The sequence below is a fragment of the Oreochromis aureus genome, linkage group 5 (assembly GCF_013358895.1).
Source record: "Oreochromis aureus strain Israel breed Guangdong linkage group 5, ZZ_aureus, whole genome shotgun sequence".
Classification (NCBI taxonomy): domain Eukaryota; kingdom Metazoa; phylum Chordata; class Actinopteri; order Cichliformes; family Cichlidae; genus Oreochromis; species Oreochromis aureus.
This window is the reverse complement of record NC_052946.1, coordinates 27,703,684-27,775,772: the sequence shown is the minus strand read 5'-3', so window position 1 is coordinate 27,775,772 and position 72,089 is coordinate 27,703,684. Positions and strand designations below refer to the sequence as shown.

Genomic DNA, 72,089 nt, shown 5'->3' with positions numbered 1-72,089 from the left:
CTGTTCAGCTTGACCAGTTTAAGTGGTGGGTCTGGGGAGGCATATTCATAGAGGGATCCATAGATCTCTACAGGCTAGGCAACGACACCCTGACTCATATTAGTGGTTGGTATAAAATCCTTGGACCTAATGTCAGGCTCTACAGGTTAGTGCAGTGGGTCCTAGGTTCCTCCTGGACCACCACAATGCCCAGTCTCATGTGACCAGAGTATGCAGGCAGTTCCTAGAGGATGAAGCAATAAATACCTTTGACTGGCCCTCACTTGACTTATCCACTAGAACACCTCTAGAAAATTATTTTGCGATCCATCCAATGCTGTTGTGCAGGAGTTTAGGGTTGCCCTGGTCTAGATCTGGGAATTAATCCCCTAGAAAACCATCCATTGTCTTATTAGGAACATGCCTCAGTGTTGTCAGACATGCATACAAGCATGTGGGTGTCATACAAACTACTGAGTACCATTGTGAGTTGCTATAATAACATTTTGCCAAATTGGACTAGCCTGCCACATCATTAAACATATTAAATGTAAATCAAATATTATAAAACTGTTATTCTAAATTAAATACAATGTAAAACATCAAAAAATAGTTCACACAACAAAACTGAGAGATGGTATTTCTTCATAAAATAATGAGGGGAATGGCTACAAAAGATGACCTCAGTTTATTGAGTTTATCTTATTGTTTTTGTAATAAAACAACTGACATGTGTCCTGCAGTTATAGTTGAAGCTGAAGAATTTCACAATTGAGTTAAGAAGTCTTGAATACATCTGGCAGATGTTGAATAAAACAAAACACAGTACTCTGAAACAGCAGCTGCTTAGTATGTGCTTTATTATCTGAGACGACACGGTGCTGAGAGTAAGTTTCAACAAAACTAGTTGAAAGTCATTAAGTTGGCATTAGTAATAATTTGGATCTCATTTCCAACAGTGAAAGCAATGACGTGACATCCTGAAATGCAGTGTGACTGCAGGTTGTTGAGCGCTTTTATGCTGCTGACTGTAACCAGTGAACCAGCTGAAGGGTCTCCTGTTTGTTTGTTTTTTATTTTCAGACTGACTTAAAAAGCAGAATTATTATTTATGATTTGGTTTGGTTTGGCCACTCAATTGGCTGGTTAGATGAAGAAAAAAAGCACAACATCACGCTTAAAGGACTCCAGTTATCACTGATAAACTGCCTATATGAATTAATATGATGAAATAATTACACAAGGCTGTGCACTGAGAGATTGCTGAGAGATCACAAACGTATGTGCCTTTCAACATGGAGACTTTGAATGTGCCTCCTAAAGCCTCTCTCTTCGTAACTCTTTTAACCTTTTCAGAACATTTTGCCAATTACTTCAGTTCACTCAGTATCTAAAGACTTTAATTTATGCAAATTCCAAAGAGTTACACCTTTAATGTTTGTGTTGCTTTTTTCCATGCATTCCACAGCTTGTTATTCCCTCCTGTAAAATGATAGCTTATCACAATGTGTATGAACAGAGAGGCCTGACAATGTGAGATAAGGGGAGATATGGGTCAAAATACAAAACTTTCAGGACCAAAAACTTTTGCTATGTTTTATAATCAAAAACTGCTCAATCAAAATGCTTAAATCAAATGTGAACCTCTTCAGTAAAGGAGTTCCAGACAAATCTCTTTCTCTCTCTATATATATTTAAATATATACACACACACATATATATAAAGTACATCTCAGAAGTACAGAGTTTAGTGAGCCAAAAGCATACCCTCATCCACTGAACCTGCTCTGAGTCTCACATGCAGAAACACAAAAATTTTTTCCCACAGTGATCAACAAAGTACATCACATTATAATTCCGTGACTCATGGTTCACAAACAGCATAAAAATCTTTTCCTTTGATTAAGTTGTGTATAAATATGTGACTCATTACACACAGCTCTCAAACCTTTCTCATTGCTTTCTAGTGCCAGGCACGTCTATTTCTGTGCAAGCCTGCCGTGTACAACATACGGTGGGAGTGTGCGCATGAAGCAGCTGTTAGAATGAGGATGAGAACCTTAAATGCCTGCACACACACACACACACACACACACACAAACATGCACACCAGTAACCGGAGCTGGTGACAGCTTGGCCCCTCATTTGGCTATTTTAGTCGACAGACACTCAGAAGCTTTGTTTGGCTGTGTATCAGAAACAGAAATATTTTAGCAGGACTGAATTAATTTTGATTTTCATTATGAACATCATGTGCAAAATTTTTATTAATTATTTGGTTTATCAATTAAATTGAAGAGTCGATTACTTGTGCATGGCTTTTTTTTTAATAAAATGTATTTTGGAGTCATGTAAATTTTAAAGCAGGGTAACAGAAGTTCATGCATAAATATTTCTTTTAGGTCCCTCAGTAGATTACAGGCACATATATCAAAGCAGAAAGAATTACTGTTAGATAGATAGAAAGGAAATGTTTTCTACTACAACTTTTATTTTCTATTTTGCACATAATTCTCAATTTTACATTTTCCTTTACAATGCACTTCAATAGTTACTGTTTATTTGCGGCATATGCATGATAGTTAAGGATCTGCATTTCTATTACTACTGTTTTAAATGTACCAAATATTTAAAAAAGATATACTTAGTTTTATCAATTTTAGATTCTGCAATTTCTCTACTTATTATGACTGTGTGACACCTGTTTCCCTAACTAGGACCGACAAAATCATTCTTATTACATGTATACATATAAAAAACAAATACATAAATAATAAATTAATTAATAAACAAAAATGTTGCTGGATGCTTAAAGTCATTCTGGTGCATCATATGGAATTTAACATATACTCAACAACAGGCATTAGATAAATAAATTGAAAAAGTGAAAGGCTGCAAGCTTGGACTTGAGCAAATCATTTCATTACATTCTGTGGAATGATGCGTGCTCCTCGTTAGGATTTTTTTAATCATAAAAGGTATCTGATATTGTACAACAGATCAATGGGACAGCAGTGCAGAGGCTTCAGAACTTGTCTTTGAATGCTCTAATTTTAAAGATTTCTTCAACTTCTACATAGCAAACAATGATGGTTGATAGATTTTTTTTTTTTTTAAACGATAAACAATATGATTTAAAACAGAGTTTACATTGCTCCATGGGTGTAACTGTCCATTTAAAGTGAGAAATCACATTAGAACCCCTCTTCCTTTGTACTCCAAACTCAAACAGTAAAAAGCATGAAACTGCAACAGCAAAGCACACACAGTCTTGCATGCGTGATGCCTTCTTTCTGCATGTGGCTGCTGAGTTTTACACCCGCTGGCTGTAGAATTTATGCGCAAGGAATTTAATTCCACAAGTGGCAATGAATACCTGCACCTGTAAAATGAAATTATTTGCTCAGATTTTTCTTTTTTCTTGTGACACTTTCTTGTGCACCACTCTTGACTAGGGATGGGTACCGGTATCCACCGGTTCTGACATAAACGGTAGTAACCAGACCGAAAATCAGCGCACATTTCGGTGCTTTATTTCGGTGCTTTTTTTTCCTGAGATGTCATACATTTTGGATTCTAGCCAATCATTTTACCTTTGCAAGCGTAGTAGGCGGGCCCAGGTACTTACGTTCTTTTAGACCAGAGCTACAGATTAAAAATGCCCAAGGCGAAGCGGTCAAAGTCTGGCTGTACTTCACAGCAAAAGATGCAAACTCAGCAGCCTGCAACAAGTGCTTTAAGGTGATACTGCAAAGGAGGTAACTCCTCGAATCTGATGAAACACCTGGCGACGTATAGCATTTTGTTAAAAGCTGAGAAATGCACCGTATTTGATAGCTTGCTGCGAGACCTCACACCGTGCACATCTACTGCGGGTGTGGTGCCTGTTATCGGACCCGGAGTTAGCAACATCCCCCAAAAACCCGAAGAGGAGAGTCCTGGCCCCTAGCCCTGTCAGTGTAGCAGAAATGATGACAGATGATGATGGCAGCAGCAGCCGTTCTTCTCTGCGTGAGTAGCTTAATGTTGTTCGTGTGTAATTTACGTTGAGTACGCTAACCACGTTATTAAACTAATGCACGTAAGGTGAACTAGCAAACACCGTCGTAGTTACATGCGGCTGTCTTCTTGTTTGATGGCAGATACTCCCTTCACCCTGGCCAAAAAGGCTAAAATGACCAAAGAAAAAGTGGGAAACAGCTAAACATGAGAGGTTTTTGGACAAAGTTTGTGTTTTTTCCATTGATTAAGCACTGCTTCCAGCCAAGAGTGATACCATAAATCCCCTATAGCTGCAGAAAAGGCTAACATTGTTATCTTTTTACAATAAAACAGCTAAAGATGAGAGGTTTTTGGACAAAGTTTGTGTTCTCCATTCTTTAAGCACCGGTTCGAGCACCGTTTAAGCACTGGCACCGTTTCAAAAGTACCGGTTTGGTACTGGTATCGGATAAAAACTAAACGATACCCATCCCTACTCTTGACATAAGTATATTTCCATATGTCTACATTGATTCTCTGCTGTGTAAGTACAATATAGGTATTGGATTGCTAATAAACATAAAAACTCAACTTTTGGTGAATTTACATTTTCTTGGAAAACACTTTGCCAGGTAAAATCAGACACTGATTTTGGATGATTCCCTCACTTACTGAATTTGTTTACAGTAGTATGCACATTTAAGGCACTTCAAATTTTTATCATGTAACATTTAAATCTGAACTCAGTACACCCAGCAAGACGACTCCAATAAACTATCTTGAGCAACAGGGACAGAGGTGAGAACAAGGAGTCCTGTTGATGATGTGGCTTTGGAAGAGTCCTGGTCTCAACATCACGGTGCCACTCTGGGATTACATGAACAGACCGAAAACACAGAGTTATATTTAAACCTATAGAAGCCCAGAAGTAGTGGAAAGTTATCTGAGATGCTTGGAATAACCTATTTGCCATAGACCTTAATTAAAGTGTAAGCAAGTATACAGAAGATAAAATGGACTGAAGTGTCTTCTCTTTTTAATTAAAAAATTGATGTTTACACTTTTCACAGAATCCTCACTTTAGTGTCTAAAGTGTTTGTGCCTTATTAGAATCATAACACATCCACTCACATATTCACAGACTCAGAGACTGAAATAGTTACCCACACATGCACAGACACGCAGACGATCACGCCTATTGCTTCGTATGTACGTGAGCCGCCACAAGTGATCTAAGCATATGTTGTCATCTAATAAATTTAGGTAGCATTTGAATGAAAACATGCCTATATATAAACAATAAACTCAGGCACATATATGTGGGGTCACCTATGTATTACTGGCTGACTCAGAGCAAAGGCCTGTTTGTGTTGTGTAAGTATTTGTGTGTGATGACAGAAACCACAGAGACACTAAAAAAGAACTGGACACCTGTTCGCTGGATAGCACCGGGAGAAATTCCACTCCGCAGTCACAGCGCATGTTTGTGTGTGTGTGTTAGAAACAAGTATGGTGACACCGTACTTTTCCTGTCTCACGTGGACCAGATGCCCATCACTTCCTTTATGACCCTTCCCTATTTAAAGGCCAGTATGGAGCCAGAGGGGCTTCAGCAGGGGATTAAAGTCAAAGTCCTTGCACTCTTCACACCAGCAGCTCACCCACTGACCAACTTATCTGGAAGGGTCTGGATATTTCCGTAAAGATCCATCGTGGCTATAAAGGCTGAAGAACACTGATGATCATTTGGAAAGATTCACTTTACAAGTGTGAAGTCTTTAAGGTTTGAGCTGAAACCTTAGGAAGCTGAATCCATTAAGATTCACTTCGGTATCTTTAAGCCTTAAGTTAACTCGCTAGAATTTTCACGTGACAAAGTCCCAATTTTTTTTTTTTTTTTTTTTTTTTTTGATGAATTGAGAAGTTTTTTTCAAGACTTTTTGGCATCTTAAACCAATTGACCAAAACTGACGCTAGAAATAACGACATCACCTGCAAGAGTAGATTATTATACGGGCAATAAAAGTGAATACGTTGGAAATTCATCATGAGTAGCAGTGAGATCGCTACAGTTTCATCCCGGGATCCACAGGCTTTCAAACGGACTGTAAAGAAGATAAAATGTGCCGCTATGGTGGCCAATTTGGCTAAAAGCTGGCAGGGATGGGCTAAAGAACATGCTGGCAAGCAAGAAGCCATGCCAAGTGGCTGGATGCCTTCATCTGTGGAGGAGGAAGATAAAAAAGAACGCAACCATGTTGTTAAACTTACAGTTACCCCACGTGTAATCTTAGCAGATTCCAGTGACAATAGTGAGAATAAGATCAGAACCTGCTCTGTAAACAAGACCATTCAGCCAAAACGCAGTGAGTGCAGCAGCAGTGATGTAGTTAATGCCATTCGTGGCAAGATGGAGTCAGGTCCTGAGGAGACCAAGCCATTCATGGGCAACGAATCACCAACACGGCGGCGGCAGATGAGGGCACTACAAAGTGGAGAAGGAGGCGGGAGGATACAGGACAGGAAACTAAAGCTCCAGGAGAAGAAGTTGGGGTCAAGAAGCAGCAGCGTGGACACAGACGACAGTGGGTTGGGAGAGGAAAGCGGGCTCAGCGACAACAATGAATCCAAAACCGAAAATGGCGAGCCCCAGTCCAAAAAGCAGACCAACAGGCCAAAGGTAGAGTGGCTAATAACAAAGATCTTTAACGATAAGTTTAAACAATATCAATATAGTTAAAAAAAAAAACAGTTGGAAATGTATTCAGGTTTAAAGGTAGATCAATCAACATTTTGATCACATTGACAAACCCATAGAGATTTATCCAACATTTTAGGTTTTTCTTTAACCCTGAAAGCATTCTTCCTCTCACTATTTTGGTTTTAAAAATCTAAGTGTTGTTTCATCTTTCAATCAATTTTTTATATTTATAGCATAGTTTACAGGAGGAGGAATAAGTGCAACTGCAACATACCAAACTAAAAGAAAAGTAATTGTTGGACTAGCATGACCTCACAAACACATTAACATGAATGATAACATAAGTCAGTGACAATTGGATATTTAAATAATCTCTAAACACAACACCTTTATAAGAGGTTTCTTCAAAATATCTTTAGATTAGATTAGATTTGCATTAGATTTAACTGTCATGTTTCCCTGTATCCAACATTGATATTGTTATTTACAAAATTTCAAATAATAAGTCAAATAAAAGAGAAGAAAAGCTATTTAGGGATACTTTTTCTTAGTTATTATTATAAAGTGTAGAAAGACATGTGAAAGCACACTGATAGCAGAAAAGCTCCACAACTCTTCATTTTAGAGGTTATTCGTAACTGTCACTGAATGTTTTGGTAATGACAGCCTTACAAAAGAGGCGGAGTATTTTGCAGAGTTTTTGACAAGTCGGCTTTTTACAACTATATTAAATGTCCCCCAGTCAAAGACACAAAGGAGAATAAATTCCCCTAAAATAGAACAAGTCACACAGTGTGAATAAACAAGATTAAGCAGAAGTGCCTTTGATGTCACCTGAAGAAATCCAACTCCCTCATGGACACCAAACATCATAACAGTTACATAACTGCAATACTGAAATCTCTCCCATAAAAGGCAAAGGCTTTTCAGTGGCCCTCTAGACATGTTGAAGGGGTCGCCAGAGAGCAAGTCCGGCTCATAAAACACATGCTGGAATGCAACGCAGTGGAATATATGTAAATAAATATAGTTACACCCTGACCTTCAGGTGGAACAGTCAGCGAGAGGAAAACAGGGTGAAGGGAGAGAGGTCAATGAAGGACATGAATTAGAGGTAATATGAGACACTGAGAGAGACAGTGCAATTATAATCAAAATATGATTTTTTTTTTAATCTGAGATTATTTTTGGTTTTTGCTGTTTATTTTTACTTTGTGTTGTTCTAAAATCCAGTTAAAGCATCAAAGGTGTGCATTATCAAGTTAAACGCGACTTAAGGAATACAGAGAAAAAAGTGATGGGCATACCAAAAAGGTAACATTGCTATTCATAAATCTTTTATGACGTAGTAAAAAGGCAAAAGAGATGCTAAAAGAATGTAGAACTGTTGAAAATGGCTGTGTGTGCCGACAGCAAACAACACCTATCAAATTAAACCATTTTACATGACCCATGATTTGTCTGCAAACATATATATAAACATAAAAAGTGACAATAGTAGTAGCACTTTAGTAATAAATGCTAACTAACTTCAGCATATCAGGCCTCAAATTAAACTGAAGTACCCTATCAAAGAAACTAATTTCAGAAAATATTATATGCATGCGTTATTGAATTTCACCGACGCTGCAATTTAAAAGCTCATGGTTAAATATTTCCCTCTAAAATAAACGCGAGTTAAAGTATGCCATTTGTAGTTAATGAAAAAAAACCTGTAAATAAGTGTTTACCACTGCTCAAATCCATGCCAACACTGTTTGATTAGCATAGAGTAAAAACAAATGTTACGAATTCAGATCAGTTCAATTGAAAACATGTTAAATTCTAAGGTGAGACATTAATAGAATGATAAAAAAAAAACATTAAACAGTAAAATAAGGAATAGCAGCATTATCATCTTGAAAGTTCACAGAGTTTTGTGGAAGCTCCCTCCACGACAGATCTCAAGATTTCATAGATCAAATACCAAAGAGATCTGATGACACTCTTCCGAAGGTCTGGAAAGCTAAGACACATACCAGGGGAATCGGGGTGGGGTGGGGAGCTGTGGGGGTGGAAAAAGTTTTTCTGAAAAAAATATACTAAAGAAAGATTAGGACACCCTCTCCTTTGGTTTATATAAGGTTCTCATTTCCAAGTACTCATTTATTTCCATCCATGCTTCTTTATTTGTACAAGTACAGTCTGACTGTATTTATCCACAGACTAGGGATCAATTTCACCAACTAGAAAATAGTTTTTAAAAGGACTAAGGGTTAATAACCCTACAGATTCCTATAGTGATGAAATCCACTGCAGGCTTTTATTTTGCTTTAAGCTCATTCAGCGGTAAATGAACAATACACAAATGTTTTGACGACCTATGTACTCCTCTTTAATAAATTTCAAATGACACGTGTTGCTTTGCTCTTTTGTTTCCTTGAAAAGGTTTCAATGGATTTTTCAATTTTGATGTTAATCTATCTACAGATTAAAATTGCCACCACGGGTGACATCAGAAGTCGCTGGCAACAGTGGTCTGAACAGCACATGGAAGGCCAGAAGCTCAACCCCTTCAGTGAGGAATTTGACTATGACTATGCTATGGCCCAGCGCCTCCGCAAGGGTGACTCTGGCTATGGACGACCGAAAGAAGGCTCCAAGACAGCAGAGAGGGGAGACAGGGCCCAGAAACACATATACAGGGAGATGGAGGAGATGGTCTGGATTATAAGAGACATGGGCTTCAAGAATAAAGAGGGTAGAACAATCATAACTTTTGGCCGTCTCTTTGACCGCTACGTTAAAATCTCGGACAAAGTGGTGGGCATTCTGCTTCGCTGCCGCAAACACAAGATGCTGGACTTTGAGGGGGAGATGCTGTGGAAGGGGCGGGATGATGATGTCATTATTACCCTAAGGGATTGAAAAGATATTATGCACATGCAAACGTACCTATAAATCTCATACATCAGAGCTCCAGTAGAAACGACTACTCATGCTGAGCATGCAATGTCATGCACGTAAGAAAAATGTAGTATCTTTATAATGTTTCGAAATTAAACATGCATACATATCTAGTGTTTCACACACACACAGACACACACGCTAGAGTCATTAGTTCTTCTCATATACCTGACAGATTATGGGGTGAAGGGAAGCTATCTTTAGCTTGCCAACCATGCTCAACTTGCTAACTATGCTACATGCTAGAAGCCTTAAGAATCCATCACAATGTCAGTCATGGTGGAAGGCTTTACTGAGTCTCCAGCTAAAGCAACAAGGACTTATAGTTAATTTCATCTCATAATTCATGACAGAATTGACATAGGAAGTCCATGTCCGTTTAGCTAATTTTGCTAAAAACATGCAAGCAGTAATAGCAACTTAGTGGTCTTGTTTATTGTTTGTTTGTTTTCTTAAATAGTTAAAAAGTACTTTAATGAGACCAATGTCTGTGTTTCCTTAGTTTGTTTTTATTTGTTTTGTTTTTCGTCTTCTTTGGAATGACATTTTAAGACTAAATAGTTAAATTAAGCTAACATTTACTTTTAGGTAGGAATATGTGACATCTTTAGAAATAGAAATAATGGATATAAATGTACATCAAACCTCAGTTTTCAACTAAAGTACTTACAAGCACACTACACCAGTCTTTCTTACAGGACTACAACCATCCGTGTACTCTGGACCATGCTCACTTTCTAAGATTTAATCTCCAGTAAAATGTTTGGTCAAGATGGCTTTCTTATTTGCTTGACATACACAACAAAAATTAATTTGCAAAATAATGTGATTTTATTTAGACAAGGGAAAGTGGCAATAACAAGAAGCTTACATGTACTAATGTGAATAATGTGAATGAGTTTGAAAAACTCTTGCATATTAAGTGTGTGTAAGGCGAGATTCTTTAAAGTAAATCGTTTTAGAGCAAACATTTAGCATACATTAAATGTTAAAATGGGATCATCTCATATTGAAATAAAATGAAAGAGGTGCTTTAAATGTCAAATGTTTGCTTCTTTCAAAGTGAAAACGTGGGTGTTCTTACAGAAGGGCAACTTAATATATATGTATTACAAAAACTGTAAACATTTGTATAATGTGCACAGTTTTTTAGTTTTTAGTTAGTTTATTTTCAGTATTGTTGTGGTCAGAGTGGTGACACATGCTATGTGGAAGTAAACAAAGAATAAAAATTAAATGCTGCTTTTGTTTTTCTATATATAAACTCAAACTGTGTTGCATACTAAGCTTATTTCAGTTTGTTTACTGACTGTGGTGTTTCATTAGGTCACTCTAGCTGACAAGGCTAGTATGTCATTGTTGAGTTGTGTGTTGTATGTTTCTGACAAAAACCTTTTTGCTTGCGTGAAAACAACAGTCTGCAGAGCATAAACATTTAAGATAAAAGCTATATGTTTTACATCAAAGTAAAATATAAAAAAAGAAATAAACCCAGGTAAGCTGGCTAACTGCACTTGAACATCAAATGCAATATCCTACATGATCACCTTAACCCAAGGAGAGAAATTAAATGTTGCATTTAAAGTGTGTTGCACAACACCGCTTTTATATGTGCATTTACCTTCTATAATTTTATAAAGAACTGAATAATTATTTAACATTTAGAAGTTATTTATACAAAATTTTGTTCTTGGAAGTAAGAACTTGAATGTCTATGTGTTGAAGAGTTATCTAAGGTATCTAAATGAACTTTTATTATCACTTAGTCAGACATACACATTGCATGCACAATCACCTGTCAAAACTGATAAGAACTTATCAAAAAGGTTACTTACTTTCTCTTTGGAAACATTTTGGGGTTTTGCAATACAAAACAGACACATTCTCTTGCATCAGACTTTCGGAATGAAATAAAATGACACACACTTTTTGGTACCGAACCAAACAGGCTAGTCGCCACAGCAGCCTTAATACTGAATAGAGATTGACAGACCACGTGACTTTCGTGCATTGCTTTGTGGGTACGGGTGGCAACAAAATCAAAACACTGCATCAAGCGCTAGCATTTCCAGCACCGGTAATCATTAATTCTGCGGTTTTAATCCCTACTTGCATTTTATTTGCCCCAAAACCAGTTATGTACAAAATGACGGAGAACACGGCAGGTCCGTACAAAGACAGACTTGACGAAAAGGCAAAAAAAAAAAGTACGAGGAAAAAAGGAGTGAAAGGGTTAGACAAGTACGAGCATACAGAGTGGAGTAAGGATGTTAGCGCGCTGCCCAACTTTCATCACGCACATATTTATTATTATATGGTCCTAAGTGTGAGTGCATACACTCACAAGATGTTTATTAACTTCAGATCCCTGCAACAAGCCCAGGTCCAGTTTACTTTGGTGATTTGGACTATTCCATTTCACAGCTGTTGTTAAATTTTTTTCCTTTATCTCCTGTATAGGCCAACGCAATCTATTTGTCGTTTCAGGTTGTAGTATTACACAACATTTTCAGATCTAATAGAAATAAAATGAGTGTTTTGTAATTCATTCAATTTATTGTCTTTATTTATAACTGGCATTATTGTTTCATTCTATTATAGAATCTTACAAGAAAGAGGCAAAATTGTATTCCATTATGCTTTATTAGCTGCTTAGGTAAAAAACAAATCAACAATGCCACCAAAAAAAAAAAAAACATTGCAAAACAACATACTGGAAAACAGTTATTCATCACTTGATTGCTTCAATACAACCCTTGGGCACATATATGCGGGACGTTTCGTCTCTCTTAACCGATCAAATCTCGCTGTGGTAGCAGCTTTAAACTCCGTATGACCCAGGTTGATAGAGGGTGCCCAGTCTGGATCGCAATCCTGCATTTTGTAGGCTGGTTTTCCTACAAAACACAACAAACATTAGCCCGCAAAGCTACAGTGAACAAAGCAACATAGCGCAACGAATTCAATTCAAATCAATATAAGACTTATTTGTAACCTACATCAACAATTATGTTATGATAAATTACGTAATAACTACAACAGAAGGCTTACCTTTGTGGAAATGCTTGGAGCAGACTAACATGTGAGCTGGAGTGTTCTGGGACGTTATATTTGGTCTTCAAATGGCTGCAATCCAGGCCATCCGTCGGCTCTTTGTTACTTCGTAAACATGGTTTGAACAATTTCTCTTCCACGACGTAATCCAATAAAAACCGATCTCTTTACCCGTCGGCCTCCCATGGCTGTCATGCGACTGGCTATTGCAGTTAATAATACAACACCTTCTTGCCATTTTTTGTGTTTCTTTTTATCGCTGTGCGACTGTTTTCATGTGAAAGCCTGCGTGTGCTAGTACCGCTTGCCACTCGTTCCCACAATTCTTTGCGGTTTTACCCCGGAATGACGTCACATTTTCAATCTCTATACAAGCTGGAGGCCAGATGATATTTTCTTTTTAGGATGTTGTTAATATACAGAAAGTTGTATGGCTTTAAATGCTACAGATGTAGTTATACTATAGACTACCACTGTTACACAGGAAAATAAATAAATAAAACATGACAATACTTGACAGGCTTATAAGCTTGTGTCAGTATTGATACATATAACATATGTGAGTTTATAGCTGCTACAAAAGTTACAAAAGTTCCTTTTGTACAAGTTCATGGAAAAGCCCATAAGCACTTGCTGGTTTTGTAGTGAGACAATTTTAAGCCCCTCTGGGGCTCACTTTATAATTATTTGTTCATAGCCTTGTCTTGATTGAAAAATACTTATCCGGTCTTTAAGTCTGACGTCATTAGCCGTGTCTGGGCCCAAACTCTGCTGCAGGTCCATAAGCCAAACGATCACTGCGGCATCACTGAGAGTTATCTGTCTAAATTCTTTCATCTGTAATAAAATGATGAGTGTGGCTGCTTATTAAACTGAACGGAGTTAGAAGTTAGCAAGGAGTTAGCTCGCTAGTTTCCATCTAAATATAATATAGCCTGTCCTGACAGAGAGGTTTCTGAAACAAATTAAGACGTACAGCTATGCTATCACTTCCGACATAAATGAAGACATGAAAGTAAACAGCAGTGGCGTTGGTAGGGTTACTGAAGTTGGGCTAGCTGATATAGAAGGCACAGCTATGTTAGCATAATATAAACAGTGAAGGTGGAGGATTAATGCTAACTTCTTTCCACTCGATAAAAGTTGCTGTGAGGATTCTCGATGGTCAGGGACAAATGCAATCGCATGGCAGGATGCTGTAAATGGACCAAACTTAACTCAGGAGAACAACTGAGATAATTCATCCACAATCCGAGGTTAGTCATTAATATACTGCTGCACGGGCTGGGCTGTAGTTGCATCGTAAGGTTTTAAAAACTGAATAGCGGTAATAAAAACCGAGAGAGGGCGACAGTGATCACTGACTGTTTTTAGGGGCTTTTTGAGAATAAATAGAACCAGATACAAAGCATTAAAACATGTTAAAAACACAAAAGCATTATTAAACGCAGGCTAGTTTGGGCCCGGAAGCAGGATTCATCACGCCATCACTTAAAGACCGGATAGTCTGTGATGTTACATGACTGTTTGGTCATCCTACTTGGGCTTTCTAACAAGTTTGTGTTTCTTGGCATGAACTTTTTATTAATTGAAACAAAATGAAACAAAATTCACTTTGAGTAAGAGTACGAAATGGTCAGTTCACCATGAGGAAGACTATGACACATGATCTCTCACTGAAGACTATAAGTTACCGATCTTACCAGTGAATACACTCATTTAACTTATATCCATTAAATAGGTTTTATAAATCTGTGCACATAGACTGAACTTTATATTACTTCCAAATCACAACTATTTAATAACAAAGGTTGATAAAAAAAACACAGATATTTACTGTAAAAATATAGTCTATATTTTTTGCTCTGAAAGAGAGAGCCTTAGTTTACCATTTGCAAAACAATCTCTATTTGCTTACTTTATTTATAGTTTACAGTCTTTTCCGAATATACCTTGGTGAATATGAGGCAGGAAAGGATATCCCATGGAAGACATAGCAGAAATGAGGTAGTAAAAAAGAGAATTTCAGGCATTTAAACCAAAATTACTTACAAAAACCAAAAAGTTAATGGAAGCAAAAAGTAACACAAGGAGTCAAGTCGAAATTATTTTTTTCTTAATTTTGATCGAGAAGCAGTCCCTGAAACTGATGTGGTAGGAGGTGCCAGAGTGAGTCGAAGGAGCGTCTTGTTCAACGGCCAGTTCCTTCCTGTACAGAATCAGAGTTTTACTCATGTGAAACATGCTGTTTTTGTTTGGATCTGTAATTTCCCGCATGGACAGAATGATTTATGTCTCAATTTACATTTGCGCCATCAGAGGGCCCCCTGCTGGTTCATCCCATTTTAGTGTGCGAGTTTAATTTCCTGTCTTTGCGTATGCAAGTCACACTTACTGTACACTTGCATGCACGTACCTGTGTCTGTGTCTTTTTCTTTCTGTCACTCTGCGCATGTGCATGCAAGTCATGCCTTTGCGTGTGTGTGCGCGTGTGCCTGCCTAGTATGACCTGCCTTCCTGTCACGCAACTGCTTTGTGTGTGCATTACAGAGAGAGAGAGACAGCAAGCGAGAGAAAAAAGGAAAGAGAGACATTAATATAAGCTGATCAGTTTGTTCACCAGGGAGTCTGGACATCTGCCAGGGACAGGGAATGACAGGGAAAATACAAAGAGAGCAAAAGACATACTGTAAGAGTAAAAAAGGAAACAAGTTAGAAAATAGAGCAGATGTAAGTAAAAGATGAGAACTAGAGAAAAAGAGAATATTCCTTATATGGAGAGACAGACAAACTAAAGCTTCAGACTTGGTCATCCTTAGCGACTCTCTCTAGCAAAATGAATCCTTCCTCCCTTCTGTTTTATCTGCAACCTCAAATCTCATTCTCTTCATCCACATTTTACTTATTTTTTTCCTCTCTTGTATCTTTCTCTGTTTTTCTGTTTTCCCTTCTCAACTCTTCACAGAAAATCTTCCCAGGAGCTTTAGTTGATGATCAGTCTACAGTGATGATAACAGAGCACCAATAATTCCTAACTGCACACACACACACACACACACACACACGTTGCATTTAGAGGTAGAGATCTATATCGTCACCCCCCCGAAAAAATATTAAAAATTAAATAAATAAATACATTGCATTCCTGATGTAGCACATATGATACAAATTTAAAGTCAAATATGCAAATTCATATTAAATTTTTTTTTCATCAGATGGTTCACTAAACACTTCATTTTTTTTTAAAAATCTGAATTTTCTGCCAATTATTTTATAGTTCAGGCTTTAAGGGAAGTAAAAGCATGGAAACCTACATGAGGCCCAAACCTTCAAAATAAAATGGAAGTGTTTTCGAAGAGGGACAGGAGCAAAATCACACAGGCAGAGAGGCGGTCAGAAGGAAACAAGAACTTGCAGTTACTAAAAATCTAAGCACTAATGTCACCCAGCACAGAGAAAGATAACTAATAACTAATAATAAAATCATATACATTGACAATAACCAACACCACCAAGTTCAAGGTCACTGTGGATTTATGTTGTATAAAATAGTTATCAATAAAGTCATGATGAATGGCTAAAAGGGCTCCACATAGGCACAGAATGTCAAATAGAGTGACGTAAACCAACAACAGGTGAAATAATGATTACTGATGATGAATTATGCAGATCGTGGCTCAAGAGTTGGGAGTTAGCCTTGTAATCGGAAGGTTGCCGGTTCGAGCCCCAGCTCGGACAGTCTCGGTCGTTGTGTCCTTGGGCAAGACACTTCACCTACCGCCTATTGGTGTTGGCCAGAAGGGCCGATGGCGCGATATGGCAGCCTCGCTTCTGTCAGTCTGCCCCAGGGCAGCTGTGGCTACAACTGTAGCTTGCCTCCACCAGTGTGTGAATGTGTGTGTGTGAATGGGTGGATGACTGGATGTGTAAAGCGCTTTGGGGTCCCTAGGGGGGGACTAGTAAAAGCGCTATACAAATACAGGCCATTTACCATTACTTATCAAATGACATATAGGTTACAATTAAGTGCTTAGTCTGTGACCTCGAAGTGTCTTTTGTTGTAAAGGTGTAGTCCGCTGTCCATCCAAACCAGACTCTCACCCTTATGTAGCTTGTCAGTGTTATGTTGTTTATGGGCTAACTGTGCCCCCTTTTCAAAAATAAAAATTGAATTAAAATTAAAAAGTACTTCTTAATTTTATGGGTGAAAATTAATTAGCTGGTATGACAAGTATGTGTCTGGTTGTCTCCCTTTGAGTGGATGTGACATTCCTTTTCCAGGATTTTGATGTATTTGTTTTTTCTTTCTAACAGGGATGATGTACATTAATAAACATTGCAGTAAATGTCCCAGAGTTAGCCATAGGCTTGTTTTCTTCTGTAGTGCTTGGCCATATCTTAAAAGGCTGTTTAAAAATAAAGCAATATAATAACAACATTGTACAAATAATCAATAAGCAATGTTTTGTAAGCATAGAACGTCTTTCTGCTGTTTTTTAATATATGACCACCTTAAATTAAACAAATAGATTAAAAAAAACAGACAAAGCATTTAATGATGGAGTTAAACTATTTTATTGACAGCTGGAATAGAATAACAATACACCAAATTGTGCATTTACTCAACAATATAACAGTTTCCCAAAGAATCTGCAAATATATGTGTTTTAAATGACAGTGCAGTGACTAAAACTAAAGTTACAACATTTTGTCACTCTTCTGATAACATTCAGGACTTCAAGTCAGTAAAACATGAGCAACAAATGGAAAGCAATGCAGATGGACTTTTGCAGCTTTTTTGTACTTTAATGCTAACGATTGTTAATGCTATTCTACTGGAATAAAGTAAATCTAAAAAATAAAATGCAATATACCTACAAATCAGTATTTCAAATATTTAAAAGGATTGGCAATTCTTAAAATATGGCGTTTAAACAGATACCTGGTAAAATACCTTACTGTTACTGCTGTTAATGTTCTAGTAGCAAAAACTGCAAGTGCAACAATAAAGACAATGAAGAAAGTAAAAGGATAGGTTTATTTATCTAATGAAAGTGTAGCTGACAAAAACGATTTTTCCCTGGATAAATGCTCATCACTAAGGAAAACTTTTCCAGTAACATTGCTTCCAGAAGTTGCCCATATTACATGTCCCTGAAAACATAAGAAGGCCTGTAAAACTGTCTTATACGACGCATCTTAAAACCAAAACATCGCCTTCCCTTATTATGTTAGGGGTCTTGGGAATATGTATGGTTTGGACAATTCTCATATGCCTTTAGAAGACATCACCACATGATTTAAAGAATAGAATTTAAGGCTGTGAATTTTTTAATATGATGGCTTTGTATCACTGAGGAAATAAAACAACCATGTTTGCAAAACAGTGAGTTAAGACTTGCGTAGAACTGAATGACTGAGATATATTCTAGAAAGATGAGAGCTAAATCTACACCAAACAGTGCTAAAATAAAAACGGCTACAACAAAACAGAACAAAAAAAGCAAAACAAAACCAAAATAAAAAAAAAATTGAAGTTATGATTTCTCATGGCACTTTGATTCTCACTTGGTTCACCCAACCGTGTAATGTATTAAGTCGTGGTAATATGAAATGCTTTGAACGCGATAATCTACCAGATGGTGTATGAGGGAAAACATTTATGAGGGTTAGTTTTGGGCTGTGAGGCGGTTGGGGGCTCTAAGAAGGAAAAAAATAAAGCTTGTGGATCGCTGTCTCTGCAGCACAGCAGACTGGAGGAGATGTGCTGCTTTTGGGATCCACCAGCCACTGTTTCATAACAGCCACAGAGGAGCAGCATCTTCCCTTTCATCCACCCACTCATCCACCTCTTCCCTGTGAGAGAACATAATTTGATATGTCGAGAAACATACACACTGTCACTCTAAAGAAAATGACTCAAGGAGTGCTTGCTTTCTTTCTAATGAGTAAAATCTCATGTACTTCAGAGGAGAAAGATATGGCTGATTTTAGCAGATAACAGAAGTTTTTTTGTTTTTCTTCTTCTTCTTCAAAGGTAAATCTTTCCAGTTTCACTTTTAGGTTGATCTTCAAAAACAGACACAGACTTAACCCATTGTACACCAAGGTTAGCTCAGTGTTTTATTGACTACTACATGAAAAAGTAGTTGTCCAGTTTACACATATTGAAGCTATTTGCTGACATTTAAACACGAAAACTACATAATCTTTGTCCAAATGGGGCAAAGCATTAATTATCTTTTGGCCTATTTTAATTTACAATTTAAGTAAGCGATATTAGTCATTATTCAGGGTGTTTTGTACACCTCAAAATTTTGGAGGATTCCCCTGAGGTCATAAACCATAGGCATATATTTTTTATCACAACAACTTGGTGTTGGCCTAAAAGACTTTTGGCATAGTGGTCATTTATCGCTGACACAGCACACTTAACCACACCAGACCAGCATTCTGTGCTGAGTCTTTAGAAAGTATACATTTTTCTGACAGTCCAAAATATCCCCAAATGAATTGTTGTATTATTGAATGTACTTAAAATTCAGTGCCACAAGCTGTGCTTGTACATTATATCATCACTAATCTTATCAGCTGCTTAGCAGCAGAAAGTCTGGCCAGCGAGAAAGCATAATATTCATATTTGACTTTTTTTAAATTTTATTTTATTTTAAAGAATGTGAATTTTTTTAAGAATTTGTTTTCAACTGTCTCAACATATCTGCTCTTGATTGATTTATTTTTAAAGTTAATATAAATAAAGACCAAAGGAGCACATGACTCATCTTAATATACTGCTGTTTGCTATAACCAGGTGAATGGCAGTTTATAATGTGCAAAAGCCAGCAGCAGCCAAAGGAGCAGGTGTGTAAAAATTACACAAAAAAAAAAATATGAGCAAAAACACACAAGCAGCTTAATACGTGTAACAAAATTGTTCCCCTACAGTTTTCTTTATTTCCTGGGCATTGGTCCCAAATGGTACCATGTATACAATTAATACCGCTAACATATAAAAAGAAAGGTCTGGTTTTGCAGAATTACAACCTTAACAATGTAAAAGGACCTCGGCAAGACAGGATTAGTGGGGTTTTTTGTTTTGTTTAAACAAAACAATGGGTAGACATCATGATAAGAAATGGGTCAAAATGTTTGAATCTATCCTGTAAAATATGTTTTTATTGTTTTATTATTATTAGTTTTTTGCTCAATCTGTTCATTTAAGTCCTTGCCAAGAACCCTGGGGAGTACACATATAGTCAGCTGAAATCTCAGTATATCAGAAATTCATTAAGAACATATGCAAAGATTTCTATTTCCATAGATGACACTAAAGTTGTTTTAAATAATGGATTGAAATGTTTTTTTTCTCTCTTTTTTTGCGCTGCGTTGATTACTTAGTGTGCCAATTCTCATTCCTTAGCCCTGGCAAAAATGTGTATTGTGTATTTAAGGCCTCTACTTACATTACAATTGATAGAAGTACACAATTAACATCCAAGTGGCAGACACAATCAAAATATGGAGGAATGCAAAAACATACATTTTTGGTCCTGAACATGTCAACAATAACATTTACAGACTTCATCAGGTCAGTCATTTGCCTTCAAAGTTACACAGTGTCACAGACTAACTCAAAGTGATGAACACAAAGCATTGCATGAGAAAATTTACACAATGATTATTAACAAACAGTTACTCTTAATCCTGGTAAGAAGGGTGGCATATAAACTGTCTCTCTCAGACACTTACAGAATTATTATTATTATTATTATTACTATTATTTGAATAATAAATCATACCCCAAATTCACACAAATGACTGCATCTGTAGCCATCATAAAAACCCCATCATTTCCTGCATGCATCCCACATTAGCGCTGTCATGTTTCTCCACTGGAGAGGGGAAATGTTGGGAAACTTGTTTAAAGTTTTATATGGTACAGTTAACAATTGTCTCTTTGATAAATGCTTTATAAACATCTGTTCCCTTATGTTGCACAGGAAGCTGCTGCAGGTTAGAGATAGAGAGGTGGGAAACTTCAGTGATGTTTTTTTACATCACTCCTGGCTGTTGTTAGATAAATCTAGATCATTTGGATGCATGTATCCTGCTTATGACTTGGTGAACGACTGAATCCCAGTTTTGTAAAACTCGCTTTCATTGAATCAAAACTGGGAAAACAACCCATTACCCATCAAATATCTAATCTAATCTCTGTTTTGGCACAAAAAGCACTAATACAAACACATTCCTTCAGTGAAAGTAAGGAGAGTTCATTATTTAATATCTAATTATATATTAATTTTATATATTTGTATATTTGTATGTATGGTACATACAAAAGTTCTAACCCTTTTTACAGATATAAGATACTACATGACAGTTTTGTTGAAAAAACATTGAAAAAAACATAAAATGACATTTTTCTGGAAGTGATTTTCAGTTTCTGCATTCAGTGTCATTTGTCTGCACATGCGACAAATGAACACATTAAGACATTTTTTTCAAAGTAAAAGTTTGGAATTGCGCATTTTAAAAAAAAAGTCCCTTTATGCCTCATGATGATTTCAATTGTTTTGTTTTCAATGATAAATCTTACCACAGCGAAAATCACTACTTACTTACTATGTCATTTTTCTGTCAAGTAACAGACAAATACAGTGAGTGGATGCTTTCTGATTATTGCTTTACAGAATTTTTGTTAAACTGTTTGGAACTAAATACAGCATTAATATCCCTGCAACACTGCTACTGGCAAAAAATTTTTAGAGGCCCCTTTTTAGAGTAAAATTGCTCCAAATTGGGTGACTTGATTAAATAAATAGCAGATGTAATAAAAATTTGGTTCTGAAATTTTCATTTAAAGTAAAAAAAAAAAGAACAATAAATTAATTAATTAAATAAACTGGCTTAAAATCTTCTTATTAGCATGTTTCATTAATTTAGAAAAAAAACAATTAGTCACCTTCATAATTATCTAAATACGTTTGCTACATATTTTGACCCGCACTATCATTGGGTCTTAACCCGATGTACTGTATTCCACTACTCTTCCTGCTGTGTAGCATATAATTCATGCTTAGTCTTATCAAGTTGTTTGTTAATTAGAAGTTTAAATTAGTCATGCGAATGCTACCAGCTAATGCTACAATCTTACAGTAACTAACAAGGATATCACTTCCCTCCTTCAGAGCTTTGACATTAACAACCTAAGCCATTATAAGTTAACTTTGGCTCACTCCAGAAGACACTAACAATATTTACACATAAAAAGACATTAAGAATCATAAAGTGCCCAAATGAAATACATATGCTTTTGCGTTTCAATAAACTATGAATTTCTCTACAGTGTGCACATTGTGTTCTCTTTAATTCCACCTATTTTTGTGTCCTTTTCTGAAGTCCACAAAACCTGACGTCAGTCCACACAGATCCTTTGTTTGGATGATGCAAAGTACATTTCATGCTTCCTTCCTCTCTTTCCTTTTTTCCTCTGTACTGAGTGGTAGCATGGCTAATCACCAGGTGCCTTGACGTTCTGTGGATTAGGACTGTAATTTAGAATAAAGGGGGTGATTCTCTGCACAGCCTGAATGTTGCTGTCAGATGTTATAAGTGGTTGTTTTTGTTCCTCCCTCATAATGGCACATGCCGCAAGGTAATTGAAGAAAAGGAAGAAGAAGACACTTTCTGGTAAAAATTGGCACAGTATAAACTGTTATTAGACAACTGTTAGCCAACGCTTTAAAAATAGCAGGGAGGAATCTATTTCTACAGTATTAGCTAAAAAGAAACTACACTTAAACTGGGATGTGCAGCAATGTGTTAAGTCAGTGATGTCAGATTGCTATTGTATTAGCTTGTTTTTTGTCAGTGCTACAGCTCAGATACAAAACTACCTCCTGCATTCCATGTGAATGTGGAATGTGAAAACTATATTAAACTAAATAAGAGTAAAACACCTTCAACATTCTGAGCCCATTAAACCCTGGTTGTTTCTTGCTAGGCGTATGTAGATGGTGTCCTCATGAAGGTTAACATAATTTAAGCATGCTAAGGTCATGCATTTATGGTTATTTGGTTTGAATTCTAATTCTAATCTAATACGGTATAATGCATGCATAAAATCCAATTTAGTGTGGTTGTGAAACTATCAAACTAGCATTTTCATAAAGATATTCAAGAGGAAGGAGTCAAATGTTTTCACATATCACACCGCCTGAAGTGATTCAGGTTGTTGGACTTTGATTACATCTGGTGCCATACTCTGGAAATCTCTAACTGAACATAATCTGTGTGCTGTTGATTCAAAAAACACCTGGTTAATTTTTTTAAAGCCAAAGGATACATGTTTTCATGTGCTTGATTCCAAACACAACAGCAACTGATGTGATTGAAAAGCACCTTCCAAAAATGGGGAGAAAACAATCTGCAAAATCAGCTAATACCAAGATTCATTGCAATTTAAAAAGTACATGGTTTGGGGTTATAACGAGACACGGTTTTTTGGCACTCATGATGTGGTAGTTCTTCTAAGCCATATAAATTCACTCTTTGACCACTTTATACCTTGTATTCCAGGTAAATGTAGTTAACAGGAGAGAAAGCCAGGACTAGCCCTGACCCACAAAATCAGGTCAAAATCTTCATCCTTCCAGTAGATGATGGGGATTTCATTCATATTTCTACCTCTCGGATTCTCTACATATTACCAAATAAAGTGAACAATGATGGGCCAAACGTGTGACACAAGAAGTGTAATACAGCTCAAGTGCTAAAAACCAGGTAATGTCTTGGTCAGTTACAACACTTAACTTTATATATTCTTTGAAAGCCTCTCAAGTTGCTATGCACACATTCATTCGCCATCAATGCTCCCTCAAAATGAGATGGTGGTTTGTCAAACAATTTGAGGACAGTCTCACTTTCTCCTAGGACTCGTGGGTAGACAATAACACTCAGAAGCTGCCCAGCCCCTTAATGAAGACACAGAAAGACAACAAGCAGTCCTGGGATGGGGAATTGAATGTAGGCTGTAAAGAAGGGCTGTAGCTGAAGCGAAGCTGAGCCTGGAGTCTATCGTGGTCCCAATAGGATGTAATCAATGTCGGCAACCAAACCCTTCTTTGAAGTATCCTCATTAAGAAGGTTTTTGTTTTTTCTTTAAAGAGATCTGAAGAGAAAAAAAATTTCCTTCGAGTCTGAGGGGCGGTCGGTTGCAACAACAAAAGAAATGTGCTTCCCATGAGTCTCGGGAAATAGTCTGATACAATATCAAAGAATTATAACACATTTCCAATGAGAACCAGCATGACCAACTGGTTTGTAAATTAATTTCCAAATTAGGGAAGTGATTCATTCCCCAGTGTAGCTGGGCCTGTCAAAGTGGCCTTGAGTGAGATACTTAACATCTACCTGCTCCAGGGACAGCACTGCCTGGCTGACCCAGGTGCAGCAATGCAGGGTTTATAAAATCTCTGTACTTGGTTGAAGCAATGGAAACTTAGCCGCAACATCAAAACTATACATTTCTGCGTGAGTCTTATGATCGCTCACAACAGGGCCCAATGGTGCTCTCCAATGACATCTGGGATGAATGGCGGATGAGTGGTGCCATTGTTGGATCCACCATGGAGGAGGTAGGGAAAAGCTTGTACCAGCCGATAACCATTGTGCTGAGGTCCAGCTCCTCCAGTAGGATTCGAGCTACACCCATGAAGCATTTGCGGTCCATCCGTCCATAGTTGCCCCAAACAATAACCTGTGGAAGAGAGTCGTAAGATACAAGTTAGAAGGTAAGACTCTAAAATATATTAAAATATATTCCTATCATAAAAACCAGAATGTTTATTTCCTGCATTTGTAATTACATATAGACTCTGGAAGTGATAGAATGCATGTTTACAGAGCCTACTGCAAGACTGAAAACAAAATAAAGGAATGAGGTTAATGAGTTGCCTTGATGATCTGTACTAAACCCATCAGTCTTGATAGTTTTTCTCCTTGGTACAGCAGCAGAGAGAAGAGTTAGGTGTCAATAAAACTAAATAAAGAGGTGCTGTGCACGAGAGGGAGGGATGATGGTGGTGTTTGGAATCCTGTGTGTGTTTGTACTTTTGTTGTCCTCTGTCTCCTGACATCCCGATAACATCAGGGCTCATCTCAGACCACCCAGCAGCTTGTCAAGGAGTGGACAAAATAATCAATATCCTTCAGCAAATGTGTCCACTCATGTTTTGGTCTTGTATGTCTGTACATCCCAGCACACTGATTTCCTTGGTATATGTTAGTGTGTGTCTGCAAATGGTTTCCACAGAGACTCAAAGGTCAAATCTCAACCTAGTTTTCTGCTTTTCAAAGAAGGATAATCTATTTTTTTTTCTGATTTTTCTTCAAACAAGGTCTTAACCTTAACCTCTACAAATTAGGAGAGAGACATTGGTAATGGGAGAAGTGAGAGTTAAAACAGCAAAACCAGTTGTTTGTTAGCTATGGAGGATGAAATCTGCAGTGTCCAAGATCCAGAGTTTGCACTCTCTAGGAAGAAGAGAAATGCTCGGAGAATAAGGCATGTTGTTTTAACCAGAATCAGTGCTAGATCTCACTAATGTTTCTGGGACCAAATGGGAGCAAATCCCTCCAGTGGGAAGCTTTCTTAGGCAGCGTAAACAGAAGATTAATACCCATTATTTTGGAATAACCACTAAGTTTAATGACTGTTTGAGGGTAGTGTCAGAAGAGATTAGGTTAAGACAGGCTTAATTTGAACACTAATGCCAGGTAGACGTTGATCTATAAGCAATGGCGCTGGACAGAATTACCTCACCTTGTTAAGTAAGTGTATGTTTAAATACATAATAAATATTTACATGTCTGTGGTCTAGCGTATAAAAGTCACATATAACCTAGTGAGATTATTCCAAATAGCCAGCATGTCATTTTCTAATCCGCTGACAGTTTGACAGCAGAACCTCCCCCTAGTTTGAAGAGACAGCTTAATAATAAATGATTGAAAAGAGTCAGATAAAAGACACATACTGGAAACATACACAAAGTAAACCCTGGATCTGTTTTTAATAATAATCAAAGAAGAAAATAACTGTAGTATAAATTTAGGAATTCAGTAACAGCTGCCACTCATTTTTGTTGTTTTGTTGTTTATTGACACCGAGTAAAACATAATCTAACGACTTCATTTCAGATTCCAAAATGCTTGTTGTGTTGCATCCTCTGCTTCCCGTTGTGTTCTGTGTTATTTTACTTTGTGCCTTGTTGTGAACATTAGTTTATCCTGGCTTTCTGTGCTGTGCATCACCTCATTGTTTCCCTTTTACATTACTGTCTTGAGTCTATTCTCCCTCAGCCTTCCTGCTTGTAATGCCCTCATGTTTCTGAGTCTCCCTGGTTGTTTTCTCCTCCTGACTCCCTCTTTTCTCGAGCTCATTGCTTTCAATTTTTTTCACCATGTTGGACTCATCTACGTCACTGTGCAGTGTTTTATATTAGTATCACTGTAAATATATAAAGCACAATTTCATTCTGTCACCCACGCAGGCCCTTGGTGTTCACTTCAAGTTATTTTTGGCAGTGTGACAAATGAAGTCTCATTTTAGTTAATTAACAAATCATTATAAAGTGATCATGCAGGGTGGTGTATTCTATTTAACAACTTTTATGCCCACCCCCTAACCATGGATTTGGTGAATCATTACACACTTTGTTGTCATGCACCATATAAAACCTTAATTTACCCCTTATAGCCATGTCTCATTTATAAAATGTTCAGAATGGGGGCAAAAAAACCCTCAAAGAATTTGTTTTTTTATGATGTCAAAATAAAAGTTGACAAACAGCTGTTAGTTAGATTTTGCACTTGATATGTTTTGGGAAGGTTTGAAAAATACTCAAGCTGAGAGTTGGTTTTGGGCACAAGAAGTAAGTTTCTCTGTGACTTTTCAGTGTAGACTTAAGCAGCTTTTTTTCTTTGCTAGATCAGTAAGTGACAAATTGAAAAGTGCTGCTGATTTCAGCGATTTTCATTATCCAGTGTGAATGAGTTTGATGAAACTCGAAGGACAGCAACATGACAGCAGATAATTAAGAGGGAGGCGTTTAGTGGCTAATTACACAGTGACGGGAGCAGCAGAGCAGCCAGAGCAAGAGCTGCAAGTCTCTCCACTGAACACTATACTATTTCTACCTGCTGATTACTGATGGGAAAAAAAATACATAAAAGGGTAATATTCTGGCAGCTGGGACACCAGAAAAAAATGCTCTAAAATAACAGAAATGTACAATCGCATTAACTTTCTGTAATTAAAATGTAGTTTTTAGCTTTAAGTTACATGAGCTGTTGTGTATTTTTTTGTCTGTTTTATGTTAAATAGAGGTATTTACTTGCAAAAACAGTTATCTAATAATATAGCCAAACACTGCTATAATATAAATAACCAGGCCAAAAATGACAGAATATTATTGTTATTAGTTGGAATTATAAAAAAATCTTGTACATTTAATCCCTATTTAATGTTATGAAAAAGATATACCATGCATAAATAAAATTGAAAACTCTTTTATGAAAACTATTAAGTGGATTTATCATATTTATCATAACAGCAATGGCCTGGTTTTTACACGTAATTTTACATACATGTATGATTCTTGAATATTTAGTAAATCTGTGCTCCCACAAATACTTATAATAGATTTGACATTTTAAAAAGGTATTTTTTGACAGATATTTTGTGCGAGATGTATTTTCTGATGAAACCCCGAAAGGATTTGTGTCTTACCTTTTTAAAACATTTCAGAAAGTGTTATTATATGTAAATTATACTGTTAATTACTGTTTAATTAACAATCCTATCATGTAAGAAGAATGTACTGGATATTAATGGATACTACATTACAGAATTATGAGACTGTGAACTCTGAAACACCTATGACATATTTAATTCCTGTTCAATATTCAATTCTGTTTACAAATAGACCCTTACAAAAAACAACTGGTCTTCTTTCAACATTTTTGATGACAAAACATGAAATTATGTGTTACATTTTAGACAAATGAAAGTGCTCTGTGCCGAATAGCTTTTAGGGAGCCACGCAACCAAAACAAAACAAATTAAAAATATCTATCAGTTAAACTTAGGGCACCTGAAACTTGGAATCGCACATAACAAAACCCTTGTAAAAAATAGTGTAAAAAGTCACAATTTTATGTAAAAAAACAAAACAAAACGCATTTTCTTTAAAAAATACAAATTTTTGAGTTACAGTTTTTTCACAGTTTTTTCACAATATTTTACATTACACACGTAAATTCACAGCTTATTTTTTGTATTCGTCAGGAATCCTTTTGCTGCGCATTAAGCTTTGTTGTTAACTTGTTGACAAATCAAAGTGATCTGTACCAATGACTGTTCCACAGTTAAGACTCATTGGAAGCCATGAGGGTGTTTTAGGTGTAAGGACACTGCAAGATGATGCTCTCTTACAGAATTCATGTTTCTTTTATAGATATATTTTTTCCACAAAGATCACACAAAATGTCTACGGATGCTAACTTTCAAAGCACCTCCAACTTTGGCCCACTGTACTTCTTATTCAGCACTTTCATAAAATATTGAATGGTTCCATGATATGATTAGCCTGCAATAGAATCAGCATTCTCTGTATTTTCTGCTGATGCCCAAATTGATTGTTCTGTGTAACAAACTGCATGGCACGTCAAGTTAGGTGTATCTTACCTGGACCACTTTCCCCTGTGGACTCTCAGAGAAGACCAGGACCTGGTTGTAGAGAGGATCCAGAGATTTTCTCACTGACTTCGTCTTCTTCTTGGCCACACAGATTCCATTCTCCAGAAGATAAACTTTAATGTAGGCCGCTAGAACGACAGCAAACACATAGATTTGACTGATTAATTTCTAGTTTTTCAATATATGATAAAAAAAAACATGCTCATCTTATTGAAACTAAAAGATCTTCTAACACATTGTCTGGGCATTTGTCACATACAGTGTGTTTTGAACAGAATGCCATAAAATAATAACTAACAAATAATGCTCCTTATAATGTACAAATGGAATTTGGAGGCTGAACTGAGATGAACCAAACAGTTGATCGTGTCAGTACTGAACTGTGAATGAAGCTGTAATGTTGTATAATCGCATCAACAAGCCTAAAATGAAACTATAACACATGAATGTGTAACCCTCGAATGTTCTAAGATACTGGTAGTGATGCTCCCATCTAACCTTGCAAAATACAGGCTAGGGAACAGGCTTATTGCTCAATATTTTGCTGTTCATGCTGACCAGAAAATAGGGAGAAAGTTCTAATCTGTTTCTTCTTTTGAAAAGAAAAATGATTAAAACTGAAAACTATGATTTATGATCATTTATGATCATTTGACCAACTGTCAGAATAAAAGCATCTAGTACTGTTTATGCAGGTTTAAAGGAGAAATATGGGCTAATAATAACATATGGTTTTGCTAACAGCATTCTAATGTATACTTGTCCCAGAATCAAACTTTCTTGCTAGCTAACAGAAGTTTACACTACTGGAGCTTACACACACGTCACAGCTTTCTGTCTAGTGTGCTGATAACAGGATAGAAATAATTCAGACACTGGCTCACTAAAATCTGCGGGCAGATTCTCACTTGTCTTTACACTGAACACGGAGTTCCTTTTATCTCTATCCCTCCCTTGGCACGACCGTGTTTTTCTTTCAGTTACAATATACTGGTCTATGCTGATTTGTTTGCTTTCCTCTGTTTATTTTCCTATTCTCTTTTATCTCTCCTTCATAGGTTTTTTTCCAGGTACTTTTTGTGCCATTTCGGTGCTGGTGTTTAGCTCTTATGCAGTTGGGATCGATGCCTGCTTTAATATTGTGCAGCGGCGAGGCGCTACAATCAAAGTCAACAATATGGTCATTCTGACCAGAGGAGGCATTTAATACTGGACTGTATCTATGGATTAAAATCTGAAGTCAGAGCAACAAGATGCACATTTCACTACTGCATGAGCAAAGACAACTGCAGTTTTTACTTATGTAGTGCATCGCCTGCTTCTGCTCCATTCCCCCCCTTCACTCGTCTATTTTTTATATTGTCAAGCACCAAAAGTATGTTTTTGGAAGCTATATCCCATTAGTATTAAATATGCCCTACAGGCTGTTGTGTATGTGAAACTATTTGCTGGCTTGTAAAGCATTCATGTGGAGTACAGCAGTAAAGCAACTTTGTAAATGTTAAATTTGGACTCAAAACACCTCATGTTATGGTATAAATGGCATTCTCTGAAAAACAGAGCTCAATGACTGATCACAGACAAACCTGGAGGTCCCTTTGAACCTGGTTTCATGGTGAGGCCTCTGGCCTGGACGACCTCCACCTCCAGTCCCCCATTCCGCTCCATCAGTCCAATCTCTACATCACCTGATTGGGTGAAAAAATGAGGTTAAAGGAGGTGAATTTTAGTAATCAAGATGCATTTTTATGTGATTATTCTTTATTTTTTGATGTCTGTGGCCATTGGTTACTGGCTGAATATTAGCCCGACAATTAGTAAACAGTTTTAGAAGAAGATACTAAAATGAATGTGAGACATAATTGTGTAAGATCACTTGGTAGCTTTAAGTCAGTTGCTAGACAGGTCCAAACCATCTGTCATGTATAAAAACGTACATCCTGCACTGGTTTGTCAAAGGCCTTTTACACATTGTTACCATGGCCATGTCATATTATGAAGGTGATTCTGAATGAGAAGCAAGTCACACTGTATGAGCAATCACAGAAGGATCCTTTGACTTATGTGAGAGCATTTCCCACAGAGCACACTGATCTTTGTCCAAACGTTCTGCATATTATGTTTTCCGTAGCAATAAACCTAACCAACAATAAAAAATTATGGTAAGTTACTTATTAATACAATAGTAATATAAAGGCTTAATATAAAAACTATTTACAGATTCAGAAATATCTTGTTGGTCTCCCAACATCAAGCTCCTTCAATTATGTTAAGCAAAATGAAGTGAACTTCAATACAAGCATCTCTGAAGCTTTCTTTTTAATAAGTAATGGTTTTGGTTCAGTCTTAACACTATCATTTATCTCAGTCAGCTGGCTCCTCACAGAAAAAAGCCATAAAGACAGTAAAACATGTAAGAGTCCAAGATTTTACTGCTAAATAAGTAAATAGGTAAATATATCATTCATATGTACTCTCTAAACATAGCTCCGTCTGTGTTTTCTTCCAATAATGATCTGAATTTTTTTATATTAAAATTGCGTGCACATTGCAATAATTTCTCTCATTAGAAGTAACTTCGGAATAAAAGTTTTAACTAAATGTCCCCAAAATGACAAATGTATTCCTTTGAAAGTGACACAGCTCAGATGAAAGCCAAGTTATTCTGGGTTCTCTGACATTATATAATGTTGGACCAGGCAGCAGGTTTGGAGTGGAGCTGGTCCAGTCACTGTCACTGTTGTCGGGCCAAGGACACTGTCTGGCTGCCAGTGAGGAAACTGACCCACTTACAGTAAATCACTGCTGTAGAGGACAGACTTCATGCAATATATCCTGTATATACAGCCTGGAAATGAATAAATGCTGGAGATGATGAGAAAAACAGTAAGATTTCTGATTTGTGAGGCACTTTCTTTGCCAATGTAAAATGATTTTAAGAAACCATTTGGTTCAATTTTATGAGTATAAAGCATTTTTTTTCCTTTTTAATTTTCTGACCCAGTCTGTATATCAGAAATGGAACACACGTTTTTATTCTACAGAAACAGAAATGTAAGAAATTGAATTGACTGTAGCAAAATAATTAAAACTCCAATCTTCTCTTACCCATGGATGTTGTCGCCAGTGTCTGTCGCCCAACAAACTGGGCCGGTCCCATCCCATCCAGGAAGTCACTGAACTGAGCATCGGATGCCAGACACATGCCACTGTAGTTAAGACTGCAGAGGGAACAAAAAAGCAGGCAGACAAAGACACGGATGGTTAAACATGACCAGACAGTGCTTAATGCAGTTCAATTAGCAGAAGAAAGTGAGTCAAAGACTGAAAGATAATGAGACAATGGAAGAGAGGAGTAACAGAATAGGGACAAAAGCAATCTAGAGGAATAACGAGATAGGGACTGAAAAAAAAAAGAAAGAAAGAAAAAACTGATAACCGAATACCATTTATCACTCCCCTTTCAGGTTAGTTAAACTCACAAAATTTTAATTGGCTTCCTGAAACTAGGCTCAGATGTTGGCTCTAGAGTTTGACCCCATGTGTCCTTATTTTGTGTGGTTTTTATGTGTATACAAATCAGCTCAAAGTGCTTTGGTGGCAAACAGCCAGGTAGTAAATATGTGTGTGAGTGTGTGGGTTTATTTGTTCTATGGGCAATAGACGACAGCACTTTTCTTCCATTGCTCTACGAGTCTAACATGATGTGTAAATAAAACATAACAATACACTCTCAAAAGTAGGGGCATAGTAAAAGTCAGTTTTCATCCCTACAGTTTAAGTTCACACAGATATACCCCTCAAGGCTAAAAGCTGGACCTCCACTGTGTAGCAAAAACATCCCAGGCAGCAGTGGTGTGTCATGATTTATACATTTTAATGACCTAATCACTGTGATTTTCACCTTGTAATTAGTTAACACAATAAAAAAGACACCTTTCAGCTATCTTGTATTTTTAAAAAACATTAATATAGTTCACTAACAGAATAACTTCTTTAACAAAATTCAGTGTTGTGGATATATTATTTGAATGTCTGAATATATTTGATAAGTAATCAGTCTACTAAAGAAACAACAGTGACCAGTAACACCTAACCATTATGTAATGCTGAAGAACCAACACGAGTCATGAGTAAATTATTACTTTCATCCCTATCTGAGCTACCAGCTTGTTTTCATAGAGGTTATCCTTGCCTCTATGAAAGGACTGAGACAGTGACCTCTGTCTCTGTGCTGGGGGTCAGGGTCTGTCTGAGGGATTTACTTCCTCCTCTCTTCATTTCTTTTGCTGCTCGTTCCAGGACAAAGCTCTCTTTTTCATGGTCTTTCGTGTCTTTGTACAAGTTTGATGGTTTTGCCACAGTAGAGAATAGCCTTTCAGCATGCATCACTGTTTGCAGTGTTTTCATTTACAGCTGTAATGTACTTTCTCACTCACTGCAGCATGTCGCTGCTCAGTGCTGAGCCACGTGATCACAGGAAAACTAAACACAGCAGAGCAGGGAGGAGGGGGTGGAGCACAGTGTGCCTGCATGACAGGAGCAGTGTTTACACGACATATCTACTATCTGATGAACAGGAACAACGCACTGAACTTGGAGATAAAGAAAGTAAAGTACTGATCCTATTGCGCTGGTATCGATCCAATACCAATACCAGCGATGGTATTGATACTATTGATATTTAGATCGCTCTGCCCACCACTACCATGGTGACAAACTGCTGTACCTCTAAAGGGCCATTTATGCAGAAAGTGAATAGCAGCAATGTGGCGTCTATACAGGGTACAGTAATTTTAACAAATGACAAGGAAAAAAAACACAATGGTAACACTGGAGTAGACAGGTCCTGAGTTAAACTTTTTCAACTTAGAGCTAAGCGACTGAAGAAATTTCCAAAGAAAGCAAAGTGACTGGACCACACTGGACTACACTGGACCACCTAGAAATGGCATCACACCCTCAGGAACTGGAAGCGTCTGGTGCAGATTTCTGTATTGATTTTAATTCCAGAGGAAGTTTGGAGCTCTCCAGTTACTGAGTCAGTTGAGTGTTGGTGACTTTTACGCACTGTAGCCCTCAACACTTGACAATCCAACTCTGTAATTTTATGTGAATTTTACGTTGTGCTTAAGTTGCTGTGGTTTATAAAGCTTTTGCAATAATATCACTTGCAGCCAATCGTGGAATATCTATGAGGGAAGAAATTTCACAAAGTGACTTGTTGCAATGGAGGCATCTTATCCTATTAGCACACTCGAATTCTGTGACTATTTAGTACTCACTTTGGTACTTTTTTAACAATTGTTTTACAAATTCTTGCATGACAGGTGTTATATTTTATACATCTGTGACAACAGAAATGAAAGCAACTGAATTAAAAATAGGTGCTGCCCACTACTTTTGTCCATATGGCATCTGTTGACTGCACCTCAAGGTACAATGTGTAAACGTGTTGCTTTTTAAAAGTCGTACATATGCATATTGCATAAAGGATGCTTGTAAAACACTAGTCAAAAGTTTGGACACACTGCAAACTTTTGACTGCCACTATATTTGTAGTAAAATGCATGCATGCATTTTAGAAGAATTCATTTAAATCTGTAGGAACTTGGTATCTTTAAAAAGAGGCCTATGAGGCAGGCAGTGTTTGTGTGCCTATGCCTGTGAATGGCACTGTACATGATGTAAAAGGTCACACAGACATACTGTATATATATTGTATCTGTATCTCAGGTGTAAGTGACAATTGTGAGTGTAATACAACCTTGAAACATGCATAAAATTGAACAATGAACTTTTCACAACTTGGATGCTGGCAATAATTTAATTTAACGACAAATGTGCAATGTGACTACTGGTTCTGTGGAGAACTTATTCATTACTCAAAAAACATTTAAGAGAGTAGGGAAAGTAATATATGTCACATAATTCACCATTCTCTAACAGCCACTTAGAGCCAGTGGCAGTCAACCCATTCTGTCGTTTAGTTATGAGGACGTGTTGGTTCTAAATAAAGTCATTAGCCATGTTCCCAGCCAGAGACTGAGCAAACAAAGACAGGAAAGATTAACTACACACATCCCTCTCTCGCTGTCATTTCTTTTCCTTTCACCTCTCCTCCTTCTCTCCAGAGCTCTCATTAGTCTCTTTCTTTCCTCCTTTTTCTCAGATTATGCAGTTTGCAGCTGTTTCGAGCCCCACGAGATAACATTCTCTCCTTGTCTCTACTTTTATCTCTTTTCCATACCCCTCTCTTCTTCTGCTTCTCCTCTGACCATGCTGACTTTGTCTTCAGTTATTAGATTGTTCGAGCAAAGTCACACAAAAGCACAAAGTCTAACCTTTAATACTAACTGCAAACCGAGTATGCAAATGCTTCATTACAAAATAATTTAGAAGTCTTTCAGTATAATAAAGGAAAGCAATTATTTAAATTAGTAATTTACATTCAGGTGGCAGCATATAATAAGTAATTACATGTCAATTTTAGGGGATGAAAGATAATCCCAAACTCTCATTTGCATCTCGTTACTTTATCTTTTCCCCTGTGTTGTTTGTATACATCCCATGGACGCTTGGGATCTGGGGAGTTTGGACGCCAAATCAGGATCTTGGGCTTTTTGTTGTGTAACTTCGAGTCATTCTTGGACAGCTTATGTGGTGCATTGTCCTGCTTGGAGAAATGACATCTGAAAAAAAAAAATTTAAGTGGGTTTTAAGTAACATGCACAAATGCCAGGAGGTTTCCAAACAGAACCTTGCATTATCATGTAATAATCAACATTATGTTGTAGCATGCTGGTCTATGTACATCACAGCATGTTTTTGTTTCTTCTTTTGTTTTGTTTCTGTGAGCATAATGCATGAATGTAATATACAAAGTATTAAAGTGCTGCATATATGCAATTAACAGAATACATCAATTAATATGTTTGTATACTGAAGAAATTACATTCCTAATGAGGTAAAAACCTTTGTATATGTGTATCATGGATACGCATGCAAAGATATTAGTCAAACAACATTAGCTGAGTGGGTATTACTGGGTGATAAATTCCTGAGCTTTAGATTATGTTAGTGTGTGGGGCACATCTGGGGATTACACTGCTGTTTCGCAGAAATATGACGTTCAATGTAAACCACAAGTGGGAAACCGATGGGAACTTAGGGAAAAGCATAAATATAAGATCTCATACTACTCAGTTTTTTGTAATGCACTGGAATTTAGAACAACAACAACCTGTCATTAATTGTAAAGTTAAATAAATATGGAAATATATTTGCAGATTTTACAAATATATTGGTAAAAAAAAAATCTGTCTTTCTGTTGTTATAATATCATTTGAACAGAACTACATTTATGTTTTCTGTCATCATTGTCATTGTAAGCTCCACACATACTGCACTGAAATTTAAAGCGTCACAGTGCAGCTGAAGCACTGCTTTGCACTGCTGACAAAGGATTGGTTGTCAGGAGAAAAAGGAGTACATTATAATTTTACAACATGAACCCAGTAAAATGTCAACATGTTTTTTCCTGGATATTTTTTAAAATGATGACTCCTTTTAAAAAGAGTCACAGTTGCGTGTCTCTCTCTTACACAAAGAAACACATTTCCATTTACCTCATTTTCCACAATCACCGTGCACACACACATTCACTGGATCCTGAATGGCTCCCACCATAAATCAATAAGCTCATAAGTGTGATTGGATGGTGTTAGCTAACAAAGTGCTTATTCATGACTGTGCATAGAGAATGATGGAGCTTTTCAATCAGCAGACTGAGCCAAACAGCTGACGTAAAGACTGAAATACAGACAGGAAGACGAGCAGTGGTTTGCTGCGGATGATTTAAATGATGCAGTGGTGCAGCCAGCTTAATGAGTCAACTGTTGTTCCCTTTAATGTTGTGTTGCTTGCAGCATGGCGCATGCACAGATTTTAAAGGCCCCTTCTGTTTCTGGTTTTATATAATTTATTTAAGGGATTTTTAATATGCTTTAATATAAAAAAAAACTGAAAGAAAAAGCTAAATGAGACAATCATGGAGAATAGAGCTGAACATACTGGAACAGCAGTTAGTTACACGATCTAAGCGATCTGGTATCTTTTGAGCATTTATTGAATTGATTTCCCAAAATTTTCCATGTGTGTCATGTTTACAATAATTATTTTTTATTAACACAATTAACACAAATACGTACAAATGATGTTCATTTCAGTTTGGGAAAGACCAGTCATAGGATTTAAGAGAGAAACAGGTCTTCCTTGTTCTTGTGTAGAATTAGGGCTGTCAAGTCAAGCATATTGACATTGTTATGGAAATCTGAAATAAATCAATCTACATAAATAAGTTGTCCATGTAAGGTTTTAATTTGTCTTTGCAAAGTGCTAAAATAATGATACAGAATACAGGAGCAGTCTGTATGGTATTTGACAAAGAAAAAGAACAAGTGTAGAATAATTTATAGGAACAAATCATAGCATGGCAATCAGACGAGTATATTTTAAAATGGAAGATAATATAAAGTAAAAACATATTACTATGGAGCTTGTCTGTTTATTCATATTAAACCAAATAACAAAATGCCCAAAATAATCAAAAAAGAACATTAAAAAAAACAACACTTGAACTTACCTCAATATGATGACAATTACACTAAATGGAAAAAAGTCCTAGGCCACCCGAGTTGTTCTGAGCTATTGTCCAAGATATCCTTGTGTTTACATTTGTCGTATCAACCATGTATAGTATGAACAAAGATGGTAATTGTTTTTGCAAAACAATTAAAATACATTTTGGTGTAGCATGTCAACATTTTTATGTCGGACAATCACTTCAATAGAAATACATATCAGCACTGTTTATGACCCAGGTGGGATTGTATTTTAAACTATTTTAAAATTAATAGTGTGTGTTATAAGTGGTAAAAGGCTGAGCTTCATTTAGGTAAGCTAGACAACATATGACGTGATCCGATGTGTGCTGTGTTTTGCTAAAGTGACTTGGATATGGAAGAACAGTAAATACTGTAGAGTTTGAATAAGCTAAATCAAAGAGCCTCGTGTGAACACAGATTTTCTTGCACTCTTTTTCCTCCCAAAGCTCTCTTTGTCATTTAAATTTTTTTTCATCTGTGCCTGTAATGCCTTCATTAATTTTTTTAACCTCACAGTGATTAAGGCTTCACTGTGGACTTCTAGGAAACAATCAATTAGGTTGTCTTTTTCTTCTTCGTCTTTTCATATAGTTGTGTATGTTGACTCTGACTGACATCTTCTGTTTGATTTATTCATCATTAATAAAGGATTTGCTTCTGCTACTAAAGAATAAATAAGCTAGCATCATTAAAATCTAGCTAATGTATTCTTTTTTGTTCTATACTATGCAAAGTAATCCATGTTTTTAAGCAGAAGCTCATAAACAACGTATTTGCATATTCCAAATATAAATGGAATATTAATATGCACACAAACACACTCAATGATGCAATCATCCTCTCGTTATTTTCGTCCCTCCCCTCTTCCTCTGTAAACCCTCCCAGCCTACATCAGTCTGTCTGACTTGTCTTGTTATATAACGGTAGGAATAGCCAGGTTGGCAGTTATCTGCATGTGTCCGTGTGTGTGTGTTCAGTAGTACTACACTATTACTGCTGATGTCATAGGTGCTCTGTATGCTCTCTCTCTCTTCCTGTGCATCAAAGACATTGCTGTTTTTTTTCCTGTATGACAGGTAATAGAAACACAGGAACATGAGGAAGAAAATAACCTGAAAATACAAAGGTGTGACAGGATCTTCTGATTGCAAAACCTCAACCAAAGGAATCAAATCTCTGAAATTCTGTTACACTAAAATATATTTCTTTCTTCATTTTAAGTTTGAATGAACTGAATTTGAATCCTTGCAAAAATGTGCTATTTTCAAAATAGTCTGCGGTAGTTTTACTGATATAGTTTAAAGTCCAAATAGATTGTCCAACAACCAAGATGAATTAAAAAATCCAATCTACAGCCTAAAGTTTACGGGAAATTGTTCCTAAACAACTAAAATAAAGAAAGCCAAGTAACGGCAACAAAAACTACCATCGAAGGAGGGTAAAACAAAAAGAAAAAGCGCTGTAAAAACATATTGGAGAGGACCTAATGTGATGACTTTGTAGCAGGTTTTTTGTAATTTTACCAAAATGTGGACTTTTTATGTTGACTTTTGCTTAGTTTGGTTTTTTCAAATTCAGAATGCTGTATTTGTGTTTAATTAAAGTAGTATTTGTTACTTACTTCCCTTCAGAGCCATAGCTGTTCATGCTGTCTTCTATGGACTCGTGGCTAGCCTGGCGAACAGTTCGACTGGGCATCTCCACAGCCAGCCCCGTCTCTGTGCTCCTCTGGATAGCTCCCTTCAACTTCCTGCCATCTGTATCCACTGCAGGTAAGCAAACACATAAAAATAAAACCTGAATTCAGCTACATGTGAACAGAGTACAGTGTTGTGTATGTCTCATAGCTTTAAAATTCTTACAGTTGTTTTAGTTTATACAATCCCTTGTTTCGACATGTGTACAGTGTTGCTAATGGCATTACTACGAGAGGATTTTCAGTTTAAGTACAGATTGTTATTTACCCTTTTCTTGCAGCAAATTAGCTTCTAATTAAAAATAGACAAAAAGTCGCTAAGATGAATCACTTTCAACTATTATACATCTCATCACATAAACTGAGTACAATAAAACACTCAAACCAACTTTAAAGTAAGCGAGTGACTGCATGCGACTGGCATTTCTTGTGGCAGGATTTTCCTCTAGTTTTCATTTTTAATATTTTATTTGTGGTTTGGAAAAAATAAACAGAAGAGGATGTCAGGTTTGTTGAAGCTGTGTATGTGTGTGTCCCACTGTGACCCCATCAGTGTCACACGAAAGACGACCAGAGAGATGAGAAATTTAACAAGGCCAAGGACAAAAGCACTCGATTACTCCTTAAAGCAGGGACATACATCTTGTTGCAAAGTAGCCCACAAAATCGATGTACGGCGCACTTTATGGGACCACTCTCTGGCTTCAAGGTGTCCTGTGTGTGTGTTTGTGTGTTGATGGTGTTCATGTTGGTTTAGTTCATAATGAAGTGTTTGAGCAGGAGGTCTTTCGACCTTGTTTTTAGAACAGGACAGGAAAGATGTTTTCCTTTTAATGGTCAGGACACCCGCAAGGAAAACACACTAAGACAACACACATTCACCACAGTCGCTCAAATACATCAGCCTAAAACACATTCTCGACCATGCAAAATTAATTTTGTGAAGCTGAGTGTTTTTCAAACAAATGCCAAAAGTGATTAAATAACTGAATAAAGGGTAAAATCCCCCAAATGAAATACATGTCAACAAAAAGGCACCCACAGTCACACACTCTCACACACAACTACATGGGCACAGTACTGTGAAAGTTAGTTCTGCAATTATTAAAGAGCGACCTAGAATGGTGCTATTTCTATCGTGTTCAAGTGGGACGGGACGCTGGCAGATTTGGGTTACTTGCTTCTGCTTGCTGACTGGTTTCGTGTGATCAGTTATCTCCTGTGTTGGTCCACAGATGCACTGTCATCCATTAATACCAAAGTCAGTATAGCGTGCAGTCCAGAAAACCAATGAAGGTAAAAATTCAAGGCAGTGAAAGAAATTTTTAAGAAAAATAAAACATAGTACTGGTAGACAGAAGAAAGCTATGATACTGTTCCATTTACTTAGCATAATTCATATCGCTTTTAAGTTTTTGATGTGTAAGATCCCTTTTTTTCCTGCATTCACACAGCACTTCCTAGAATTCTGCTGTTTCCATATAACCATTTTGGATTTGATACTGACATCCAACAACTGTTTAGAGAAAAAAAACGTAACATGTTCTTTGCATAACTAAACATGGGACATTGATTTTTCCTACTATCTAATTAAGATGTATCCACATGTTAAACAAGCATATTTTCAGAAACTATGAATGTTAGTTTTCTTATGAAGTAGCCTACTTGGGAACCTAAACTCTACCCCAGATGACAAACAGGTCACAGACAGCCTTTAAAAGGTTTGACTGAATCAGTCATTGTGACACATCCCTTTCAGAATAATTTATATCTTAAGTCTATGGCTGATTCCTGGGTTTGTTCCTTGTATAAAAGTTGAGTGTGGTATGGTGGCTCAAGGAAAAAGTGTAACTACAGAGAACTGGGTAACACTTTGAAAATGCTGCTCCAAAACCTCACACCTGACATAAGCCAGGAATTTGATACCAATACCTTGCTTTACACAGCACAAACTTCTATTAACCGATGAACCAAATTTCTAGTGCCACCAATTGCCTAAAAGCTAGACAAATTAAACACAATTCTCAGTAACTAAAGTTACAGCAACTGAACCTGATTCTTAGCCAAACTGATCAAACTATACCCGAACCAAAGCAAACAAACATGACAGCCGAGTGTGGACCAAGGCCAGTCCACATATAGCCCTGTGGACTGAGTGCAAAAATGTGTAGCAGCAATAATCCTTCAATATCATAAACATATACAGACACAAGTCAGCAATATGCATCTGCTGCAATTCATATCTCAAGCATTTATGTAATGTTTCCATTCAGAGAGGTTTATATTATAATACAAGCTTAAAACTCCATGGTTATAAAGATAATGACCAACAAAAAATTGGGTCAGAATGCAGATGTAATGCGTGTGACATGGTGAGCAACCTGAATATCCACATAAAAACCTTTAGAGTTGTAAAATAAGTTTCCTAATCCTAATCTTACCCGGCATCTGGATTTACGAGCAAACAAATCTGCTTTACTCCCAACCCTCCTGCCAAACTATTGTGGTCACAAGTCTTGACAGTCTTTACTAGTATCTCGTTAACATTAAAAGGCCTTTATGAAGTTTCAGACTTCTAGTAAAATATTGCTGAATAGTTTATGCTTGCAATGCCTTTCAAATGCTGTGTAACACAAACAATTTGTATTATTTGCTGTTCGCACAACTTTGCTAACTGCTAATGTTCAACACAGGTCCTCATTGTGTTTTATAGTAGATACAGCAAGAGTATTTGGATGTTGGTCTGCTAATATTTGCTGGCTGAGCAGTGTTACATTTGCTGACTTTACTTGTATTGCTATGTTTTAGCTAGGCAGCTTTACTCACAACAAGTGCTTTTAACCAAATCTTCCTGTCGTTTCTGGAAAATAAGTCCTTTCCATTAGTTCACTTCTGGCCAAATCCTCTTATTGGACAGTGGCACTCTTTGTAAGACGATGATGGCTAAGCAAAGATATTCACTTTGCTTTTGTTTCAATTCGTGTTCTAAAAAGATTCTAACAAAAAAAAGGGCAAGAAGCAACTCCTGCCACCTAGCAGCCATCTTGTAAAATGAAAATGAAAAAAGTAACTCAAAAGTTCTCTTAGTTTGTCGTAGAAAAGGTTTAGGAAGGTTTTTTTGTCTCTTTTTCTGTACAAGTTTGAATTTACATGAGCATATTTATAGAGCTTTATTCATGACAAGTGTCATGTTAATTCATGTTATAGATCATTAAGCCAAGAAAAATGGTTACAATGAACAAGTTTTCTTTGTCTTTCTCATAAACTCTTAATTTACTGCTTTACTGCTTATTATTTACATGAGGAGTGACGCAAGAGTCAATGAGGAAGTGGTTTGGGCACAGCTTGAGTCACCAGCAGTGACACGGACATGGTTGCCATGGAGACAGATGCCATTACTATGGAGACTGCAGTCAAACCAGAGACAGCGGTGAGGATGTTCTGTGAGCATTTTAACACAGGGGCATATTATTAGCTTGCTTCAGTGTTTGTGTGCGTTTCCATTATGTTGTTAAGTTATGTAGACACAAAGCTTGTGGAAACAACTTCTACTTGAGAACAAAATTCTGTTGGTAGAAATTCTTTGTTTTTAGAATAAAAACTTGGTTAAAGAAAATATTAGCTCTGGTTTGAGGTTAACATTATGGGCTAAGTATGGTTATGCTTAAAGTGAGTCTCCTGAAAATGGATTTAAGTTCATGTTATGTCCTCTGAAGTAATGGAAACTAGATCGTGTGTGTGTGTGTGTGTGTGTGTGTGTGTGTGTGTGTGTGTAGCCTCCTGTCACCTCTTGTCACGGGTGGTGTATTGAGGTGGAGTAGAGTTACATAACTAATACAGCAGGTGGGTAATGGCTGGAGACACATCTACCACTCTGGTTTGCTGCAACCCTTTTCATGCCACTGATGGGATATTATCTCTGTTCACTTCAATCCAATTGAACATGCTTTATCTGCAGCAGAGTGAAAGGCAATCTTGCCAGGCAATCAAGATAAAAGATTAAAATTTAGAGGACTGACAGTTTTTTTTATTTGCAGCATTTCTCCACTGATCCTCTTTGTCCCCAACACTTTGCACAAAACATTAGGCCTGCGATGTTTTCTCCTTTCTCCTGCCTGCCCGCATCTTTGCATCTCTTTCAGTGCTTTATAAAGTGAAGTCACATCAGTTACTGCCTGCTAACAAGTCATAAAAATGATAGAAAACCTTGCTGCATATATACAGGTAACACCATCAGTCAAGACTAAACATGGCCTGTAACTGAACGACAGAAAACTTTTAGATGTATGCAGTTTTTCCTATTTTTTTGACAGTCAGTCTGGTGACCAAAACTCACTCACAGGTCTGCCTTATATGGCCCAGGTGTGCCACAACTGGCCACATCTGACATTTAATAGTTCTGTTACAGAGCCATTAGGATCGAAAGTATAGGCCCAAATGTGCCTAGTAGACAGTTGGTGAAAACCAAAAATCAAAGCTGTGCAGTCATTCATTCTCATTAAAAATGGCTGACCTGCAGGATTTCAAAACATCAAACAGGTTGTGGATAATCAGTTACACACCTGTTCAAATGGCTTTCATGCCACAGTGGAACGGTTGTACTCGTTTTCTTTCTGCCTTGATGTGTTTTTTTCCCTCTTCCTTCTGTCTGAGAACATTTCTCCTGTCTTTGGATCAGAAAGGTTGTCTTACCTCTTTTCTCTTTCATTTTGCAATAATTGTGACTTAAAGCTTAAAAGAATTGTCAACCCCCCAAATATACATATATATATATACACATATATAGATATATAGTCTAAAAATGTGTTTGTTTTGATTCAATTCAGATATAATCACCCTAAAATACAAATGTTTACTGATATGACGATGACAGATGTTGGTCAGCCAGCATCTGCTTAGAAAGCTAAGCCCGGCCACTTTTCCTTCTGAGACCAGCTGCTGTTGTTTATTTGTTTCCAGATGCCTCGGGTCTTAAGTCTGGTGCAGCCATTTGAAATCTGGAAGCTCACTGCAAAGGTTCCTTCTGTCAACCTGAATTCTCTCCTTTCTTTCACTGCATCCCCAACCCTGGTCCAAGTGCAAGTGAGCTGTCCTTTCTTTCACCTTAAAAAGTTTTAAAAGTAATCAAATGTCTGAAAAAAGTAAATCTTTGTAAAAGTGAAGAATTAATATCAGAATTGGGTCTTATTCCCACCAGACATGATAAGGTTTACCTAATGCTCTTGAAAGGTGAATACCATTTCCCCACTATCCTAAATGTCATCTCTATATAAATATCAGCAAGGGCATTTCTCCCAGTCTTTTCTCCTCTCTGTTCTCCACCTCTGAAAGAGGGGGAAAAAAGAATAAAAATAAAATCTCACTCCAATCTAAAATAGCCTCCTGCATTTCTGGTGAATGTAGTTCACAGCGTGTGATGAAGTGTGCCTGCTGTGATGTAGCACAAAAAGTGTCTGAGGTGACGCACAAAAGTTGTGATGTAGCAATCAGTGAGCCAGGACTCATTAGTTTGTCTCCCAGCAGAGGGATATTAATGAAAGCAGAGCAGATACAAAAATAGTCGCTCCCCATTCAGACAACTTATCTGACCAACATACAGACTGAGAGACAGGGAGACTTGTAGACAAGGTAGGTCATACCTTGTGGCCTAAATCACTCAATAGGCAGGTATTTCTACAGTGAATTGGGATCTGCCTTAATGTAAATCTCCCAAAATTGATTTCAGACTTTTACTGGCAAAATGTCTAAAAATGACAAAATAAGTATTTGCTCGTGTTGTGCAAATATGTGTGAATATTTATGATAGAGTGTAAGTCAGTTTAAGGCACTTTGATAGCAGTAGCAAGAATCCCATATACAAATAATATTCATGAATATATGTCAAATATGTCCTTAATTAAGACAAATATGGCTTGAAAGGAGCAGCTGTGTTAGAGGTGGGTTGCAATGTGGCTTGCAGATACTGTAGGCAGCAGTCTCGGGCAGCTTAAAGCAGCTTAAATAGCATGCTCTATAGAAGTTTTGTATTTGGAAACAGAAGAGTATCAGCAAAGTCACCAGCATTATGAATCATTAATGTATCTAAAGTACTTAAGAAAACTATTTTTTAAAAATCACTTCATGATTCACAACTTAAGACACACTGCCAAATATAATATTTGCAGTGTGGTCAAATTTGCTACGTACAACTACAGACAACATCTCTCCAACTTTCCAAACAGCATCATAAATACATCCCCTTCTAGCACAGTGAGGTGTTATCATGTCAAAGCCCTGTCAGTGTTACTGCCATAGAGTGAACTGTAGCATCATATAACTTCCCTCTTTTCTCAGGAAGGACTTTTTTTCTGAGAAACCCTTTATAAAGTTTAAAAACTCAACTTCACACACTCTGAGGCAGTATTTGCCTCCTGTGCCATGCTGAGAGATTGTGATGTATCCATTTGCTCACCCACCCTTCTGTACTTCCACAGTGAGTTTGCCACAAAAGTTAATGAAGACATCTCCTCCTCTGGGCCACATTGGAGGGGGGGGGGGCATTTTAACTTGACCTAATTTCTCACATAGGGAAGAAGAAGCAGAAATCTAAAACTGCTATTGGGAATACTTTATAGAAGTCCTCCTCCTAAATTGTATTGTACATATTATAGCCAATTTAAAGGCAGAGTCTCAGCTTATTTCAGTTCTGCAGATGAGTTTTAAGCAATTATCTATATGTAATTTGTCAATCAGGTTATTGTTTCCATTCTTCATAACATGACATATGCAAAAATGTGTTAATGCATACTTTGTTGGAAAAGGGACAGTCATCGCTGCATGTCTGAACCTCTGTGGATGAATCAGTGGTTAAATGAAACTAAATGGATGTACTGCAATATCCAGTGAGTGAAATTACTCAGTCACCAGCAGACTATTCATTACAGAAAGAGATGATTTGGCATAAGGTGCCTGTCAGATTGAGAGGATTCTGGGAGGCACTGAAAGAGTTGCATTTATTTAAAAAATGACTTTCCTGGTAGCGGTACTACAGACGATGACGAGCGATGACTAAGGCTGGAGATGAAAAAGAAGCTGCCTTTTCAAAGCTTTGGCACCACATATGATGGACAAAGCAGAACACTGAACGCCGGAAGAAGGAGTCAGCGCTAATTACTTTATTGGTAGATAAGCATTTTTTAACCTTCCTAGAAATTGAGGGTTTTGCTGAGTGTGCTATACTATTTTTGAACACTGGGGAGTACTGTCACAGTCTTATGTGTTTGGCCAGGAGATGCCCCAGTTTGAATGCCTTGCTCAAAGATATAGGAAGATTAACCGACAAACAATGCTTCAGACTGATTGTAGTATCAGGATAGTTTTGCTCAGCTGCAGGGGTTTATTGGCACAGCTGCTGCCCGTGAGTTAATCAGTTTCTTCTCATTTAAGCAGTAGTGTGATGGCACCTGGGTCCCTTGTACACAGTGCCTCTACCACAGTGATTGGTGCTCCCTGTTTACAAGCTATCTAACCTAACACCAAGATACATGACTATTTGGTAAGATGGTCTTTGTATAGTTAGTGTATGTGCATAAAAAAGTAAAGCTGCCTCACTAACACAAGATTGTGTTTGTGGTTAGAGGACGCTCGCAGTAACAGTCTTGTTACACTAGTTTACACATGAAACGGAACAAGATGGAGTGATAAAGTGGCAGCCACCACTCATCTCACTTTAAACAAGGACGTGACTGAGGCCAAAGATTATCTGACATCAAACTAGACATCCAACAGACCAGGCACTACTAATTAAGACTACTTATTTCTGCATTTCCCGTATAAAGTTGTATTATTAGCTACAGTATGTAAGTACAAATTCTCACAGTATGTACAGTAGTATGTGCTTGTAAAGTGTGTCTCAGTTTTTCAAAATACAAATAAAACTTGTACACTCAACAAAGTAGGGAATTTTTTATATTCATATTAGCAATTTAAGCAGCAGATAGATGTAATGTGGAGGTGTAAGGTGAATTTAAGGGAGTGACTGAGTGAGTACATTCGCAGGCTTTTATGGTGTTCATCAGGCCTCATTAGCTGGCCATCCTCCCAGGTCAGCCCAGTCTATTAATGTTGGCTAGGGGAGCATGTTGATCATGCATCATGCAATCTCTGTTTTAGCTTTTTGTATACTGTATATTTAAATCAATACTGTATACAACAAGAGCTCTGAGAGAACACTAAGTGGTAATGTGGAAATCCATATTACCAAGAGATTTTAAGATCTATTCACGCAGTGTGTGGTTTTGTGAAACTTTATGATGTCATTGTGACTTTGTAGGGCATCATATTGGAAACATAAAAAGTGAATTTTCCAGTTCTCACCAAGCCCTCTAATATGATATATTACTCGATATGGTTTCTTTAATTTTTTTTCAAGGTCATCGTTGACCTTGAGTGCAAACAATGTTGGTCAAGGTCAAATGCTTAGCCAAACTAGGTACTCATGTTCCCCGAGGCCTAGAATATTGCTGTGAAGTTTGAAGACGGTCCATGAAAAATTGTGGGTAATATAACATTTTTACAGATTTTCAGATTTGATGTGACCTTAACCTGATTTTAAAGAAGATTAAATCAGCTCAAACTTATATTGGTACCATCACACAAAACCTGAAAATTATATCTTGAAAACTGTGCACACTAGACTGCTAACAAACTCCTTTCAGAGGGAGAAATATAGGTGCAGTTAAGGAGAATGAAATCAAAGCTTTCTCTTCTATGTTCATGCCTTATCTGTTATCTCCTCTCAGGTGAAATAAATGTCCCTGTGACCTGGGAAAAAGTTATTGATGAGCTGTCAATATTCTGATTAACCCATTATATTGATTGAAAAGCTCAGTTACAAAAATCTTCGTTTGTCATTGGTTCATTAGTGAACTTGCTGCACTCTGGTTGACATCCTCCTCCCCCAGCATGCTGAAAAGCCATATCGTTTTCGCAAGACTTGCCGAATACATGTTTGGTCATTTATGAGCTGCCAAAAATGCTAAGCTATGGATTCTACAAGATTTCCAGTGGCACACTTTGGCACCAAAAAATCAGCAATAAATTGTTTTGTGTTAACTTTTTCTTACCCAGGAGATTTTTTTTTTTTTCAATAATGTCCTGTGCCTCTAGGTTATGTAAGCTGCAGGGTGTAATCATCTGTATCAGACTTGGTCTAGCACATCTCCCAGCATCCAGTTACTGTATCTTTTTTTCTCTTTTCCTTGAATCACTTTTAATAAGTGCGCAACACTTATGGCTACGAGCAAACCTCAAACCTTGCTTTTTAGAAATAAGTTGGCATTTGTCATTAGCCGTTAAATGTGACAATATCGAGAATCAGGTCAGGCCATCTTCGTAAGTTATTCTGTCGCATGTACAGTACACACTTCTGAAGTGGTTTTGCTACTGTAAACAGAGTTAAGCCAAAGGAGCTGCCTGGGTAAGGCAATCAGAAGCAGGAAGTATTCTCACATCGGCAGCTTCAGAAGTCACATGGCCATTGTACTAGTTAGCATTTTCACTAGTGAAGAATTCTTTTAAGCTTTAAACTCAGTCATGATTCACTACTCATTCACTCACTCATGTATATTTATGCAGCTTTTTGTTCCATGAATTGTGCTTAATTTCAAAGGAAGCTGAAAATAAAAAAGTTCTATACTATTGTGCATAAGAAAACAGTAGGGACAGTGTCAAATACCATTTAATGTCTACACTAAATTTTTATATTGCCATGCACAAAGTAGTACCAAACACAGTGTATGTTGTATTTAATAAAGGGAAGTACTGACTTTTAATAAAGGGGATTACTACGAAGTTATAAGGTCACGTAATCAACAAAGTAATACAATTCATCCTGTCATGAGCAATTTGATGGTATTTGTTGTTGAGATCTTCTAATCTGGGCGAACGTCATATACCACCCAAATTAGCCACATTGCAAATGATCAGTTTGCATTGCTTAAATAAAGGATATAACATGAAGAATTTGTGCTATTAGATTTTGATATAATGGCAAACATTTACTACAAACACTTAAGTAAATGGACTAGCACTTTTCTACTCGTGCACTCAAAACACTTTATATAACATGCCTCAATGACCTATTCATACCAGAACTTTTTTCTATGCTTTTTATACCCAAGTGCTTCCTGTCTAACATTCACACACATTCCAGAAAGAAACTTAGCGTTCAGTATGTTGCCCAAGGATACTTTGGCATGCAGACTGGAGCAGCCAGGGATCGAACCATCTACCAGTGTATAACCTGCTCTATCTCCTGAGCTACAGCCAGCCCAAGTCCCTCTGTAAGACCAGCTAAACACTCACTGGATAAAAATACTAACAGAACCTCAATGAATCATTTCTTTCCATCCCTGTGGCTTCTGAGAAAAAGTGCTCAGTCTAGTGACATCAAGGAAGATATGAGGACACTGACGTCAGCATACGTATGCATTATTTACTTGAATACCACTTCCACACAAATCTAAGATTCTCATTGCTCTGATTTTAACATACTGGATGACTGTTTCTCGTCTATAAGACATTTATTGTGTTAGAAGAACAAGCGATGTTATATTCAGCAAAAGGCTAGTTATTTTCCGATAGAAGGACAAAGAGAGACAGGAAGAAAAAATAATGCAAAGAGGCCGGGCCTCTTGGAAGAAGAAAAATATCTGTCAAGATGGCAAGTTACAAAAGAGAAGAAGCCCAAATTAAAAAGAACAAGACAGAGTTTGAGTGGCAGGATCGAGAGCGACAGAAAAGAGAGAGATAAAATGAAGGGTTGGCAGCATCGATGAAATGTGATAATGAAAGGGAGAAAAAAGAAAGATGACTTATTTCTGCTCCTCCATACTGTAAGTACTCTGCCGCTGAAGCAATTTAACAAAGTGATAAACAGCTTTCCAGAGAATTACACAACTTATATTTATCCTCGTTGTCTGACAGACCCCATATACTTAACTCTTTTTTTACTCTTTGATACAAGCAAGATACAAAGCAGCGAAAGGATGTTTATAAGCCACTAACATGATAGAAAAGAAATGTAAAATTATTTTTTAAAATTTTATGTAATGCAAAGCATGTTTGATCACCATTAGAGCTTTTTCAATATTTACATAATTTAGTGTAAAATCCAAAGAACGGCAGAGTTTGTTATTTTATGAAATCCCTATGGTGGTAAAAAAAAATGTATCCGTTCGGTTTTGTCTGCTTTTACAGTTCAGGGTCCTTGGGGGTGGAGCCTATGCCAGCTATGATAGGGTGAGAGTTTATCAAAAAATATCTTTTTTTAATTACAGATCTGTTGTTTTTACAAAACAAGCCCTATGAATGAAAACAAGTCCTATCCATTGGCCCCTTAATGCAGTGAGGTCAACCTGTACCCTTACTGGGAAAACAGCCTCAAAGTATAATATTTCCACCTCCACGTGTGACTGTGGAGGTAGATAGTTTTCTCTTAATCCACACACTGCTGGTTGAGTTAATGCCAAAGAGCTTGATTTTGATTTCATGTGACCACAGAACTTTATCCCAAACCATCTCTGTATCATTTGCCTGTACATGTTCCCTATGCTTGCAAGCACAGGGGACCTTGGGTGCCATTACCGGTGTAGTGTGTTACCAATGGTGACGCACTACACACGAACAAGGCTCCTCCTGTGTAGTTTTGGGCTGATCCACAACCCTTCTCATGATCATCCTCACCCCATGAGGCAAGATCTTGCATAGAGCTCCAGACTAAGAGCAGTTGATGGTCATTTTATAGTACTTCCATTTCCAAATAATCACACCAACAGTTGTCACAGTCTCACTAAGCTCCTTGCTGATGGCCTTTAATTTTGTTTCTGACAGCATTTGACTTTGGTTTTGGTTGCCAAGGATATTTGGCATGCAGACTGGAGCAGACAGGTATCGAACCACCAACCTTCTGATTAGTAGGTGGCCTGCTCTACCACCCAAGACTTCAGGAGGATCAGGAGGATCTGTAATTTATTGACTGATTAATTGCAATCTGTGTGCCATGTGGGCACAGACTGGCTTCTTGCCCACTGGAGCCAGAATTCAAATACTTATTTCACTCAATTGCAGGCAAATAAATTTATAACTATTTATGTTTTGGGGTTTTTATTGTTTTTTTTTTTATAAAAATGCTTTGTCCTATCAGTGTTTTTTTATCTAGTACATCTGTTTTGACTCTAACCTGATACTTTTTTATTTTTTTAACGGATTAAAAAGAAAAAAATCTCGCAGTTTACTACATGCAAAACTTTGCAGTCTTGTAGCCACTGTACTAGTGGCTGCGTGCTAACATCAGCATCCCAACATGTTCTGACTGTTAACATTCTAATGATTAGCAGTTTAAAGATTTTTGACTTGCAAAGTTACCATAAGGCAAAACATGCAGTAAGTACCATTGGAGTTTAGTGTATTAGCATCCCAGCATTTGCTAATTGGTACAAAAGTGGATGTTCAGTGCTAAAGACGTTACTGGACCTGAGGTACAGTACAATGCAGAACAATACATGTGCAGAAACCCAAAAATACTGTCCTCATTAAGGTAAAAAGTTGAAAAGACAACTTTTTAAGTTTAAAAGATTGATTAGTTTTAGGTAATCAAACAGGTTCCTTTAAAATCTGAAAAGGAAGCATAATAAAGTCAGATATGGTGTCGAATTATCTTATCAGACTAGTGTCTGAACCAGTATAACATTTCTATCCAGCACATTATCAGTGATAAGATCTTGATCAAATCAATGGCAGTGCAAGAACCCTTTTTCTACTTACACGCGATGACTGGACAGTTTTCTTGTGTTGCTGCAGGGAGAATAAATCACTTTAAGGAGCACCAATTTTGTTGGTCCTTTCAATGAAATAAATTTAACATGATTTTGGCTAGTTCTTTGATAAAGGACTCACACGTGCACACAAAAAGCCCTTGTGTAAGCACTCACTCTCACATACACACAAGAGAGTCCTCTAACCTCTATTACAGCTGGCACTATGGTGATTTGTTCCCGCCAAGGTCTATATTAGAACCGCAGGGCAGTGAAGAGGAATAACTGGTCCAGAATGGAAGCAGAGGCTCCAACAAGCACTTTTTTAAAAGCAAGAAAATGCCTGAGCAAGGACTTTTGAAAATGGACTCTGAAGAATCAAGTATAACAACGAGAATGAAATTAGAAAGAAATGGTCCAAAGTTGAGTTAGATCTATAATGGAATTATTTTATACGGACACTAGAGGTCATTTTTAAGGAAACCTTCTCCAGAATATTATAAAGTATTTTACACATCATAACTTAGAGTTGACCTAAAAAAGCACATTTCCTTTTGTACAAGTAGTAACGATCCCAAAACTTATTTTCAAAGTATATTTTCTTGTACCAGCTAATCCAAGCTCACTCTGATGTCCTAACAGCTGTTACAGTTTTAAAATTTCATAATGCCAGATGACAAATTGTCTTGTTTTTAATGGATTATTGATAATCTACTGTGTGCGCCACTGGTTTGTCTAAAAATAAAAAAGGACCCAGTAATTAAGGATGTATAGAAAGAGACATGTTATCATAAAACAAAAAGCCTAACATCTGTGTTACAGTGGATACTTTTTGTTCTGATAAACTAACGTAATATCACTACAAAAGTCTTCGTGTCCTTAAGGTGCTGTTGGAGAGAAAATTCTTGGTGGTAAACTGATTCTCGGGGGATTGTAAATGGCGATTAATAGATGTTAAAATATAATTAATTAATTTTGAAATGAATGCTTTCAATTATATGAAAAGAGACCACAAACCCCCAGAGCTGTGAACAGAATTTGGAACACTACTGAGAAAATATCCATGAGTATATCTTTATACAGTGATGGACTATTTTCTACTCACAAAATCTCTCCCAATGTGAGGACATCATATTAGATTCAGTGCATGTTAAATACATCTTTACAGCAACTCCTAATATTCATTACAGAAACATGTTCCATAGAAAATTCAGTTAGAGCCAGTGAACATCTTTACATTCAATTACTTAGTGTAGATGCAACACTTCTGCAGGAACAGAGACAAAAAGCGTTGGATAATCTGAGCTTAGTTGATCCAGTAATAGCATCAGATAATTTTCTAAGCTTTTTGCTATGTAGCTTGATTTTATTAGCATTATGATACCAAACAAAAGGATTGTAAATGTTACTACTAAAATTCTGAGACATCAGTAGGTGGAGCACGTGTTTATCTTCATGCGGTTTAATGAAAAGGGGCTCTTTCGCGAGCATTTTAAGTTTAAGAAATTAGAGTAATTAGAGTAAAACTAAATGAAATCGGTGGCTGTGATATATTTTCTCTTAAGTGCTCACAAATTAAAGCATCAGAAGGGGGAGGTCATGAGGAGGGGAGGTGGGGTGGGTGTGCTGCTAGCTGTAGTCTTAATTTAAACTTAACAGATACGAGAGTGGCGATAAATCTCATCTAGCACTCAAATAAGAACATTTGCCAAATGTTATGGCCCTGACCAGTGCCCCCCCATCTGCTTAACCTCTTCCGTGTTTTCATGATATGTAGATCCTGCTGTGCAGTCCTTGAACCATGATTGGACCCAAGTGCCAATTAGTCTGCTTCCAGGATTCATTCGACCCTGATTGGAAAGGCGACCCGTCCAGCTCACCAATCAGCTCACCTTGTTGCTGACATCTAATTTAAGGGAAGCATTGATGTCATTCGGGCAGTGCTGTGATATAATGTGAGCAGCCTGCCTCTGAGTCTCCTGTAGTTCACCGTTTATTCTTCTTTACTGTGCAGATTCTGTTTGGTAGTAATTTGAAGTGAGTTCACACCATGCAGATGTAGTTCAAAGCTGTTTAACTGGTTGTTTTTCTCAAGAGCTTCTACCTGGAAACTGGGCCAAGCTTGGCTTAGACTGAAGTTTTGAAACTGAAGTGTTGTGCTTGTATTTGAGATCATATCTAGAATAATGTACTTTTTGTTTTTGTTTTCCTTTTGTTGAATCATTGAATCATATTACTGCCAATTTATTCTGATTTCAGGACCCTTTTTTTTACTTTTGCAGTTTTGTCTCTCCTTTTTAGTAGCCATTACTGTTTTATTGTTCTTTGCTTTACAGTGTTATGTTCCCTTTAGCCGAGCTAAGAAAGGACAAACAAAGAAAACACAACAAAATACAGATGTTGGACTAATTCAGTTTCGAATTCAAATTCAGTTTTATTTATATATCGCCAAATCATAACAACAGTCATGTCATTGTGCTTTATTGTGAGGTAAACACCCTACAGTAATACAGAGAAGACACCAAGCATCAGTAAGCAAGCACTTGGCAAAAGTGGAAAGGAAAAACCCCCTTTTAACAGGAAGAAACCTCTGACAAAACCAGGCTTTTTTTTTTGCTGTAACCAGTTAGGGGTAAGGGAGAGAAACAAAGGCATGGGAAATCAAGATTTCCAGTCACTTACTAAGATGCTTTAAAATAAATCAATAATTCATTTTCTTTTTCTACAATAGATTTAATTATTTGAGTGAGAGTTTTTATTTAGACCCGGAATTGGTCTAAGCACGGACTGTGGTGTCTGCAACATCTCACCAAGCAACAAAAATAAAATCCAAGTTGCTATAACTCATAGCTAGTTTTTGACAGCACGGAAGATGGGCATAATGTCAGAAAACAGAGAGGTGGAAAGTCAGGTCACTGCACAGGAAGAAAGGAGTGACAAAAGAGGAAAAGGAGCAGGGAGAAAATTATGACAGGTGAGAGCAGGAGGTGAAGGAGACAGCAGAAAATTAGAAGCAATGATGGCTGAAAAGAGGTGAGGGAAGACAATGAAAAATGACGATGAAAGAGAAGAAAGAAAGGAAGAAGAGTCCAAAAACAAATTGGACAAAGGGGGAAAATAAGAAGTAGGAAAAGCATTTTTTTTTTTTAGTTAATATTTCTATTTAACTCATTAAAGGTTCTAGTAATCACAGCAGTTTACAAGGAGCCTGAGCAGGAAGTGGTGATTTTAACCTGTCGTGAGAGACAATGGGAGGTGGCTGTCAAAGCTCGTCGGATCAACACATTCAAATTGCCTCTCGGTGGCTTCCTGTCATTACCACACAAAGCACGGCTGTTAACAGGCTGTGGCATTAAGAATGAAATCTCACTCTCATTCATTATGTAACGGTATGTTTGGAGAGGAATCGGAGAGGCTGTCTCGTCTGGCTTTGTCTCCACTTGAAACCCACGTCAACTTGACTTCCTGCTCTCAGGCTGTCACAATGCAGCCTGTCAAGACAGTCAGGCATCATTCAGACCTTCATTTCATTTCTGTACTCGTCTTACATCCTTTCTTTTTCTACCTTTCCCTAATTCTTTGGTTTTCTTGTTATTTTTACTCCTTGCTTTGATCTCTGCATCTCGTCCTAGTGTCTGAGTCCTCCCCCTATTTGGAACTACGTCAGTCTGAAATCTGAAGGGGTATTTAAAAGGAGATCAGTTATTTTAAGCACCCCCAGCGAGTTAGTTGCCAGTGTAAATGGTGTCTGAAAAGCACAAATTCTACAATAGGGTCCAGCATAGCAATCGATTTATTTCATCAATTATCTAGTATCACTGAAAACAAGAAAGCTTCAGAGTGCCAGATGGTTCTAGCTCGCTGTCAGCAAGTAATCCATTCATTTGCAGGCCTGCTACACCAAGAGAATGCTTTTTGCAATAAATATAAGCCGCAATATCTGATAGCTAGTCGCTCATGTTTTATTAGAACCTCATGAGTTGCTGCCTGCTTTAAAGGTCAGCTGCATTCACATCACATTTGCCTAACATACTGCTGAATGAGGAATCAGGCAGCTGTTTAAACTACATTTTATGCTACAATTCGCAGAATGCATGCAAATACAGAGCTGCTCTTGGCCAGATGCACTGATATGACAAAACTGTCTTTTACATTTCTACACAACTAAGTTTCCAATTACACTTAGGAGCAATTTAATCACTGGGTGAATTAAATTAAAAGATTTTTTATTTTGGGTGAGATTTTTCACACAGGGTGAACTGTGCAGGTGGATAACTTAGTAGCAGCAGGACACATTTTCAGTGAAGCCACTGCTAGCAGATTCAGTATCAACACTATGCATCTGCACACGTAACAAATACTTCACATGGTCTGAGCTTGTGCTTATGTCACACAGCTTCACTCCCTTGTGGATCAGGATTATTTGGGGGGGTATATTTGGATTGAATATGAGTGCTGTTAGGTCTTTTTGGAGTCCATTAAAACAAAAAAACAAACAAAAAATTTGTTGGTTTTTGAATGGATGTTGGTTTCTGTTTGGATCTACACAACCAGACAATACTGCCAGCAACACAACATAAGAAAGCAAGAAGGACACACAAAGGATCCTTAAGATGGAATCTTTTACAACAAAGATGACGCTTTCCCAGACCTGCGCAGTAAGAGCCAATAATGCAACACATACGCACAGTAGAGGGCTCTGTTCTGGTGGGTGGCATAGCTATTCGTTATTATAGTAAAGATGGAGGCGTGTGCTTTTTCTTTTATTTTCAATTAGAATTGCATTTGTTTTGTGCTTCAGATGCTGATCGTGATTTTGAAAAATAAAGAAACCACAATGTTGTGAAGCTGAGTAGTGCTAGTGTGAGCTATAGGAAAAAACTTACCATCCTTTTAAAGCTTTTCCTTTTTTATTTAATATTTAAAAACATTTTTTTTTTTTTAAATCAGACTGAACTGGTGATCCGAGATCCCCTTTACTGCCCAAATAATTACTCTTAGGCATTTCCTTAATGTCTTTCAAGCAGTAAGAATTGTCTCTAAAAGGACCTTGCCATTTCCTTGATTTTCCACGCCATTTTGCTTTGTGTTCAATCTGAATAAGGCTTCAGAGAGAAATTCAAACTGTCTTCCACAAAGCAGTGAGCGACATTCGGCACAGAGAATTTGCCAACATTAGATCTTCGTCTCCTCACAGCTCTTTCATTCCCATTGGTGTGAAAAGAGAGACGAGCTGCTGGTTTGTTAAAGAGGATGTCATATTGCATTATAATCTCCGGGTAAGAAATTCATCAAACCTTCCCCTGCCATGTGGCTCTGCTGACGTGCTTTTGTACCCCATGGAGAGAAACACTGTGTTAAAGCAACAACCTCTATCGCTGTTCCTGCATCAGACTAAAACACACCTAAGAACACACTCCCTGCTGCCATATTGCTCAGTATAACAAATGAACACCTGCAGCCTTTACCTCCCTCCCTCCAGCCCCTCCTCCTCCTCCTCGCCCTCCCTATAGAATAGACCTCCTTTCCTGGCAGTCCATTTTTTTTACTCTTGACTTTTCTGGGTCGTCTCTCTAGCTTAGAAGCACACCAGAGACCTCTCTGCTTTTCCCGTCCTTCTCCTCAGTTCTTTCGCTACTAATTCATATCTTTGGCATCTTTCTTTCAGTTATTTTCATAAAGAACACTACTGCACAGACTTGGAAATATTTTGCTCTTTTCCTTAATCTCTTCACTGCCTTCTCTTCATACACTTGGCCTCTGTGTGACTTGACAGCAGAATTGAAGAAGAAAACGAGTTGTTATTCAATGAAGGGGAGCAGGGGAAGGAAGAAAAGAAAAAACAAGAGATGCAAGAAGGAAGAGAGCATGAAAGATTGAACTTTTTTTAAAGCAAGAAGGGAAAAGGAGACCTACTGTGTCTTACCTTCTTCGTCCCTCCTCATACTCTTCTTTTCACCTTTACCACTTTTGTCCTATTCCTCCGTATCTATCGCCAGCTGATGTTTGACTGATATCCTCTTTCTTCATGTCATTTTCTTCATCCTGCTTCTTTTCTTTACTCGCTCCACTTATGCTCATCATACATAAGTCCCAACTCCCTTCCTCTCAATTTCCCTTCATGTCATTCTGCTCACTCTCTCTCTCCTGATTTGCAGAAGGCTAATGTCCCAGATCCTCCTTTTAGAAGTGACATCTCGTCTAGCTGTTTTATGAAGCCATAATACCTGATGCACGTTCATACTTCACACACACACACACATTTAATACTTTCATTTCTAACTTCTTTAACTAAAAGGTAGCTCTTTTGATGTTTCAATAGAAAACCTCAATTTTGCAGTTGAAATATTTTAAATAGGCTCACTAACACGTGTCCTCACAGATATACAAAGCAATCCAAGTGTAAACCTGTACGTAATCCCGCTGTTAATCTTCAGAATAACCCAAAGATTTCATCCTAAATTAGCTAATTAAGGGATAAAATCACCACTTTGGAAGATTTTCCTAATTTCCTTCTCCTTATGAGAACATTTTGTTCCCACAAGCAAAGAATTACTGCAGCACACACACTCACACAATGAAATATAAAGTCAATTAATCTCCGAGTACAGCAGCACCAGGAGTGCCTGTTCTGTTTCTGTTTCTATTAGAGATTTTTTTTCCCTCTATCTGATTAATGGCGGGATTAGAATGAACGAGAACAAGTCTGAGAGGAAAAAAGTATTCTCCCTAAAACACTTAAACATTATTGTTTTAATTTTTATTCTGCATTCAAAGAAAAAGAGAACTTGTCTCTGCTGGCTGTATTTTCTGTGCACAGCATTTTTTTTAAATCAGACAGACAAAAAAAATCTAGTATTGGACTGTGGAAAATGGCTGCATTCATATAGTGCTGTCCTAGTCTTATTCACTACTCAAAGTACTTGCAGCTGTTAATTTTACAAGCAGAGCTGTTACAATGAAATTTGCAGGATCAATCAGGGGCTGAACAACACAACAGTGTAGAGAACACAATAACATGCAATTTAAAATAAGATAAAAAGGTTCTTGGGGAAAGGGAGAATACAATACAATATCACACAATGTACTATAAAATAAGAAAAACATGCAATAGCACCAGACTAGTGACCTATAGTAACTCATACGTCGTCTCTTATTGCTGATAAAGTGACAAAGTGCCAATTTCTGATTCAGTGATACATTGTATGACTGTGTGTGTGTTCAATAAAGTGTTTAGCATATGGCCAGTGAGACTTTACAGTTTAACAAATTTTTGGTTTGCAAAAGCTGGATGCAGCGTTTTAGGTAGATGAATATGCAGGACAAGTCTTTTGGTACCAGAAAATAGCTGGTGTCCATTTGTAGTCTGAGCAGTACTGACCAGGCTTTGGTGGCCTACAGATAAACAGTCCACATGGAAAACAAACGGATTAAATATGCCAGAATCTTAAAACTACTGGCTATTGTCTGTGTGTCTAATTTTATGTTTATCTTCATAAACAAAGACAAAAAATCTTGTCCTCTGATATCCGCTGGCTTATTCAAAAGAGGCAACTTTGAAAAAAAAAAAAGGCGTTTTGAATTTTAGACAAACTTTACATGGAGGCTAACTCTGAAAATCTTTTGTATTGTTTTATATTAAACAAGCTGATGGCACAGAAAGCAAATATATAAAATAGATCGCTCAGAAACACCAGCCACAGCTATGGATATTTAAATGATGTTTACTTTAAACAGATGATTTCTAAGAATCTACAAATGTAATTTAAATATTTTACTGACAATAAGAATAATATTTTTTATTTACAATTTAAGGACATTACAGTGATTTTTTTACTGATTGTGTTTCTCTGTATCTTTCACACATCACCGGTGTGCGTCTCTGGGTTTTAGACCCTGTACCGTGCTGATGGATAGGATGTTGTGTTATATGAAATCATATTCAGAACTGACACAAATGAAAGCTTGTTGGAAAGTTGTTAAAAAATAAATAAATAGATGCTCAGACACATGACTCATCCAATAAAGTAAAGATATGAGACTTTCCATTTCAATTCAAGTTTTTTAGGATCTATTTTTTTTAGCTTTTTACATGCAACAGTTTTTTTATGGAATAATATCGAGTGCTGCTATGAATGCCTTTACTTTACTTTCCAGTGATGCGAGTACTTATCCCACTTACGGTAAACGCTCAGGTGCAGTTTTGTAGCAATATTTGACAAAAAATATATCATAGAAGAGGCACAACAATTACTTTCTGCATCCACTGAAGGGGGAATCAGCTCAGAATAAAATGGAGCAATGCATTTTGAGAAGCTTTCATTAATCACGTTGCTGAATTGGAGCATTTCTCACTATGTTATCACTCTCTTCACTTTCATTTAAAAAGCACAGCTGAGTGCAACAAGAGGACATTCGGCAGCAAAGTGTGTAAAGTCAGAACCAGAAGGAGAAAATAAGAAAATCAGCGGGCCACCAGACTATTGCACAAAGTGGCATTTGTGCTTTACGGCATAAAGTTACTTCTGGAATGAACTCCATTACTGTGAGATTCACTGAGCCCTTGGACCTTAGTTCAAACAGATGACGAGAAAAAAATGCATACACTGATGACTGGCTTTCATATTTTACATTAACGTAATCCTGGAGAATCATCTCAGCTGTCAGTCTGTCACCTAAATGGTGAAACCTGACACCTGAGTTGCTAGATAACACATGCATGTGTCATCAGCTGGGGCATGTACTGTAAGCATGAGTTTATTTATTGTTGTTTGTTTTCTAACTATCAGGGAATACATAAAATCTATTTACATAAGTCAAAGCTTGTTTCCCACTTATGTGTTAAATTAAAAGGCTTACAATTAAGGATCAGTCGCCCTTTTTTTTACAAGTTACAACTGTTCTGGTTTTCCCAATTATGTGGTGGCTGTTTTATTTTAAAGGGGACTTATTATTATGCAGTTGAAAATAATCCTTATGAGTTGGTTTGCCAGTCTGCAGGTGCTTTAACTCATGTCCTGTTCAGACCACTTTCTTTTAAAGCAGTTTTTCTCCTGACTGAGCAGAAAAAAAAACACTGCCTCAAACAGAACATTTAGAAAAGTGTGAATCCAGGGATTAATTGTACATACCCTGAGCTCAGTACTTAAACCTTCCCCATGTTTAAGCATAATCACATCACCATTTTAACAGTATATCGTACATGTCCGTCTTCTGTTTGTTCAGCTGCTCCTTTTAGGGGTTTGCACAGCGTGCCTTCATCTCACCTCTTCACACCTTCCATTTCTCTCTGAATCCTCCTCTGTCACACCAACCCTCCAAATGTCCTTCTCAGTGGTTGTCCTCTTCTCCTGCCTGGCAGCTCCATATTCAACATCCCTTGTGCAATATATCCACTATTCCTCCTCTGCACAGGTCCAAGCCAACTTGCCCTCAACTTGCCCTTCTAATATATGCTCATTTCTAATCCTGTCCATTCTGATTAGCCCCAAGAAAAATCTCCAGCTGTGCCTCCTATCTTTCTATTAGTGCCACCATCTCCAAACTGTAAGTCATAGCAGGTCTCACTACCATCTTGTAAATTTCCCGTTTACTCCTGCTGCAATCCTTTTGAAACAAATCACTCCTGATACTCATCTCTACCCTCTTCACCCTGACTACACTCTCTTCTTCTCCTCTCTTGTTTGGGTGGTGAACTCCAGGTATTTAAACTCAGTCACCCTTACTACCTGTTTTCCTTTCAGCTTCACTGCTACACCTGTCTCTCTCTCTCACTCACACACATATTCTATCTTGCCTTTATTCAGCTTTATTCCTCTTGTCTTGAGTGCATACCTCCACTTTTCCAGACTCTCTTCCACCTTCTCCCTACTCTCACTACAGATCACACTGTGATCCTAGTCCACAGAAATGCCTGCTTGACCTCATTTATCAACCTGTCCATCAACACTGCAAACAGGAAGATGCTCAGGGCCAGTCCCAAATGTAATCCCACCCCTCCCTCCTCTGACCCATCTGTCACTCCTACTACACACCTCACCACTGTCCTCGTGACCTGCCACAGCCTCACATATTTATCTGCAATTCCTGACTTCCTCGTAAAATGCCACTCTTCATCTCTTAGTACCATATCATATGCTTTTTGTAGATTCACAAATACACAGTGTAACTGACCTTCTGCATATTTCTCCGTCAACATTCTCAAAGCAAACATCATCATCAGTGCTCTTTCCTGGCATGAAGCCATGGTGCTGCCCACTGATTCTCACCTTAATCATGTGATGTAATTTTGAGGTTTCCATATTTTGTCACCTCTATTTGACAGTAAATGGTAAATATTATATTTGTCATATGTAATACTTATTCAGAGCTCAATCTAATCCCAATATGATAAATTCAATTTGTAATATTACACACAGGATAAACATTACTGACCAAATACAGAGTGCAAATATACTGCTATTGCTTTTTTATGTGGTGTTTCACTTCTGTTCAGCTTCAGTCCTCTGTTAAAGTACAAACTGTTCCAAAACAAGGCAGCAGTGTGCTGTCAGTGACCAAGCTAAGCAAACAAACAAGCAGAACACAGGTCAATTTGCAGAAGTGTTAAGAAATACTTCCACGAACCAAATTCTGTATATTAGAAAATACGATGCCTGGAGGTTTAAGCATAATACGATCTATGTGTTGTGAAATGAGATTCTGAAAATCAAAGATAAAATCTCCAAGATAAACCCTCACATACTAGTAACCTGCAAAGGTTTACATGCCTATACAGGTATACGCTGAGGAGCCAAAGGTAACTGTCTAAATTTCAGCCACAACATAGTGTTTTAGCTATAAAACACACTCAAGCCAAGCAATTTCTTCTCCTCATCTGACCGTCTAAACAAGTAGTTTTGATGGCTTCTAAAATCCTTCAATTGCTTTTAGCAGTTCTTTTAAAGTAAATTTAAATCCAGCACAGCAGTGGGATGTATCCTTGCAGATAGGGCTACTGTCTTGCCTTACTTCTACTTTTTCACCTGTTCTTTCTTATTGTTGTTAGAACAGTACCCTCGTTCCTGTGCTGTCAGAGAAGCATATTTGAATTGAACTGAAATGAAGCGAGAGAGAGGACAAATGAAACAAAGAGAGCAAGGGAAGAGGAAAAAGGAAGGGGAAGGGAAACAAGAAGTCAAGCGATTAAAAGGCAATTTAAGGTGGAAAGACAGAGCTAACCTGCAAACAGGATTTCAAAACTGCAGAGTGAAAATGGCTCAGGGAGGGAGTGAAGGCTTGAGAGAGTGTGTGAGAGAGACAATGAGACAGAAAAGGGGAGAGAGAGAATTAACCTGCAATCAGGCCTCTATTTAGCTGCAGTCAGCCACAATCAGCAGCCATATTAGCATTTAATTAGATGGAGAGCCACAAACCACGGCCTGTCGCTTCGCTCTGATTACCTCACACACTGCTTTCATGTTCCTGTGTGTGCGCGCATGTGTCTTGAGACTTACCTGTGTATCTCTACGTTCATACATGCATACCTACGATCGCAAATGTCTGTACATATAAATTTGTTTGTCTAGACATGGGAATACGTCTATTTGTCAATGCATGAGTGCTCACAGAAGAGCGTGCTTGTGCTGGTAAGAGACTGAGCTTTCCTGTGCAGTGCTTACACCATGAAATGACTGCTTGAGTATTAGTTTGGATTCAACCTGAGTCCCCCCCCAAAAAAAACCTGCAAGGTTTAATCTACACAGAGCATACACAGAGTATACAAACACTGCCACACCTTGCGGACCTTTGAGCTTAACGCATTTATTTATCCTCACTATTTAAGTAAATCTTACAACGATATTTTTTTTTTGCAAAAAGAAGTGGAAATAATGGCTACATTTATTAGAAGGCATTGATTTCCCACTACTGATTTTTGCACATAAGCAATTGTCTGTGTGAGAGAGAGATTTGTATTGCAGAATAAAAATGCATATAACTGTCTCTATTTATTAACCACTGACTTAAAACTCATACAGTACTTAAACCCAGATACAAGAAGCACTCAAAGAGTGACATCATCACTCCACTGGAGTTCATTTCATTCGTTTCATTTTCCACCTGGTGAAAGGAAAGACTAATATTCACTCCTTTTATTCAAATTTTTGGCACCAGGTTAACCAGTTAGACCCTGTCTGCTGCTTGGCACCGAGCAAGTAACGTGGAATGGGTTTTTTGTTTGTTTTTTTCTTTCCTCTCTGTTAACAGCTACCTACTGAAGCCAAAATCCTGGAGTTGTGGGACCAGAGGGCAGCTGGTCAAACGGGTGGTGGGCAGGGTGTAAGGGTTCACCTGTGATGGCGCTGGTTTTCCTGTGACAGGAGAATTTGGCTATGGCCTCATGAGGTGGCAGAGGGCAGCCAATGATTTTTTTGGGTGGTGTAAGTTACCCTCTGCGCAGCCTTCCTGTTTTCAGTTGTGGTCCCTGCGTACCAAACACCCAGGCAGCAGGAGAGCACACTCTCCACTGAGGAGGGGAAGAAGGCCAGTAGCAGCTTCCGGTCCAGGTTATTCTTCCTCAGCACACGGAGGAAGTTAAGCCGCTGCTGGTCCTGCTCCAGGGCGTTGGTGTTGTGGGTCCAGGTGAAGTTAACAGAGATGATCACACTAATGTGTGTGTGTGTGTGTGTGTGTGTGTGTGTGTGTGTGCTGTTGAGCAGGTGTAAGCAACGTGCACAATATTTCTAAAAACAGTCCTCTAAGCGCTGGTTTGGTTAGACACAGCTGCTGCATGTCTTGGTTTGAAAATGACTATGATTTACTATGTAAATAATTATAACAGGTGGTCTCAGCCAGTAATGGGTCATGTTCCAGCTATTCCAATACTTCCAACTGTGTTTAAAAAAAGAAAAATGCAAACTACTGCCGATTGGGCCTTTTACCTCTCCTGTATGATTTAGAAATGTCTGTGACAAAAAAGCAGCATTTACGCTTTTAAATTCACCGTTAAAATGTTCTTAATGATGAAGATTTTATACATATCTCTGTATATGGGCCAGCCTGTTATTTGATCTAACAGCTTTTGGATCTATGGCTATCTCTGCAATGTGTAGGTTTCCGCAAAAACAATAAAAAGCACTTCTGTATGTGTGTGGACAACATCAATAAGAGTTTGTCATAAAATGTAACTCCAAAAGGAGTTATATTGCTTTTAAGAGTTATATTTTAACAAATGGACCAAGTCTTCAAAACAGAGTAAGACATAAATAATTTAAGACTTGTTTTAATTTTGATCTCGTGTGTTTTAAGAATGATTTGCACCAAAAAGATGCATTATAACCAAACAAAGATAATTTCATAAAGGTAATCAAGTCAATCAAACAGCCACAACAAGTTGATTGTAAGGAATTGTTTGTTTCTCACTGTTGTTTTTATGTTACGACATAGATCTTAAGTAATCGTGTAATTTTTTTTCAATTACAGTAATAATTTTTGTTTTTGTTTTTTATACAGGAACATTGTGTTCCCCATTTACATTCTTTATACCACAAATAAAAACCCTGGTGAACCCAATTTACCAGGATTTTGTGTATACTTATTTATGTATATATATAAATATATACATTGATATCTTTATATGAATTAAAAGCACTTTTGCCCTTTATGTCAATTCGTTTCCACATGTGTTGTTACCCTTGATAAGATGCGTGGTTTCCTTTGGAAAGACAGTCATAACACAGTTTATCCACCAAAGCTCATTGTCCTCCAATGTTACTTAACAAACAAACAAAAGGAAACAGAAAAACATGCATACTCTACCAAATAATCCGGTATGAATTGGGCTCTAGAAAAGATACTAGTAATGCAGTTTTCTAGGCAGGATTAATACGACAGTGAATCAGAGGTTATGTAGTTTGCAATAATACCAGTTCAGGAGCAAAATACATTACATCATCTAATGCATCCAGTTTGAGGAATTACTTTATCCTACCAGCAATCTCATCAATGAAAGTGGATATAAGTGTGCATAGGCTTTGCTGTCTTTCTCCCTCTGCATAGTTGCAATAACAATCTGAACAATGAGAACCTGACAATGAAACCACAGAGGCATGAACGTACAGTATATGTGGTATACAGCGCAGAGACAAACATATGCAACACATGATATACCTGAGAGCCACACTCAGTCATAGACACACATACAGAGATGTAATGTAGATATCACTGGTAAAGATTTTCACTTCTTTTTATGCATTTAACATATCTGCTCTCAAAAGTGTTAGAATAGTAGAAAATGCACATTATCTACCCACAGTTCTGCCAAAAATCCAACACACTAATACCAGCTTACTCTCATACCTGACAGAATACTTAAACTGACAATGACAACCAAAGCCACAAGAGTCTCTGCAGACATGACATATCCATATTTATAACTTTAGCGCCTCTAGTGGGGCAGATAAAGACAGACAGTCTCAGAGCATGATTGCTTTTATTTTTAGTTGCTGTTCACTTTGTTTCAGTAAAAATTGACAAATAATAGGTCCTATTAAAGTAATATATTACTGCCTTTGTGGTTGCGGTGCTAGACACCCTTGAAGAAGTTGCTCTCTTAAATGTATGGTATTTTTAAATGACCTTCTTTCACTATAAAAAATGACTGATAAAATATTGAATATTAAAAACTAAAAAAAAAGGGGAAAAACTACCTATTAGGTTTTATATCAATGAACCCATGCTGAAAGGAGATTGTCCTTCAAGTTCTGACAGATTTTACATAACTCACTGCCTAACAAACACAGATAACGTATCTTGGAGGCCTGTGTTTTATGAATCAATCCATCAGTCATGTTGATGTCCTGTGCATGTTTGCGCATATGTGTGTGTGTTTCATTACCACTTACCTCCATCATCCTCATCAAAGGAGTTCATGCAGGGGAAGTAGATAGCGAGGGCCTCAAAGGACGCTGACAGGCTGATGCGGCTCTGCGACCTCTCCATGTAGAGGCCCGTGGTCGGGCCCGGGTCGGCCGGCTTGGCCAAGCGCGGCTGGGCATTTTTCACGCGGAGTACGGCTCGCGGCGTCTTGGATGGTTGTCAGCTGCCCCCCACGGCAGATCCACTTCACTCCAAAAAGAACAGTCAAATGAGAGCCCCAAGGCGCTCACACCGACTTGAATCGGTGCAGAAAGTTACTTGCACTGAGTGGTGGCACAAGTTGACATGACAGAAAGTTTTTGCTGTTCGTCTTTCTCTGTACGTGAAATTAATGTCCCCTGGTGCAAAAACATCATAGAAATCTGAAAACTTGAAAGATATACTTCAAGGTTGCTCACTTTTGATCAGGTAAATAGTTTCAAAGAATAATTATGGATCTATCTGTGACCGTGTGCTCCAGGGTTAGGTCTTTCTTTTCCTGTCATCTCTCCTCTAGTTATTGGCTTCTGGTTTGTTGATCCTCATGTGCATTGTCCTTTTCATGTCTCTCATGTCGTCAGAAGTCAAAATGAGAGTCAGGTGGACCTACTGACGGCACCGGATCTCACCTGCACCGTTAAAATGAGATCTTGCTCCTTGATTCACAGCAAAACTCCCTAAACTCTGCACTCTGCATGCCAGTCTAACATCCTCCTGTTTGTGCATTCAAAGCTCGAATTTCTTCTTTAGATCCCGGTGTAGAAAGGAAGATGTGGATGTGAGGAGATACTGATGGTGGAGGTGATGCTGACGCCCAGCAACGTGTTGCTTTACGACTGAATCAAAGCTTTTGGTTCCTGTCGCTCAGCACTGTTAATTCCTTCCTCTTTGTACAGAGCGAAAGCATTTCTTTCAGACAGAGAAACTGACCACGAGATGCCAGGAGCTGTTCCCAGTCTGCTTCATTTCCAAGCCCAGAACATCAGTTGTAGCAGCAATTACAAGTGAGGGCAATCTGTTGCTTCTGCTCTGCTTTGAACTGTATTACAATTGATGTTCTGCCGTAAATGTTCTTAATTGTTTTCTGTCAGCATTTGTCGACTTCGTCCTCCTCCGTCAGTCCTGTGCCGCTCTGATGCCGTGCCGATGCTCCACTGACTGTCTGCTCCAGAGACGGGAGAGGACAGAGAGAGAGAGGGAGCGAGTAAAAGAGATGTGTGAGAGAAGGAGAGAGAGAGAGACTGCACTGTTAAACAGCTTGTGTCTGACTGGACTCATTCACTGGCAAGCTGCATGGAGAGGGAGATGGAGCGGGGGGAATTGGAGGGGGAGGGAGGATGGATGAGAGGGGAAAGCAGACACGCGGGGGGAGAGAGAGAGAGCAAGAAGGCAGGAAAAAGGCGGTGGGAGAGGGGACAGAGTGCAGACTGTTGCCTGCAGCCCAACCAATCAAAATGTGGATGAGGGAATATGGGTGTGGCTTGGGGATTGTCGAGGAGATGTAGGGCAGTACAAGTGTACATCGTCTCTCACTCGTTCTCCTTATGTTTCAGCATATTTTCTCTTTTTTTTGAGAAAATATCACAAATGCACAAATAAAAGAAGCCAGCAGTCATTTTTACAATGGTAAAAAAATATACATCTTTCTTTAAATTCCATACTGAAAAATGAAACTGAGGTTTGATATTATTTAGGATCTTAACCCTCCTATAGTAATCCACAAAAACACAACTTCAAAATGGCTCAGTGGTTGTACTTTTATTTTTCCTTAGTGTTTTTATATCCGGAGAAACCCTTAGGCATTTCTGTTTAACCAGCTGGACACACTAATAAGATTTAATTAAGCTTAATATGGATGTTGCTTGATCTATTCATCAAAAACATAATTTAGAAAAAAAATTATAAATATAATGTTTAATGTGGACTGTGGTCTGAGTTTAATTCTATTCTATTAAAAGATGCAACTATGAAAACTGCTGTTTATGTTATTTCTTGGAAATGAATTTGATGTTAAAGAAGTTGTAACCTGTGGCACATAAAATAGTCACAAAAACGCAAATGACTGCCCTGTTTTTTATTTACAACTGACCTGACTTATGGTATTTCAGTAAGAGTATTTTGATATTGTGTAACTCCAACCAAGTAGGCTATATTGTCTAAACCTAGCCATGCAGTTTTTATTAGTTACTATGACTAACTTCTCACGAAGAAGTTGACTATGCAACACTCTCAACCTCTGGGGATCACTTTCAATCACAAGGCAATTGCATAGGTCAACTTTTGGGAGGCAAGCTGTCTCCAAAAAATCACGATTCAGGTCAGACTCACAGCAGTCACTCTCAACCAAGGTTTGGATAATTGCTAATTTATAAACACAGACAGATTCCCAGATTTGCATCAGAAGGCAACAGCTTGCAGTCTTCACTGATTTATCAGTTATTAGCTTATTATCACAAATGGATTGAATTGGATTGAATTGATGAGCAACTTGACTCCATTCGATCACAAACAGGCCACACTGAGAGGAAACTGATTCCATCTTATAGCCATTTTACTGCATCTGAAGACACCAAAGTTGTTTTGAAAACAGCAACTTACTGCGTCAAAGCAATTATTTCAAAGACAATGAGCTGCACTGCAGTAGTCACAAAAATGTGGTCATAGTGCAGTCTCAGTCTCTAACCACTATTTTGCCTGAATGTGACTGTACCATAACCTAACCATGTAGTTTATATGCCTGACCCTAACCATATAATTTTTTATAACCTCAACTAAACCACATAGTTTCATTACCTAAACCTAATCAAACAGGTTGTTTTTTTTTGATACAGGTGCCCAAACCTAAATGTGTAGCAGTGGCATTTTCATAAAGTAAGCCAGACAGATCATAGAGCAGATTGGTATTCTGTTATGTATTTTGACTGTCTCCTGCATGTTGATGAACTCTGCCTGGATATCTTCACCATTCTGCAATGCTTCCTGGCTCAAGAATTGTTGAAAATGACTATAGTGATAACCAAAACACTATATTTACCATTACATGACAAGGACTGAAAAGAAAGGAATTGTTTAAGAGCTGTAAAAGTAGCAAAACCACACTAAACGCCTCAGTACTGTGTATTAATAGCCTCATTTAGGCGACTGTTATTATTTTGCAGAAAAATGTTTCCTGTCACTGTTATATGGATCAGTATGACTGCTGCAGATTGTAAAAGCTGAGCTAATTTTAAAAACATTAGAATCATATTCTGTAATATTTGTTTGTATGACAGGTTTGTAGTTTTTCCCAGAAGGACGTCGTACAGCTAAAAAACAAAAAAGAAAATAATAACAACAGCAAAAGAAAACTATTCTGAAATACATGAAGGTCCACACACAGCATGGCATGTTCTATGTGCTTTGGACAAATTTGAAAGGGAACTTTGCACAAACTACTTGTACGGAGAAACTACAAGAATGTATCATGCAATGGCAAAAGTATGCAACTATGTACTTTCTGGGCATATGCATACTTTTTTAAATACCAGAATGGGTTATTGTTTCTATGCTTCTAATAGGCTAATGTTAATATAAGATTGGAGTAATATCTCTGCATGTTGGTCTTGACAGTGCTTAATTAAATTCGATTTCCCTTCTTGCATTTTCATGTGTATACGACTGGAAAATCCCAGTTTCAAAAAACACATACACACCTGTGTATGTGTGATGTGATATTTTTTATTTTGAAATTACAACTGTTAACAGTTAACTGAGTTATCTACAGGGACTGAAAATATTCATCAAAATTTAGTCCTGTTTTTTACATTTTTGCTGTAGAAATCTCTAGACAGTGCTTTCACATGCTTCCATATTGTGGCTATCCTGTTAGCATTGATTTCCTTGCTGTTGTCCTCCACATTTTATTTATTACATTAGTTTACCAATATGTCAATAAGACATGCAATCAGTCCAGCTGAAGTCTCCTGAAGAATCAATTGCACTGACAATAAATTTTTAATGTAAACAATTTAAATATTTGATTTTTCTCCACATGTAAATTAAAATTGGACGGGCTACAATTGACAGACATGTCTAAAACACTAATTAAATGAGCCCTTTCAGAGCTTGTGGACTTTTTAAACTAATCCATTCAAAAGAAACAGGGACAAAAGCCAATCTAAAGATATTGGATAGTAAAGTGCAACCTATGGGAGGGAAAAATACATTGCACTTAATGATGCTGCAAATAAATAGTTTATTGTGGAAAAACAGCAACGAGAAGGTTTTTCGCGTAACATGAAGTAAAAAGACAGCATGAAGCCCCAATATAAAGGCGAGCATTCACATCTGCCAGGCGAAAATTGAAATGTACAGGTCAGTCGATATCAACAAGATCCAAACCTCTTGTACGGGCTTTCTTTTTTTAAATCTTTTTTTATTTTTGTTCCTCTCGCTGTGTTTTCTCCCTGCTTTTGTCCTTGTTTTATTCCCAATTCTTTTTCACCTTTCCCTTCTCTCTGCCCGTCTTTGTCTCCATACTGTGCACTTTTTCCCTCTTCTTGTGCAGCAGAAAGACAAAGGAAGGAGGCGATAGGATGTGAAATCCATGTTGCTTCACAGAGCTCCATTCATCTCTGTGCTCCTATAGTTAAAAGCCATAGGGGACACACACCCATAATGAAAACAAACAACACACTGCAGAGACTGAGTCACACAAGTACACAACTGCACAAAGGCAAAATGCGGTGAGTCATCTTTTTCACGTGTGGAAACATAAAAAACTGAAACGATACACAGATGTGCACACAAACACGAATACAGTACATACACGCATGCAGCCAGTGGCTGGCAGAAATGATCAAGTTGTTTATGCAAAAGACACCAGAGTTCATTCCACAATGTCAGTCAGACAAATGACTGGTCAGAGAACAAGGGTCACTAATTTATCACACCACATTTATGAAAATGTCAGAAGTGGCAACTCTGATCCGAACAGCTCCTGTAAACACACTGATTAAAGGAAAAACACCTACTTTCTGGAGAGTAGGCTATTTGCTAAAAGTGAATTTCATGCAGTCGGTAAATCTTTGCCGAGTAGATAAGCAAACATTACAGTGTCCCGAGTCAACTTATATGTTTTTAGTAAATGTTTGTAGGTCTTTCCAAATAAGGATGATGATTCTTTGGTCATTTTTTTCTACTTTAATCAAATTATATTCTTTGATATATACTTTGATATACTCTTTTTATTCTTCATTGACCTTATTCTTTTGCCAGTGTTTTCTTTAAAAATCTATTTCTCAATTTATGATTTCAATAGCAAATAGGCATGCTTCATTTTTCGTATTTATGATCCATCTTTATATCTTTTCAATTCATTCATTCTGTGTGGCAAACCTTGGTAAATTACATTTCTGTGATTCATTTAAATACCATCCTCCCATTTTTTTTTTCAGGGAAATTCCTGCAAATACATATGCAACAAGGCCAGCTCTTTTCAGCCTTTTCACAAAGCTGAAAGTGTGCCTCTTTATTAAATCCTGACCGTTGTTTGTATAAGTCAACAAACAAACAAAGGGTTTTGCACTGGTGCAGGCTGTGGAGGCTGGCCTGTAGTAGGGAAAGAATAGATTTGAT

At 37.5% G+C, this 72,089-nt stretch overlaps 2 protein-coding genes across 3 annotated transcripts; one reads left to right on the top strand and one right to left on the bottom strand.

Moving 5' to 3' along the window:
- The first annotated feature begins 5,585 nt into the window (after positions 1–5,585).
- Positions 5,586–10,849, top strand: abraa (actin binding Rho activating protein a). Its single transcript, XM_031730813.2, has 2 exons — positions 5,586–6,640; positions 9,131–10,849. Exons 1-2 carry the CDS (start codon positions 6,008–6,010, stop codon positions 9,566–9,568), a joined length of 1,071 nt encoding a protein of 356 aa, XP_031586673.1. The 5' UTR covers positions 5,586–6,007; the 3' UTR covers positions 9,569–10,849.
- A 10,084-nt stretch (positions 10,850–20,933) lies between these two features.
- rims4 (regulating synaptic membrane exocytosis 4) lies at positions 20,934–66,607 on the bottom strand. Of its 2 annotated transcripts, none has more exons than XM_031730814.2 (6): positions 66,461–66,607; positions 38,710–38,854; positions 31,531–31,643; positions 30,009–30,110; positions 28,411–28,550; positions 20,934–24,422 (listed from the first exon to the last, which is right to left on the bottom strand). In XM_031730814.2, the coding sequence occupies exons 1-6, from the start codon at positions 66,555–66,557 to the stop codon at positions 24,204–24,206; spliced, it is 816 nt and encodes a 271-aa protein (XP_031586674.1). In that variant the 5' UTR covers positions 66,558–66,607; the 3' UTR covers positions 20,934–24,203. The 2 variants fall into 2 exon arrangements, with proteins under 2 accessions (XP_031586674.1, XP_031586675.1); XM_031730815.2 differs by lacking the exon at positions 66,461–66,607 and adding an exon at positions 57,505–57,587.
- Between the last annotated feature and the right edge of the window lie 5,482 nt (positions 66,608–72,089).

What these genes read in the sequence shown, in the direction of transcription:
- rims4 (XM_031730814.2), bottom strand. Translation starts at nt 66,557, where the DNA reads ATGGAGAGGTCGCAGAGCCGCATCAGCCTGTCAGCGTCCTTTGAGGCC. An exon ending in CTTTGATGAGGATGATGGAG is followed by an intron (nt 38,855 to 66,460) that starts GTAAGTGGTAAT and finishes GCTTACCTGCAG; the next exon opens with TGGATACAGATGGCAGGAAG. An exon ending in AGGTTCAAAGGGACCTCCAG is followed by an intron (nt 28,551 to 30,008) that starts GTTTGTCTGTGA and finishes CTGTCGTTCTAG; the next exon opens with CGGCCTACATTAAAGTTTAT.
- abraa (XM_031730813.2), top strand. Translation starts at nt 6,008, where the DNA reads ATGAGTAGCAGTGAGATCGCTACAGTTTCATCCCGGGATCCACAGGCT. An exon ending in AGCAGACCAACAGGCCAAAG is followed by an intron (nt 6,641 to 9,130) that starts GTAGAGTGGCTA and finishes ATCTATCTACAG; the next exon opens with ATTAAAATTGCCACCACGGG.